Source organism: Lycorma delicatula, chromosome 2 (genome assembly GCF_047948215.1).
Source record: "Lycorma delicatula isolate Av1 chromosome 2, ASM4794821v1, whole genome shotgun sequence".
NCBI lineage: Eukaryota > Metazoa > Arthropoda > Insecta > Hemiptera > Fulgoridae > Lycorma > Lycorma delicatula.
Genome location: NC_134456.1, coordinates 123,421,016 through 123,493,104, shown reverse-complemented (window position 1 = coordinate 123,493,104; position 72,089 = coordinate 123,421,016).

The following is a 72,089-nucleotide window of genomic DNA, read 5'->3' as shown; positions in this document are numbered from 1 at the left end:
TGTTAAACAGTTTTGTGTATCTTCTTTTGGTTTTAAAAGGGATGCCGAGATTCTCTCTTCTACAAATAGTTGCAATTCTTCGTGACCGTTGCTTTATGTTATCCTGCTTTATTTATATTACATTATGTCTTTCACAGTCAGCGGGTATGTTTATGACTGTCCTGTATTTTAAGTAATCTGTTCTGTATAGATGATAATAGATATTTATCGAATGAATCAGATATTTTATTCTGTTGAATTTTCTATTACAAGTCGGCTAAAAGCGATGTGAACGTATATGTGATGTTTAGGTGAAGTAGTAACATGCCTAGGGCAGGTGGACGCACCACCTTAAAGTGGATATAAAGCCGTAGCCCAGTCGGAATTTTGGTGAGCTAAACTACTGGCTCACGCAATTCCTGACCGACCATGAGGGTCTTCCGCGCCTACCAGTGTGGTAGGAGGAGGGCGGATGACTCTTATTGCCCATGTGGATGACCTGGATACCCCAGAAGATGTTGTGTTTTGGTGCCTGCAGTGGGATGATTACCGCCTAGCTTGCTCGGCGATTACCCCTCAGAAAAACATCATCGCCACCATGTTGCGAAGCCCCAAGAATTTTGATACTATTGCAGGGTTCGTGGCGAGAGTTCTTCAGGAGAAGAAACGGGGGGGAGTGGCTCGGGGATGAGAGACAGCCCTCTGTGGAGCTGCCTGCCGTTTGAATTTGGTTGTGCGCGCGAGTGGGCGGTAGCGATAAGGCACGGGGACTCTCGTACTCCCAAGCAAAAAAGACTGAGTCCCGGTGGGGATGCCCCACTCGAAATGTCCCCGTTAAAGGCATTGAAGTAAAGACCGAGTCCCGGCTCCCCGAGTGGAGACCCAGGGACGGTATAGCCGGGCCAGGTGGATCCTACTCTACGGATTTGAGACGGGCGCAAAGTGAGATCCGACCGGCGCGGCGGGCCGAGACGTGGAGGCCCGTTAGAGTAAAAGACACTAAGGATACATAAACACTAAAGGATACATAACTGCAGGGTCCAGCCCGGGGGAGAAGGATAAAAAAATCATACCTAATGTAAACCCACCGGGTTGTCTATTGGTGAACGCGTCTTTGCAAATCACCTGAGTTTTAAGTTTAAATCCTAGTAAAGGCAATTACTTTTATACGGATTTGAATATTAGATCGTAGATACTGGTGTTCTTTGGTGGTTGGGTTTCAATTAACTACACACCTCAGAAATGGTCGACCTGAGACTGTACAAGACTACACTTCCCTGAGACTCGTACATATCATCCCCATTCATCATCTGACGTAATACTTGACGGTAATTCCTGGAGGCTAAACAAGAAAAAACTCAAAAAAATGCCGAATTTAGCAGCAAATTTAGGTTGTGTTGGGTGGTTGGATGTGGCATGGGTAAAATTGTTGAGTTATGAGAGTTTTCGAGTATTTATAAGAGAAATGTACTTTATATTTTATGTATATGCATTTTCTAAATTTTGTAAATATTTTAAAATAAATATTTGTATTTGTAACTTGCTTATGAATTTAATCCCGCTAAAAAAATAATCAAGGCATTGTAACTGCATTTCCTTAATTAGACATTTTTACGGAATTTCTGTGAGAATTTTAATTTCAAGTTTTCGAAAATCTATTTCCACATACGGATATCTGAAAAAGAAATGCGTAAGAATGTGCTTGTTTTTAAATTTTTACTACTGGATCTCGAAATAGCCTGTAATGAATTTTTAACGTTATAAACGGTTTCTTCGGTTCATTTCGGAAATGATAGGTAGACAGCTTATTAAATTTTTTTACAAAAAACAAATTTGGTTAAGAAATAAAATGATAGTCTTGTTTATCCTTCTTTTTTATGAATAATTTTGAGCTGTAACATTAACATGTTTACTCGCTTCATTCAGATCCAGGTAATAAAATCTTTAAAAGGTTTTGAGTTACAAATAGGCTATAAAATAATTCATATTCAATCGCAATGAAAGTAAGTTGTACAATAATATATAAATTTTCATATTTGGAAATTATTATTCTTAGCGGCTGACAGTGAATGTAGTGTAACAAAGAAAGAAAAATTAGAATGTTAGAAAATACTCAACATAGCTGGTAAATTGTCATCTATATTTAATAAATTAAGTAACAAAAAAAAAAAAAAAAAAAAAAAAAAATTATTAGATATGAAAAGGCTGAATACAGCCTTCTTAAATACAAAATAATATTATTATTTTTATACCTTTCTTTATGTATTTCGTCTTGCACCTAGTATTACTCGTATGTTGAAATTGTTAAATATTTTTTAGAGAATCTGTGCTACCGTTTTGAAAATAATGAAAAATAAACATACAAACCAATTGGTAAAAAACATATCCTATTTTTGCAGTCTATTTATTCACAGAAAAATATACTCAAAATATTCTTGTGATTTCATACATTTATTAATTTTGTTATAGTTCATTTATTTGGGAATAGATTTAGTATTTCCAATAAATATAATATGATAAAATCCAAGAAGTATATTCTTTGATAGTTGCCTTAAGATCTCCTTTTACGAGTATCTTTTTTCAATTGTTACTCGTGTTTTTCAGAGGGCAGGTTATTAATAGAACTTTTACAATAAATTCATTTAATTCTTTTGAAAACTGTTTTATTTTTTTGTTTTTATAGCTATATGTAAGAATTTTTATCTTATAAAGAATGATAAAGTACCAAGAGTATATATAGCAAATGGATGCAATGGAAGAAAATCTGGTCATAGAAAAGTTCCGAATATAATTGGCATTATGCCAGTATGCATCTAGTAAATATAAGACTGTATGAAGAGTTATTGAGATTTACGTATCTGTGTCTTAGATAAAGCAAAATGAAAAATGCTGGCAAAGTATTGTATGACCTTCCCGGCTACGCCAGTCATGTCATACAATTCTTTGCATGGCTTTTTCATTGCAGTTGAAACATTAAGGGTCTGATTTATCTTTAAAATAAAATAATTTTATCTTTTATAAAACAGTTAGAAAAAGTATTGTATAATCGTAAAAAATTCTAAAAATTTGTAAAAAAAAATACTAAAATAAAATCTCTTAAGAAGACCTCTTAAAAAGAGGTCCCTCTTAAGAAGACGATTTAAAAACCCTAACATTCACAGAAACTATTTTTATAAAAGTTGAGATAAAAAATATTAAAATAGATCTAAATTGGTTTTTTCGCGATGTTCCGCTCCACCCATTGCCCCGTAATGATTTTGAAAAAATTAATACGATCATGACCCATATATAAATATTTAAATAAAATTTGAAGAAAATCGGTTTGGTTAATCCTGAGGTATGAGGCCTAAAGCGTGCGACACACATAGGTTTTTTTTTAATCTAGATGAACTAGCCGGACCCTATATCGAAAAGATTTGGTAAAGACCTGATACCCCATATTTGATACCATCACCATACTTTCCTCTTTAACTTAGTTATTCCAGCTATATTCGCCGAAAAAGTAAAATTGATTTTATCAATCTAAGGATATTTTTAACAAACATGTATACCACTTTATTTATTTCTTTTACTCGTGTTTGTTTACTGATTCGTAATTTAGGCTCCTAAAAATAATTTAAAATAGATTTTAATTCTTAGTTACGGTTTACATTTGTCTATTTTAAAACATATTTTAACTTAATAGAATGCGAGCGAATTAAATAGACAAGGAACAGATTATGAGCTTTTTATTTGTGATGCATATAGGTTGTCTTATTTATTTTTACGTTTATTTAAATAACTATCCTTTAACAACAGATCTATCCCTTATCAACAAAATTGTATACCAGCCAGTAACCTATTTTTTCTTATCTGATAAATATCTGGGAGCATAGATCCTTTCCTCTCCATAAATCATAATACAATGTTGCATAAAACAACTTTAATATTTGTTCTGTTCATGATAATGTCACTTTAATGTGTATCTTTTGACACTAAATTCAGTACTTTAATTCTACAAATGGCAATTGCGGTTTTATCACATTTTCATAAAAATAATAAAACCCGAACTGTAAAAGTTTGTAATTTTATGGTGAGTATAAAATTACGATTAATATTTTTAAATTATTTTAAATTATGATTAATATTTTTTATCATCATTGAGATGACTGGTTTTAGTGATATTCTCCAATCCTTTCTATTCTAATGTTTTAATGTGACGTGGTTATAATATCATGCATCGTAATTAAGTGCTTTATGTATTACTATTAATGTTTTTCTGTTCAGCTTATATCGCTTTCTAGACGTTTCTTCATCATAAAATTACCAAAATTGAATGTTTACATTACCCTCATTACATTAACCTACAAGATATAGCCACAAAATCCTCTCCTCTACTATTGATCTTAAGACCTCTTCATTTCAAATTTAAAAGATCCACCTAATTTTCAACATCCTCTTGTAAACCGTAATTCAAAGGCCTCGCTGTCTTTTTTCATTTCTGTTTTCTAATTATCCATATTTCTCTAATATCAAGCGGTACACTCAACATACATCTTTTCTTTTCCTTACACCTATATTCGATGCTAGCAAATATATTTTTTGCATGAAATTGGCTTGCTTGTGTCGGTTATTAACTTTTGATTTCTACTATACTGCTTAGATAATAAAGTTCTATAACTTATAATGTTCTGTATCTTATCCCTTATCATGTATACTATACCTTATCATAATATCTAGTTTTTTATTATTTTCCTTTCTGTCAAATTGACAGCAAGAAGCTTTACTATATTTCAGGATTATTTTTTTTCAGACTACAGTTCTCTTTATGCAATAAACAAATACCATTCGATATACTTTTTTTACTCTTTTTGGTTTCTGCCAAGAAAAAATGTCATCAGCGAATCTTAACATCTTGGATAGTTACTCGATTGTCAAATTTGCCTTTTAACCCCTTGTATTTATGGTTATAATATATATATATATATATATATAAGATGAAGAGCAATAAGATCAGATTATATATCCTTGTCTGAAATTGCCTTTATTCCTTTTTTCTTACTTTTATAATTGATACCCGATTCTTGTACGGGTTTAAATAATTATTCTCTCCCTGTTCTTATATCACAGTTTATTTTTTAAATTTAAACTTCTTTTCAGTTTTACATTATCAAATCTTTCTCCAAATTTACAAATGCTGTATTGTTGTTGATTTTATTATTTTAAAACTTGTCTTCTTAAATTAATTTGAGACCAGAACGATCTCTATACTCATCCACAGTAAGATGTTTGGAATCAATAATTCTAAAAAAAAGGCTGTATTTTGGGATTTCATAAAAAATTTATGAACAAAAGTGTTGGTAAAATTTTAAAGATAATCAACAAACCTAACAATATTCTAGATAAACCTTTATATTCATTATTTATTTTTATTACGAAACTACAGAAATATTTTTTAAATTTATTTAACATAAAACTCAATGACCCATAATATTTAATCGGATGGTATTTTATTAATTGGCAAAAAGAAAGCTGTTTATTTCCATTATGCAAACTGTTGATAAAATTGAATTTTTATCAAAATATTATACACATTTGTAGAACTAATGCCGGGCAGTAGATTTATTACTTACTTTAAAAAATCTATTTTTAAAAATAAATTTTTATAGAAGGTAACAATTATATAAATAAAAACAATTACTTCTATATTAGGATCTCTCGTACAATGTAGTTTTTATGAGAGTTTCTAATATGCTGAATTTTGGTCATTATGAAATAGTATTTCTATGTAACGGTTTTATGAATTTAAAAAAAAATAGATATTTGCAAATTTGCAATTATTTGTGTACACTAACTGAAATCACATTAATTCTCTAGTGAGATGTAAAACGTGTGTGTTTTAAAATACACGTAAGCTTCTCAAAAGAAAGAAAAAATGCTGCTAAAATTTATTTCCTAATTTCAAAATTATTGCCACTCAAATTTTTCATTTTAAAAAGTGCATTAGAATAAAAAGAAATAGATAATCGAATGTATTTTACGTGTACTTTAAGAAATGACTAATGGATATAATTATTTACTAACTAAAAACATTTCTTGTGTTAACCTAATTTGTGGAAACCTTACTGAACTACTATGTTCCATTATGTTATTCGCTTGTAATTTAATGGAATGCGAGGAAGAAGGTAGGCTTGTTACGTATTTAAAAATATTGCAATATAATGTATATATTTTTGAGTCAAACAACTGTAAAGGTTAAATTATGGTTTTAATAATAATAATTCTAGATGTAGATGTTATTACTAATTAAATTATTTATTTTGTTATGTAATATTACTTTTATTTAATTGAAAGAAAGAGAAACAACTCAATAATGATTTTAATAACAATAATACTAACAAATCTTGTTGTATTACCTTGAATACTGAAAATGAAAAATTCTAATTTTTAATATTTTATATTTAGTCTATTATAAATTCATGTGCTACCTCAGAGGCGATTTAAAGAGAAAACATTGATTGAGGCTATAAAGGAAGAGTTTTTTATTAATTTATTTTTTGACTATTTTCAAACCTACCTTTATTTTCTGGAAAAAATGTCTTTATCTTCCTTTTTTACGAATTTCTGTTATAATTAGAGATCTTTCCCAAGAAGTACAAGAAAAAGTTTTCTTTTTTTTCGATAACTGTTTACTCGGTCTCTTCGAATTGCAATTAAAACTGATATTTCATGAGTTTTTTTTCTACTGAATCAAGCCTGCTTACATAATGTACTGTTTACTTTAGAATGGGTTATATTAAATTATTACTTTTGATTATTTGTACTTTTTTCTAACAGTATGCATGATAAGCATTAAGCTCGACTGATACAAGTCAGAGTTGGTTTCTCTGCAAAAAAAATTGCAGATGATAGTCTTACAGATAGCCTCTTCGTTCTACTCATTCTAGTGTCTCGTTATTTAAAAAGGGTTGTTACTGAATAAAGAACGTAAGTAAGTACAAGGTAGTACACTCAATTCGGTAATGAAGGTAACGAGAAACAACTTCATTCCTCTCCTTCTCTAGTTAGCAAATCTTGCTGCATCATTTTCGTTAGTTAAAGATTTTATCGTGTAAAGTCCTCTGCAATCGTTAGGTTATGCCACCCAAAATACAAACTCCACTGTTATCTCAATTTGTCTCATCATTTCTGATTGTCGTATAAGTATTCTTTCTCAGTTTTATCATTAAAAAAATAATTGCTAATTTAAAATTATCAATTTAAAATTTTGAATTCGTATATATTTTGAGGAAAAAAATATGGGCATGTTTTATATTGCAGTGGGATCACCAAAAATTTGAATATTCTTGAGTGATTAATTACAAAGAGAATATTTAATGATGTGTGCGCGCCGACGTTTATCCGTCTTATCTTAGGTAGCATTTATTTTAGGTGTTGGGGATTATCTTTTTAAGTGCATCTTTTATGACAAGAACTAAATATTTTATCAATATGTAGTTATTTTCGTTATTATTTCTATAATGAAAGTTATTACGTGAAGCTCCTTAAACTAAAAATAACTTCGTTAAAGTTTCCTACTGGTGTTAAAAATTCAGAAAAGGTTACAGCTTTGCGATTAATAAATAGGTTACAATTTTACAAAAATCTTCCAAACGGTTATTGAGAGTTACAGATTTAAAACTTTTAAAACCGAGTTAATAATTCAAAACAATGGCCTTGCACTTAATGTGAATAGGTAGCTTTTACATTGTTTTTACTAAAAGCGTATTAAAAATTATTTTATTAATTACGAAAATGTAGTACGATGGGTGTTATGCTACATTGTTAGTTACACTAGTTTAGTCAGTTATCACATAAGCTGGATAACACTGATTATTACCACATTAATAAATTAAATAATTTTTATTAAAACTCACAGTAAATATTCAAAGGATTAAATAATATGAATGCAAGTATACATGTAATTTATGATAGTTATTAATGTTTTTAAGGATTTGTATAATAGCCTAAATGCAAAAGTTATGAAATTTTATGTATTGATATAAGTATCTGGGACATCTCTTGTTACAGCGAATCAGAAGTTCTTTTAGATAGAATTACTTTTTTCCTTAAACCTTAGGCTATATGATCACACACACACACACACACACACACACACACACACACACACACACACACACACACACACACACACACACACACACACACACACACACACACACACACACACACACACACACACACACACACACACACACACACACACACACACACACACACACACACACACACACACACACACAAACAAGAGCGCGCATACATGTTTTTATCATAGTCATTTTCGAACATATGAGCAAATATATCTATGCACTCTTCTATCTTTTCAATCTCTTTTTAGGATAGCTGTAAAATATTCTTGTTTTATAACAGTTTTGAATGTTTTTATCAAACTGTTTATGATTCATAAAAAACGGTTGTTTAAACTTCTTTATATGATTTTTTTTATGGTTCTCTGCAAGAGTAAGATCTGACAGATTAAAAATTGTACCCTGGCATGGATTGGTTTAAAATCTTATTTCCGTTATTTATTTTGTTTGAACTTTATTTAACTGCAGAGGGTAGTAGGTGATTGGAGGTGATGGTAGTGATGGAGGGTAGTAGATGAGGGTGAGTTGGGAAGGGTTGTTTAAACTTTTCTTTAAAGGATTTCAAAATATATTATTTTACATAATTTTCAAGGTTTTTACATATTATTTAATCTTTTTTCCTAAACGACGTTTGTTCATAATTTATCAGTAGTGTACAATTACTTTTTTAATAAGTATATTGTGGTAGTTATATTGAAATATGTCTTAACCATTCGTTTTTATTGATTTCTACTAGCATAATATTTCGTGATGTGTATTATTTTTCATTCAAACATTTCAACTTTCTTTAATCCATCGTCTTAGTTATAATATAGAAAATGAATGAAGTCCGATGAAGAATTAATACTAAAATTCTCTACTTGTAACCAACAGCGGAAGATGCCATCGTACGACAGGGGTGGGGATACGACTGGATCTGTTCGAGGGAGAGCCATTGAACAGCTGTAGTCGTACCCCCTCCGTCCTAAAAATGCTAGATTACTAACTAAGATAACAATAGACATCTCCCTTGAAACATATTTTTTCCTTGCAATATAAATCTATGTTGAATAGGCATCGGTAGATCTGGTCATTCCCTAACAAGTTACATGCAAAACAAATATGTAATTGCCATTCTACAAGGAGGTTTGACTGAACAAGAGAGATTTGACCTATAACAATGGCATCAAATTAAAAACAAAATTTCAAACAGCTACAGTTACTTCCAGCTCTCAGTTAAACTGAACAATTATGAACAAAAAGCAGATTCAACTTTCAAAACAATCCGAAAAATGAATGTTAATATGTGAACAGTAAACGTGAATTTTAATTATAAAATAAAATATTTGTAAGTTTTTTAATAATTGATCTATGAAATCCAATCAAATTTTAAATGCTTTCTTGCTAATTACATGTGTTCTACAATGTATGCATTTGACCTCTGTCTTTTCCATTTAAAGACCAACCGAAATATCGTGACAGGCAGCTTTCTATCTGAATATGATTCACATATTTTCAAAATATGAGGGTATAGCTTTATCTCATTTTTATTAAATGTTTTATGAGAAAAACGATGAAAATTGACTGGTCTACGTGCAATAGTTTTCAATAAATTAGGAATTTATGTTGCAAATTGTAAAAGTAATTAGATATTCAAAATATCCTGATACCATATACCCGTTCTTCCAAGGTTTATTCGGTTTTATATATAATAAAATTTTGCTCAATATGAAACGGAATAAACAGAAATATTTTGGCGGAATATTTTAAAATGAAGAACAAGCTTTTTAGGGGGTGTATATTAAATAAAAATTAGAGTATACTAAGGATAGAATTAAATATTTTGGATGCAAGAATAATCTGAGATCAAAAATATTAGTTCTGAATAAAAAAAAATTAAATCGATCCGTTTTAGAAAAAAGTTTTTAATTCTTTAAAAATTGATTTGCATTAAGCATTTTAAATTAAAGTCCAGTATGGTTGTTCAAAAAGTGTAATAATATAAAAAGATAATTAGTTAAAACATTTAAATCTAAAAGTTGAAAAAAAAAGATTAATTATGAAATTGCTGGTTGTATAGTGTTTTAAATGTCACTTCGAAAATGTTATACTTTTTCTTCTGTCATTTTCACATAATTATTGTTTGAAGATATGAAATATTATTTTGTTCAACAAATTTCCTATTCTACAAAAAATAAAATCACAGAAATAATATTTCCTTCTGAAAGTAGTTGAACGGTTTCTTTGGGGGTTGTTAAGAATACAAAGACAAATCGTTTGTCGCAAACAAGCATCAGATGTTGCAATAACGATTTTCCCGGTCACTGTGGTATGTGGAACATCACTTTAATAATAGTTTCCTACGGTCGACAGCAGAGATTGGAATATAAATCTTGTTTATGAGAGTGTATAACTCTGCTCATACTTAGGGTTATAAATTTATAAGTGCCTCACCAGACAAAAGAAGGGTTTACGAACGTTCCATTACTTAAATCTTTACTTAAGTATTACACTGGATACAATTACATCGGATTTGAGGAATTTGTATGTAATAACAGAAGTTTTAATTTCTTTTTTATTAATTTTCTGTCATTTATTTGGATAAAACAGAAAGTAATTAATGTTTGATTAAAATTAAATAATTTAAAAAAATGTTTTATTCATAAAACATTCGTGAACTGATAGAGCTTTTCGAATCAGATTAATTGGTAAAATTATATATTTATACACGAACGTTTATTGCAGTGGATTATAAATTAAATAAAATAATTTCAGTGAATGATTGGAGTACTGAATAGAGAATATATTCTCTAATTGCTTTATGAATTTTTAGAATAATTTTTTTTTTTTAACAAGGACTGTATATGTTGTTTTACAGTGGGAGTGAATATATTGTTAAAATTTCCTCACCATATAATAAAAACTTACCAATTTTTATTTTTAGAATTTATTTTATTTTTATGTTTTTATATAAAATTCTTTTTGGCAAAATTCTTTTTTTTTACCGTTTTTACTGTACAAGATATTTAACACACGATTCAATTAAAAAATAAAAATGGTATTTATTTGTGAATTTATAAGTTACATAAAATTTATGTAAAAAATTTACTTAATATATTTTTCCTGTTTTATTTTAGGCTGAAAAAAGGGATTTATAATAATATAACCGAAAATATAAAAATAATTTTAAAATTATAATGCTTGTTCCTATGCTTCTGATCACACAAAAAGGATATGACAACTTACTTTTATCATAGAAATTGAGTCATAGCCTGTGGTCCAAACAGGTGCAAAAAGAAACATTTTGTTGGAATTTTTCAATGTTGTACCAAAAATCGGGGTTATCAAAACTCAAATCTATAGCATGATCAAGAAACATCATATTCTGTAGTTTCACCCTTCAATTGAATATAATTTTTTTAAACAATACATCGGTGTATTGCATCCAGTTTTGTGTATTAAACATTTTTGTAATTACTCATTGTTATTTAATAATGTTTTATAAATATGAACAAAGTACGTTTTTTAAATGAAAATTTTAAAAGTGTTTCATGAAAGAGAATAATGTTAAGTTTAATTATTTTACTTATATAAATTGAACACGATTTATACTGGTTTTAGGTGAATTCAATTATAATGAAATAACCGTTTAAAAAAACTCTTTATTAAATTTTTCCTATTGACCAACCAAAGCGAAGATCTATTTCAACTCAGTGTTTTATCACTTAGTCTGTTTGAGTGTTCATGACTCATTACAACCTAATGCGTTCGGCATTTTTTAAAAATTTTGCAGTAAGGTTTCTTGCTATTACGGGAACGACGTACGTGTAAGGATTTTTCGTAAAATGTTTCCCGTCAAAATGTTGGCCAAGATCTCTCTAAGGCAGGATTAAGGAGAGATGTAGAGGAGGTAAAGTTTCTGCTGCCAAACCACTGTTGCCGCAAATTGAAAACGTGGCCTTACCTCAACTCGATGCGATCTACTACTTACGTTATACACTATTTCCAGTTTCTTTCCCTCTCTCAATTTTTACCCGTTAAATTCTACTCAATAAATTATTATCTGTACACGATTATTAAGAGTATACGATATATATATACTATTTCCATTTTATCTCTTTCTCTCTCTTTCTTTCTCTCTGTCAATGGTTACGTGTTAAATTGTACTTTTTACACCATCTTTAAAAATAACGTCTGTTTTTAAAACCATTCTCTAACCAACGTCATTTTCAGTATGCTTAAATACTAAATCTTACGTTGGTTCTCGATGATTTTTTTCATTTACTCTCTGACAGCGTATTTATAAAACAACTAGAAAAATATAACTATTAGAAAAGTACATAAAGAAACATAATGGCTGTATTTTTTTTGTTGATAATACCAGTCTATGAAGTTCAGCGATCCCAGAAAATATATGGCTACCCATCGGGTTGGTCTAGAGGTGAACGCCTCTTCTCAAATCAGCTGATTAGGAAGTCGAGAGTGCCAGCGTTCAATTCCTAGTAAATTCAACAGATTTTACTATTTATACAAGGATTTGACTACTAGATCGTGGATACCGGTGTTCTTTAGTGGTTGGGTTTCAATTACCCACACATTTCAGGAATGGTCGAACTGAGATTATACAAGACTACATTTCATTTACACTCATACATGTCATCCTCATTCATCCTCTGAAGTTTTACGGTAATTACCGGAGGCTAGACAGGAAAAAGAAAGAAAAGATATAGCAAACATCATCTTCTACAATCACTATTTACAATTTATTAGTGACAATTTTAGTCGCTCACGATTAAAAATTCCGTTTATTTTAATTTTTTCTGATTATTAATCAAGCTGAATCTTATTAGATTTCATTGTAAAGCTGGACTTTTTTAATCTAGTAAAAAATGAGAGATCTGCTGTTCACAGTAGTAATTACTAATCTACAGTATTTAAAGAAATATATATCTGTCATTTTATACTATCTCTACATGTGTAATGAGTGCTCCATGTTTTTCATTAAAAATTGGTCTTTTAAAATAATAAAAAAATTATTTTGTTTTTTCTTGTTTTACATCCTGAACAAAATAAACGTCATTGCTCTATTTGAAATGGCTATAGTATTTTATTATCGATTTTGACATATATAGAAAAATTTGGAAACATCTTTGTAAATTTATCTTAAGCTGTACTCTTTATCTTAATCATACGAATAATCTCATTTGAATAATACGCATTCAAGATTTTCGTATACAATTAAAAATTGCTAAACATCTCTAATTGTGTTGGTCCAGTGGAACCTAATGTGCAGTTAGAAGGTTGATTAATTTATCATATATTAATAAAAATGTGATGGGACGGTAAAAATACAGAAAAGAGAATAGTATACATAAAGATATTTTAACAGACTCTTTCTTTTTTTTAAATTCTTTCATTTTGCGATAAAAAATTAATGATTTTTTATGTTTTGGTTATTGCTTATAAGATATTCTTCTTTACTAAAACTAACGGTGGGAATAAATAAATAATCTTTTAAAATATTGTATTTGAGTTAAAAGTTATTTTTTAAATAATTTTGTTCTTATTTATTTCAGCGTTTAACTCCAATACATCTAGCTAGTCATATAAACAATTTTTTCTTTTTACCTAAGAAAATTCATGATGATTATCATAGTTATAATATAGTACTTCTTCAAAAATTATTACAAGTTTATTAGCTTTCCAGTGGTTTATCCTGTGGCTTTTTTGTCAAACAAAAAAATGTATATTATTTGCGACAGTTTTTACCAAATACGGTTCGATGTTTATTCTCAGAAAATAAAAGTGTTTCTAAAGATATTTTTACATTAAAATATTTTCTTTAGTTGGGACTAGAATTTTGCATTTAGTAACAATTAAAAGATCGAATTACGTAGTTATATATATATATATATATATATATATATATATATTAAATCGTATAAAAATGCATTTATTTTCTTATAAGTATTTTCCCCCGCTTAATCGATTAAAAAATCTAGCTTAAAAATAAGTAGTCAAAATTATAATAATAAGGAATTTAAAAAATAAATAGTACAATAATCTTGATTTCATGTGTAATCATTCTTTCTATGAAAAGCATTTCAATCTTCAAATTTAGATGATGACGGCTTGCTAGCGAGTGAGCTTTCATCAATGTTTTTGTTATAACATATGTGTGTTTACTCGGTCCATCATATTTTTAGCAAATGCTCGATCAACAGAAATCATTCTATATCTTCCTTGCGGTCATTTTCTCTTAATCTTTTAGCCTCTTTTTTTTAATAGTAAATTTGTTCCATCTAAATGTGGTACATATTTAGTACGTTGAAAATAATATAATATCGCTCTAATTAAAGAGGGGAATGTCTTCCTTTTCGTTTTGTTTTTTCTTTATGCCTTTCAAAATCAATGACGGGATAATTTTTTCATATGTGTTCGATTGCATCTTTCTTTTTAAAGGTAAATAATTTGTATCTTATAATATGTAATCTTTAATTGTTGTTATAAATTAACCATTTTGGATAAAATGTTTTTGTAACAACCAACCAACTAACATGAAATTGAAAGTAGAGGGTATTTGGGGTGAGAAAATTTACCGTTACAGCTCTTTTTTACTTTTATTTATAAAAAAAGGAAAAATAAGTAAAATATTAAAAAAAAAATCTTTATAGAATAATTGATAATTTAAGATTACACGTCTATTGTATATTACATGTAACTAAAATATATTAATCATTAAAACTAATGTAAAGAACTTATCACACAGTGCAATCCGTTGTTGAACGCAGTGAATTGTAAACATTACTTTGTTGATAGATGATATGAAAAAAAGAGTTTCAATTTTAGATATTACGGCGTAAATAAATGATTATTTAACAAATTTCATGTAATAAAAGAAAGGAAGAGAATGGGAAAGGTATCGATTTCTGTGCGAATAATAGAACAAAAGTTAAGAATGAATAGAATAAGATTGAATTCTAACAAATAGTTTCTATTGTTTTATATTCTATATAATTCTGAAGTTTAAATACAGAACAATTAGAAGAACTATTTATTTGGGCCATCCAAAATGGCCAACGGTCTATTCATTTAATCAGAGTCAGTCATAATGAATCAGGGTTTTGTCCTGTTGGCGTGGTTCACCGATCCACGTAAACCTTTATCAGGAAAGGGTAATTAAAATAAAAGTCAAATGAAAGGGCGTTGTTCAAAAACGATGAAAAAATTAAAATTACCATAAAATTTTGCTATAGAACTCTAATAATGAGAAGTAATTTGCTGTAATATTATTAAAGGTTTCTATGAAGTTTGAGATATTATTAATTATAAAACTGAAAGTAGTTTAATTAATTCGGATTTACTATTTTATAAATTTTGTTTAATTTGAAAGTTTCTAATAAATAAAAATCTGAAGTGGACATCACATGACTTCCTTGATCTCCTAATAAATTACACATACACATTTTTTTACAATGAAAAGTACATAAAATTATTTCATTAATAACTTCTATCTTTTTATCATTTTTTTTTATTAATATTGAATTATTTATTATTTATCGTACATTTTTTTACAATCACAGGTTAATAATTATTAATTAATCAATGTATTTAAATTAAAAGAAAGAAAAAAAGGAGATGAAGTCTGATTCGACTCGATGTGACTACCCCTTGTAAGATCCAAATATTTTATTAGTTAAAATTTTATTTGGCTATAACTCTGGAACCAATGAAAATAAGTACCACTTATAATATGGCGTTGAAAAGCTCTCAATGACAGCTTATTACCACAGTTAAGAAAAATTCCAAAATCCAACAAATTTGGATTTTGGGCCTTTTTTTGTACACTTTTGGTTCAGGCGATTGCAATCAAAAGGGGAGGTTCACAACTAGATGTTACAACAGTCCTAAATCCAAAATGTCAACATCCTACGACTAATCGTTTTTGAGTTATGCGGGATACATACGAACGTATATACAAACATACATAGCCTATGTACGTACATATAGACGTCACGCCGAAACTAGTCGAAATGAATTCAGGATGGCCAAAATGGATATTTCCGTTGAAATCTGAAAACCTAAATTTTTCGCGATAAAAATACTTCCTTTACTTCATACAACTAAGTAAAAGGTATTTATTTTTTAAAATTAAACTGTGTACTGAAACTATTATACATTGTAAAGTCCGAACACGTAATTGTTATTTTTTATAAGAAATTCTCATAGATCTGTCTAAGAAAACTTATACGTTTATTTTTTTATTATTTTTTTTTTTAATGAATACTTAAGTTAAACTAACATTAGGTTGTATTTATTCGATTGCTAGAAAAACTTACCTTTTAATTTCTTTATAAAGGAAACTTGTTACGAATTAATTTGTTATTTTTAATATTACGTTTTCTCAAATAAACAATAATACTGGTCACAGTATTGTATATAGTACATTTTAATCGAGTGTTTATTTTTAATGATAAATGCTTTATGATTTAATTTTGGCAATATTACGAATTTTATGTTAACTTCGATTTTATTCTCTAAAAAAAGTAAAGCGTGGATAATTGAAATATAGTTAAAAAATTTAGCTGTTGAAATATAATGGAGACTAAAATTACGTACAAATATAAAAACTACTTGCAAGATACATCGATCGCATCTAATAAATAATGGCAGTGACGAGATGAATATGTTCACTTGTGTTTAACGGTTATAGGGTATTCGTCAAAATTAATTAATATAATTAAGCATTTCAATGCAAAAACTTAGGATAAACTTAATTTAATTCTTGTTTGTTGTTATGAAATAATAACCTGCTTGCATGTAATTTTCTTACTCTAATAATAAATTGGTTTACTTAAAGATATTTATGTGTGGTTTGTAAGAGATAATTAATTATATTTATGTAGTTTAATATAATACATTTGATTTGTTATAAACTAAGTAAAGTAACTATACAAACTATTTATACTAACTTGTTTTACCAGATAGGCTTCTTTTGATAAATAATTCTCCACTTAAACATTAATGCTACCTAATTACTTTGAACGTCACTGTGTTAAAAACTTTTTCCGAGTGTTTCGGTTGGTTCAAGGTTCTCTTTAAATTCTTCTTTTTATATTTTCCGTTTCTCTCTCATCACTCTCTCTCTTTTTCCGAACAATTTTGTGCTATCTCTGGCTTAATCCTTTCTCCTGTCTTCGGCACTATAAATCCATCCTTTCTTTTCAACCTCTTTTTCAGTTTAAATTAAACTGAAAGTATCTTCCTTAATATTGTTCTAATACTAATTATTCTTCAATCGATTCTTCTCACTTCATCTTCATCTCCTCTTTTTGCGCTTTCTGTCTGTTGTTTTTCCTTTTATTTGTATTTGCTGGTTTTACTTTAAACATTTATTTTATGGATTTAGTCTTTAAGTGACTATAAATTTATATTAGAAGTGTTATTAAAACGTTTTTATACTAAGTGTAGCGTACCAATTTTTATGTCTTAATTAAACAGTTTTTCAAAAGTGTAATTTTCTCGTAAAAACTTGTGAATTTACCCTTTTCCCAGTGTAGTCTTTAAAGAATTTGCGTATATTTAATATCTAAATAAGTGTAATTATTTAATTTTTCGTATGGATACGAGAATAAAAGTGTTACATTGTTTGTATTGAAGTTTTTTTTTTGTCTTCAGTCATTTGACTGGTTTGATGCAGCTCTCCAAGATTCCCTATCTAGTGCTAGTCGTTTCATTTCAGTGTACCCTCTACATCCTACATCCCTAACAATTTGTTTTACATATTCCAAACGTGGCGTGCCTACACAATTTTTCCCTTCTACCTGTCCTTCCAATATTAAAGCGACTATTCCAGGATGCCTTAGTATGTGGCCTATAAGTCTGTCTCTTCTTTTAACTATATTTTTCCAAATGCTTCTTTCTTCATTTATTTGCCGCAATACCTCTTCATTTGTCACTTTATCCACCCATCTGATTTTTAACATTCTCCTATAGCATCATATTTCAAAAGCTTCTAATCTTTTCTTCTCAGATACTCCGATTCACTTCCATATAAAGCGACACTCCAAACATACACTTTCAAAAATCTTTTCCTGACATTTAAATTAATTTTTGATGTAAACAAATTATATTTCTTACTGAAGGCTCGTTTAGCTTGTGCTATTCGGCATTTTATATCGCTCCTGCTTCGTCCATCTTTAGTATTTCTACCTCCCAAATAACAAAATTCTTCTACCTCCATAATCTTTTCTCCTCCTATTTTCACATTCAGTGGTCCATCTTTGTTATTTCTACTACATTTCATTACTTTTGTTTTGTTCTTGTTTATTTTCATGCGATAGTTCTTATGTAGGACTTCATCTATGCCGTTCATTGTTTCTTCTAAATCCTTTTTACTCTTGGCTAGAACTACTATATCATCAGCAAATCGTAGCATCTTTATCTTTTCACCTTGTACTGTTACTCCGAATCTAAATTGTTCTTTAACATCATTAACTGCTAGTTCCATGTAAAGATTAAAAAGTAACGGAGATAGGGAACATCCTTGTCGGACTCCCTTTCTTATTACGGCTTCTTTCTTATGTTCTTCAATTGTTACTGTTGCTGATTGGTTCCTGTACATGTTAGCAATTGTTCTTCTATCTCTGTATTTGAGCCCTAATTTTTTTAATTAAATTGGCATTCGATAACGTAGACTGGAATAAAATGCTGAACATTTTATTCCAGTCTACGTTATCGAATGCCTTTTCTAGGTCTATAAACGCCAAGTATGTTGGTTTGTTTTTCTTTAATCTTCCTTCTACTATTAATCTGAGGCCTAAAATTGCTTCCCTTGTCCCTATACTTTTCCTGAAACAAAATTGGTCTTCTCCTAACACTTCCTCCACTCTCCTCTCAATTCTTCTGTATAGAATTCTAGTTAAGATTTTTGATGCATGACTAGATAAACTAATTGTTCTGTATTCTTCACATTTATCTGCTCCTGCTTTCGTTGGTATCATTACTATAACACTTTTTTTGAAGTCTGACGGAAATTCCCCTTTTTCATAAATATTACACACCAGTTTGTATAATCTATCAATCGCTTCCACACCTGCACTGCGCAGTAATTCTACAGGTATTCCGTCTATTTCAGGAGCCTTTCTGCCATTTAAATCTTTTAATGCTCTCTTAAATTCAGATCTCAGTATTATTTCTCCCATTTCATCCTCCTCAAATTCCTCTTCTTCCTCTATAACACCATTTTCTAATTCATTTCCTCCGTATAACTCTTCAATATATTCCACCCATCTATCGACTTTACCTTTCGTATTATATATTGGTGTACCATCTTTGTTTAATACATTATTAGATTTTAATTTATGTACCCCAAAATTTTCCTTAACTTTCCTGTATGCTCCGTCTATTTTACCAATGTTCATTTCTCTTTCCACTTCTGAACACTTTTCTTTAATCCACTCTTCTTTCGCCAGTTTGCACTTCCTGTTTATAGCATTTCTTAATTGCCGATAGTCGTATTGAAGTATAGTTGTATTGAAGTATACTCTAAAAAAGGGATTTTGTACCTTGATGTGCCTCAAAGTAAATTTTCAAAATGTTTTCTTCATTAACCTCATAAAAATACAGGCCCGTTTTAGTTTTATTACAATATAAATAAAATTGTAATAAAATACAAAACATGTAAATAAATTTATTTTAATTTGAAATAAAAGAAAGAGGTTAGAATAATTAAAATTCATAATTAAGATTACGGAAAATATATTATTGTTGATACAGGAGATGTAGGGTAACAGTAAGGGAGAAATGGATAAAACCAGTTGAGCGATTAATAAGAACAAAATTTTTTATTTTATTATTAAATTATCAACAGATGATAAAATTAAAAAAAATTTCTTTTAATCGCCCTGTTTTTTGGAACAGTCTTTTTTTCCAAATGAAAACATAAAACGCTGTCAGCCATCCACCAAAATCATATTTATGCCATAAAGTGAAATGAAATATAAATAAATTTTACAGTAAAAGCTTATTGATTTTGTTTTTAGGATGGACTCGGATTGTTTAAATTTTGTTAATTAAAAATCTTGCTGTTACTTCACTTTTACGGATATTGCTGTAGACATAAATTGGGAGGTGGGTAATCAGCTTTAGTTATACAACATAGTTGACGATATTTGTTGTCTTTCTTATTAAAACGAACTAGTATATTTATAATAGTATTACTTCAGCATTACTAAGGCTACACGCCTTTGATGTCAAATACAATTTCATTTATTGATAACAGCGGAAATAGTTAATAAAAGAAAATAAATAAATTTTATTGATTTTAAACAATTGTTTTTTTGTTTTTTTTTAATATAAAAATACTACGTTTTTAATCGACTTTATTAGTAAACTTTTATCGTCATTGTTTATTTTACACACACCCACGCACGCATATATATATATATATATATATATATATATATATATATATATATGATATATATGTTATGATAGATAGTTGATAATATATATATATATATATATCAACTATATATATATATATATATATATATATATATATATATATATATATATATATCAACTATATATTATCAACTATCTATCATAACATATATATCATATATATATATATATATATATATATATATATATATATATTTATTAGACAATAAGGGGTCGGTTCGCTCGTCAGACCGTTTACCCCAACGCGTTCGTTATCCTCATAGTTGTGAAAATATTAAAACATTTTTCTGGCTGCACCATCTTTGAGAGCGCTTATGTATATGGTACGGTCTAAAACCATTTCATTATGTCAGTTAAAAAGGAATTATAGATCTGAAAATGGATTAGATATATTAAATTATACGTCTTAAAAGACACATAAAATTAAGCTGGGTTACTAATTAATATAAGAAATAAATTTGTCGAAAATAATTTATGGTAATTAAAGTAAAAAATTACACAAATAAATTTACTGAAATTAAAATGGATTAGGACTAATGAAAAACAGTCAAATTAATTGCGGTTCACCCTGGGGTTATATTACTGACATTATGTATCTTGGTAAGCTATAATTAATTCTGAAATTCATGAAACAGAAACAAAATTATTCCTTAATATTGGCATTATAGTTATTATTTTTTTAATAATTTTTTTATATCTGTTATGAAAAATTAGTTTGTTAATTATGAATATGCAAAATAATTTAAAATGTTCTTCTACAGTACTATAAAAATCTTAATTATTTAAAAATTATAATAAAAATTATTTAAAAAATGAGTTAATTTAAATGATAATTCGTTTTGCACAGTCATATCAAAACCGACATAATTTTCTTTTGGATCGTTTGATGAAATATTCCTAAGTTATAATTACGTATCGTTTAAGATTTCTGTTTATTTGAATTATTGACATCTAAATAAATGTATCAATTAATTATTTTTGAAATAAAATAAACGTAAATTAAAAAAAACCGTTAATGCTATATTTTGTGTTTAAATAACTAGAAATTTATTTAAATAAATTTAAATTTATTTAGTAGTGTTTCCCTAAATTTTCATTAAATAGTTACAATTAATATGCAAATTTGTTGTTTTCTTTATATCTACAGTGTTATTCACAAACATTATAAATACAGAAAACTCAGTGAATTCATATTACTAAGTACATGTATTCGTAAGATAGCTTATACTCAATAATTATGACACTTAGGTAGCTATTTTAAAAACCTTTACTTGGAGAATAACAGGTATCCAGAAACTTAAATTTGAGAGCTATTTCTGAATAATATATAGAGAAATTATTGAAAAAAAAGTACTCCATAATTTAACTACTATTTTGGTTAGTGGTTAAAATCATCACTTTTTAATCACGAATTCAATTTCCTATTATGTTGCTGTACTCTGGTCACTGGGGTTCAATAAACGAAAATTTTCAGGATTGATTGGTCTGTTTACGAGTCAAATCGACTACCAAATTGTACTTAAACAGCTTGTAGTATAATTAACTAAAACTATCTAGTATTGTTCGAGTGTATATTGTTGGAAATAATAAACAGTTTAATAACGCTGTAAAACTTTATGAATATTTTGTGTACCTTTTGGATACTGTGAATCTGTTGGATACTGTAGATTGCTGTTAATAATAATTTTGTTAAGCATGGCCCGTTGGTATAAGTTTATAATTATAGCTAATACATAAAAAAAGCCGCTTATCAATAAATAAATTTTACGCTTTCAAGCGTTTTCGGAATTAATTTCCATCCTCAGGAACTCAACTCATTCGTCATATTTCTAACAATAACTAAAACTTCACATGTTAATTGTATGGCAGTTGTGATATTTGAAAAATTACAACAGTTAGTGGTCATATATTTTAAAAATATATCAAAATAAACGTCCTGTCAATTTGTGGTCCAAATTGACGCTCGAATGCGTCAAATTCATTTGTTGATAAGCGGGTTTTTATACATTAACTGTAATTTGAATGCTCTTTTTTAAAACCGATTGAATGTTAAAAAATATTGATTTAAAAATTATTTATAACTATTAAAATTATTATTTTATAATTTTATTTACTTATATATAATATATAGATCAATCTTATTTTTACATGCTCTTACGTTGTAAAACATTTTAGTTATAGTTAAAAAGAGTTTTCTTTCTTACCCAAGTAAAATTAATTATTTTATACCGATTTATTACAATGAGTATAAATCTGTTAATTTAAAATTTTTTCACGTATATGTTGATAAAACTGAAATTGTATAACCTACGTAACTACTTGCATCATTATTCATAATCTTTTCTTGAGTAATTTTTAAAAATATTTTAGAAGGAATTGAATTAGGTAACATATATACTTCAACTAATGTAGTCCTTTGAGTTAGATTGAAGTACTACTTATAAATATCCCTTTAAATATTGTAGTATTGTATTAGTAATAATTGATGTGATGTGTATTCAAGACTAGATGTTTTATCTAGCATCGCTTGATCATTTTAATCAAACCAGCCGTGCATTCATAGGTTCGGTAATATTTCACTCACAAATAATTTTAGTGAAAAATTGTTATTTTTATATTAAGAATTGAGTCGGGTATCGATCAGCCGATTATCCGATTTCTTATTATCAATTTCAAAAATTTCTAAATTAGAACTGTAAATAATTTTATGAAATTTTTGTCGTTTACTTGTCCTCATCAGCACAAAAATAAACGGTTGACTCTCTTCAGTACTTGTCACATAAGCGACAAGTGTTTTTTTTTATTTATTTAATGAAACTTATAAATCCTCAACCGTCTAACGCGACTGAGGATTGGAAATACATTTGTTTTAATACAATCTGGAATACATCTGTTTTAATGGAACAGAAAAGACCGAGTCTAACCCTAGGTCTCTTCTGTTGTTTGGGTTAAAAGGTTTTTCGTAGACGTTCTCCTGAATGTCATTTAAGGCCGTGGGAGAACTTAGCAGCCAGAACGTATTCCATTAAGTATGAAGTTTGATACGGACTGCCTTCGTGAAGTCGCTTTCACACGTTAATGGTAATCGGAGACCATTTGTTGCCGATTTCTTGGCAGCCTCATCAGCAAGTTCGTTCCCGAGGGAGTCGCAGTAGCCCGGGGCCTATACGAATACCGCTGTCTTATTTCTTCTTGAGATGGTGTCATAGGTAATTTGAATTATGGGTTCAGATCGTCTGCACATTCTAGTAGTTAACGTGATCTTTCATTCTCTTTTTTTTTGAAAACGCTGACTATTTTAATACGTGGAAGATGGTCTTCACATTATAAAAACTTCATTAATTATGTATATTTATATCCATCATCCAGGTTCCATATCAAAGAAATTATATTCTTTGATGTATTTTCAAAACAGTGAATCCTATAAATGTTTAAACATGAGAACTACTTCATTCTTCTGAAGGAAATAGATCTACTGCGTGATCTTTCATGTTTTGAAATTTAGTTTTAAAGAGTAAAACTAAATGATTATATATACTCGTGTATATATATATATATATATATATATATATATATATATATATGTTGTAATTATTTTAAATAATGAAGATTTTCTTTTGAAAATCCTGCATTACTAGAAATAATGACGCGTATATTTATTTTATGATAATTTCATCTATCATTCTTATGCAGTCAACGACTGTAATAATTTATTTTTCCGATCAAATGACTAATGTAGAAATTATCTGTAACATTATAACCGTTATTATTTTTATTTTGCAAAAACCCATTCTCTGAATTATTGTAATTGTCTGGCAATAACGTTAAAATGTTACAATGTTTACAGAAACCCGTGTAATTGCTAACTCCGTGAACAGTACTTCCGTTAATAGTAATTTTACTATTTTTCCTCATAGTATACAAATTTTAAACGTTTTGTTAGATAATAGTTTATTTTAAGATGATCAAATTGATTTCATTTGAGTTAAGATCGAACAATATGTTTCTCTTTGAAGCATCTTATCAATTACTTAGATTGTCAATACTAAATATTTACTGTTTTATCATATATAACTGCCTAAAATAATATTATACATTAAAGCTAATTAAAACCACGTAACGAGTTTTCCGGGTACAAAAATGGAGAGATCTTTGTTTAGTATCATCAAATGTAATTTATTCTGCAGATAACAAAAGAATTTTTCTGTTAGACTGCACAATACTTAGAGAAAGGACCTATATTTCCATTAGTCCTTTTAATAAATTATCTATTTGTCTAAAAGATCTTCTCATCAATTTACTTAAAAACATATCAAAAGGCTTCGTTTCACAGAACCCAGAGTGAATTTGTTGATGAGTTTTTAAACATTAGTTAGATAAATCTGAATTGCCTGCGTATTTTTGAAACGTGGAAGTATTGAAATATAGCTATTATCAGCTCATTCAAAATATTTATTTTATTTTCAATCGATTTTATTTATTTATTCAGATACATGCATCATAAATGTATTAAATTACACCATTTTCTATTACAATTTATATTATTTTTATGTATTAAAATTTTTATTGCCATAATCAAAGTTTTATTAATTATTAACTTATGAAAATTAGCCTAATAATGTAATAATATCAGAGTAGTAATTAAATACTACACTAGTTTATATTCATTACTCGAAAGTTTGTCTGATTAAAATTTTGCGGATCAGTATGCGTTTTCCACAGATAATGTTGTTTCCACAATCGCTATAATTTTAATACCCAGTGATATTACATAGTAATGCTTGCTGATGTGAAGTAAAATATACCCCGTCTAAACCTATTTGCTCTTTGACCTATTGCATCTGCTCCCTTCATGATAGCCTGCTAGGAATTTACAAATAACTGGAGACAGAACTTGGTGGCCGTTCAAACCACTAAAATCATTAAGTTTCAGATGTATAATTTCGATTTAAAAATAATTAAAATATTAAAAACTGGTAATGGTAATTTTAATAAAAATAGAATCCTTTATTTAGGGGTTTTATTTCGGATTATGAGAGGTTCATTTTAATTTTTTTTATCTAAATATTGAACTGTAATACTTTTTATAATAATACTAGTATTTTTTCGTTAATATAAATTTCCTGATTACATCTTCATTAGTTTTAAAAAGGGAAAAAATAAAGGAAGGGAAACGATGAAAGCTTTACAATACATTTGAAAGGTTGATTATTTTAAATTTGGCATGCTTTCTTACATTTTTATTTCCCTATATTTTTTCCTCATTTTTGTTTTTCCTATATTTATATATATATATATATATATATATTCTTTAGAGAAGGAGTTTAAAACGGGAGTTATAGTTTATATATAAATATATGTCTACATGAAGACCCCTCAAATATTAATTATTTACAGTCTTAGTATACGACGTATACGCAGATAACACTTTTCAACAAAAGCCTCTACAAATGAATTTTTATATATTGCAATCATTTTCAATCATGCGCGCGCGCGCCCACACACACACACACACACACACACATACACACACACACACACACACACACTATTGTGAGATTTATCGAATGAGAAACTAATTTGATTTTAGAACCTAAAAATATTATCGAAAGTAGAATTTCATCCCCTCTTGATAAGAAAGAAATATAATTATAAAATATTTTGAAATTAATAAAAAAAAAAATCTTAATATTTTGTCCATTCTCGTTCGTGTCAATTATAGTCCTTCTGGCAAATTTTAGTCTCTTTTCAGAAAAAGAGAACATGGTAGTACCGTTTTTACATAGAGAGAAATAAGAAGTACTGAACTGTTTATTATGTATAAGATCCTTTAAAGTGAATATTGGTATAAATTTTTATGTAAATCGTAAACTCACGTCACCTTGCTGGTTCACACTAATATTTCGGTTAAACAGCTTCAGTTTTCTGTGCGTTGTTCACATTAAGCTAATAACAAGACTGCAATATGGGCAGTATAAAACGATTTAGGATGTACGAGTATACAATTTTGAAATAATTTTGCCGTTACTGACTGTGCGAATCTTGGCTCTCAATTAGTTGAGCAGCTAATTCATCGCATCATAGAGGTGTCAGATTCATAAAATAAACCTAAAAATGTTCATATAATTAGTAATGTTTTTATTTTAATATTTATTTCATTGTTTTAATATTATTTAATTGTAGACACATTACACAAATAATTTAATTTGAACTTTTTTCGTATTAAGTTTATGTTAAATGTATTAAGAATACATTTGGTTAATTAACTAGACATTACGTTCGTAATAAAAAATGTTCTATTTGAGAAGAGAAATTTTAGTATAACAAACCCATTAAATAAGAAAAAAATAACATGTGCTTCCATGATCGAACACCGTCTTCGTTTTTCTTAACCAGTTTTCTTGCATACAGAATCACTCATTTAACAAATATTAACAATATCAAAACTGAAATAATAATAATAACAAAATTTATATAATAACAGAAGTAATAATAACAGAAACACATTAATCCGTACTATTAATAAACAACAGTTTAGAAATTATAATAAATTATTTATAATAGAATTTATCAATTTTGAAAGTTTAAGTTTAAAAATATATATTAGACTATGATAAAAGAAAGGATATCAGGGAATAATGAAAATATTTATTATAAAAAAAATCAATAGTGAATGAAATCAATCTAAAAAAAAATAAATTTTTCTATTATCCATCGATTACTTATACAAAGCAAATTACATTTTATTAAAATATATATAGAATCTTTTTTACCAGCGCATTGATATGAACTCAAGATCTTTTGTCTTGCTTAAATGCCATCATTAGGCGATAAAATTATTGCATTAAAGTCAAAATTTTAAAAATCACAATTAAAATGTAAAACAGTTACAACTATCCATATTACCATGGACATAACACATTATATGGTATATCCTTCAGGAATATACCATGATACGATATTATGACGTATTATACTATGACGTATATTTATTCAGTATACTGGTAGGACCGGACGGTCATGACTGTTTTACATTTTAACTGTGATTTTTTAAATTTTTGACTTAATGCAATAATTTTATCTCCTAATGATGGCTTTCAAGTAAGCCGAGAGATCTAGGGTTCGTATCAATGTGCTGGTAAGGTAGATTTCATTATAATTGTTAATATTATTTATTTGACATATTATGTTCCAGAAATTAAGAACTTATTTTATAGACAAATTTTTTTTTTATTATAAAAAATATTTCAGCAGTTTAAAATAAATTATAATAAGTTAATTGTTTCTATTTAATTACATTAGATTCTTTCATTAGTTTTCTTTCCCTTAGTTCAAGTGAACGAATTCAAGAAAACTTTCTTCTAAAATGAAGAATGCTTAACTTAAACGTAAATATACTTTATTCTTTTATATTATTAATTTTAACACATACACAAATGATTTGAATGATACCAGTTTTTAAAATTTTTACCAGATTTTTATAATAAAATTACAGTTGTATATAAATATCATTGAACGAAAAAAGTAAAATAAAATTTATTGAAATAATAGGTTTTAAAGTTATTAATATTATCTTTTTGAACAAACGAAATTTTGTTACATATTTGATGAGATTAATTAATGTCGTACGTAAATTCCTCCCTCTCTCGAAAAATTATAATAAAAATTATAATGCTTATTGCATTGCGGTGTCTTTGAAGTATTCTTTCGAGTAGAGTTAACTCTTTGTGGTCTCTTTGAAATGAGTTGTTCCTTTTCACTTTTTCTTTTTCCAAAGTATTTTTGTCGAATACTATTAGACGTCCATACCAAGGATCTAGGTGACAGTTTGTCGTCCTATCTCAGCTTTTGTATCATATCACTGTATCATAAAATGCTCGCCCTAGGACTACATAAACATACACATATTATATAATTATTCTGATGTATGCTGTACGATGTGCTCTATGATTATCTTACGCAACTGTTAGCTAAATAAGATAAAAATCATTTAAATACTGCTAACTACGGATGCAATTTTTAGGACTATGTAATTACAGTATTATTTTATATTTTATGATAATACCCCGATTTATTGTATCTAACTTCGGTTAAATTATTCGTTACATACTTGCAATCTTTTTGATTATGTTTTTATCAAAGTTGTACAGTGCTGTTGTACATAGGTCTATTTAATTTAATTACGAAAACTTATTAGAATGAAATTGATTTTTCTAAAATTAAACTATTAAATCTTAACTAATGAAATTTTCTTTTGCTTACGAACGATTACCGAATAAAATGGCTTAAAAACAAAGAAAAAAGTTACTATTTTTTGAATAAAGAGCAAACGCGTTTAAATTATGTTTTCATATTTATATCTATGTTTTATCGAGATGAATTCGCACTGCTAAATTGGAAAGCAGTTGTAAATCTTTATGTACGAAACAAATTATTTTAACTAAATGAACGGTTTTCTTTTTTTCACCGAGTATCTTGATGAGGTCATTAAATGTACTTATAATATTCATACCAGCAATTTTTCATTAAAAGTTTGAAGAAGTTGAGAAGAACTCATTATTGTATCTTGAACGGAGCGAATATACTCAAAAAATATAACTTAGGGTAGGTCTACTCGTGAGAGCATGAAATTGGTCTAAATATTTTTTTTTTTTATGTTCAAGATACATTTTATCGAGAAGAGCAGAAAAAAGTATTTTCAATTTACTGTTCCTTTACTATAGATCGTTATAATATTGGTCAAATTTATAAGTAGAATTTTCCTAAGCGTACGTATTTATTGCTTAGTAAGTAGCATTATGAGAACTTACTACGTACTATGATTTACGTTTTAAAGCGCGTTGTTCACTTGAAATTAAAAGAAAAAAAGAAATTGTAAATTGATTTTTATTACCAAGGCTAGCTGATCTTTAGGAAAACGTTTACCTTAACAATTTCAAATATTTGGAGAAGATTTACTTCGCTAGTGTAGTATTATTTTTATATGAATGTTAAACACATTTTTATTTAAATGCTCGAATAACGTTTAGACTATTTAATAAAGAATTAATACAGTTGTAGGCCTTTAAAAAAGTAAAATTAACAAAGTATTAATACTTTTAAAATTGTGTCATATAATCGCGAGTGTCACTAAAACACACTGAAAAGAATTTTTTAAACAAATACGTCATTGACAGATTTTCACTAATTTTTTTGCCATTCGGGTGTATTAGTATTAGTTTCCTTATTGAATAGGGGCAAAATAAGTAATACATCATAGTTTTCACACATCGAATACATTAATTTTCTGCTTGATACCAACTGTCAGTCTTTCTTAGAGTTACTCGTACTTTCTCTGATAATAATAATGTTTACTATACAGCCAGTCCCTTTGGTGAAGAATGAAACTTTCATTTGTAGAGCTAAAGATCAGAATTTATGTAGGCTTGACATGCCAGTGTACTACAGAACGTATGGAATAGCAAAGAAGGCACGGGAAACCCTTCATACTTCAATTTTCTTGATAAGGTCGGAGTTTAATGCGTGTTACCTTGAGGGGAATCGCTAAGTTTTAGAGTGATTTACATTTCATGTCAGATCATCCACCGTTTTAGTTATGCCATCTAACATAATGCATACATTAAAATAAAGGTTTGTTGCGTTTTACTCAACGAGCACTGGGAGTAATAAAGAGCAAGTTAGAGATAGGAATATCAAAAATTACGTAACATTTCTATAGCCAAATTAAATTTAAATGACGAAATAAAGATTTGTACCACTCATATTTCCAAAACGCCAGTGATAGCAAACTTTTATCGATATTTAATTAATAATAAAGTCTTCAGTCATTAGCGATTTTTATTTCGATACACACACAGTTAGCTTTTGCGACACATATCGTACTCTTGCTAAGGCTCTTTCTATTAATAAATTATCTAGCGATAAACAACTATTTAATCTTATTTATAATTGCATTTAATAATAATTGTGTTATGTTAATATATAGGGGTAGTCGTTAGCTATTTGATTTTGGAAGGGTTTGTGGTAAATGAAATGGACTTTTAATTTACAGTATGTAATTATTATACATATATAAACCTGTTTTTAAAATTCTCACATCAAAAATTATATGAAACTAAATTCTATGATAAAATAATTGTAATCATATATATGTTTCTTTCATTTCCCGAAGAAGGCGGTTTTCAATCTGGTATATTTTATCGAGTAAACATGATTTTCTACGTGATGTCGTTTTTGGAATAATGAGGTTCCATTAAATTGAATATTTAAGACTGACTACTTGACTAGCGTACAAAATATAATTACCAATATTTAAATTATTTTGTTGAAATTTTATTAACTTTATACAATATATGTAATATATATATATATATATAAAGAATAAAACTGTCATTCAAGAATATATTATTTGTATTAAGTTACTTATTATTTTTCCTAACTTAATACTTGCAGATGTTTATATTATTCTGAATTCCCATTTTACACATGCACACAATAAAGATTTGCACTGTGATCTTCTGATAGAATCTACTTGACGCTCAAGAATACATGGTAATTTTCTTGAGCATCGCTAAGTTCATGATAAAAGCTAACACCAAACTAGAACTACAAACTAGAACAGCAAAGTAATTTGAAAAAGGTTCTTGTGTCCTTACACAAAAAATATCTTAGTTTCATTAAAACACCATAAACTAATTAGTGTGTGATAATTGTTATTCTTCAACAATAAATTTTAATTTTATTTTTAAGTAACTCTGCTTGCATGCGAGTTTGTTGATGTCCTAACCGTTTATCCTCTTTCCTTCGTACAAGAACAAACATTTTTGTAATTATAGTAACTTATTAACACTAGTTATTGTCTATCTGCTGCTTAATTATGTAAACATCCTCCAAGAATTTATCCTAACTTTAAATATATTTTATAAGAAAACACTTTACTTGTTTTGAATGAATAATATTTTATAATGCATTCAAAATTTTAAAAATATTAATCCATTTACTAGTTCCGTTACTATGTTTTTCAGCGTACCGATCTTTTCTTTTCAGACAAATATAATTATGAATGATTTATATCAGGGAGGTTTAAAATAAAGTTTTTGTTGTTTAAATTACAAATGATAGGTAATTTTATACGCCGATTTCTGTACATCTTTTAGGAGCTTTAAAATATAAACTTTTAATAAATTATTTTATGTCTAATGTTGGTGCTTTACAATTGGGAACCGATTATGAATTTCCACATGGAAAATAATAAAAAAACTACTCTTAATCAGTTTTTATACGTTTGAAATTAACTGAAAATACTTAAAGTTTTTACCTTTTTCTATTTGTCAGTTTCTGAAAGTAATTTTCTCTGCTACACATGAGTAAGATAAAGAGGTATTTGAGGGGGGAACGGTGGATGGCTTATACCATTGATTAGATCAGAAGGCTCGTTACACTTGGAACGTGTAGTAATTATATATGTGGTTATTGATATTAGGTTTTCAACGAGTAGATTGTTTAATAATATAAAATCGATCATTTCAATTAAATTAGAGCTCCGTTTTGATTGTTAAAAATTACGTTAACCACGTTATTAATGTTGAAAAATTATTTTTTTTTTTGGAAACAAGTTTATCTAGCAGTTTTTGATTATTACAGCGAAATGTATAACAGAATCATTTTTAAGTATATGAGAAAAACTTTTAAATGTTAAAACTGAATTAAAGGTAAAAAAAATTGACTTTTAAGTTATAAGTGTTGCTTTTAAAAATTAATTTTAAACGGATCAGTATAAGAAACGTTTCTAATATATTTTTGTATGTAATAAATAATGTCATTTACAATCATCATATTTTAAAACATTAATTACACTTTCAGTGATAAAAGTAGTAAAATTGTAAAAATAAAATTTATAATGTTAATATTAAAAAATTAATGTCACAATAAAGAAAAGAATGGCAAATGTACAAAGCAGTTGAACTTTAATAATAGCAAGTAGGTTACATGTTTTGAACATAAATTTAAACCATTAAAATAGGCTTCGTCTAAAAGAGTATACGGAATTTTTTCATTTATCATGGGGGCTTGTAATTCTGTTTTTCATTACGAAAAATTATATTAGAACGTATTCATCGTTGCATTTCAGCTAAATTATCAAGTAGGAATTAATTCGAGCTTTTTAAATCCAACACAAGATTAAGTTACACAAGAGTTTAAAAAGTAAATGTTACAGTTATATTGACATATACCTATTTTTTATGTATAAAAAATATTTTTATGTTTTTTAATGTGAAAACAATATTAAATTTTATTTTTCATTGTAAAATGATACTTAACTTTGGGGTTATACTTAATGGGTTATGTGTTGTCAAGTTTCTGAGGTCCTCATAAATTTGTAAAGCCAACAAACTTTAACGGTACAAGTAATAATTGATTAAAGAAAGGTTTTAACAAGAGAAGCTTGCAGCTAAGCATAATACTTTTGATTTGATTGGGGGATAAAACCTTTTGGTAATTTCTATTATTAATTTACTGTTTAATGATTCTAAAAGTGAAGCTTCAGTCCACTATCTAAAATCGTTTCTTAAAGAGGTACTGTGTTTACGTTTAGGTTATTTAATAACATTTACGTGTATAAAACTAGATCTCCTGAGAGAAAAATCAATTAGTTTATCATAGCAGATTATCTTTAATGGTACGTACAATATGTTTTCGAAATGGTTTACTGAATCAAGCGATTTAATATGCATAGAGCGTATAAAAGAAATTAACGTTAAATTGGGAGCATGATTCAAGTATTTTATGAGTATCTTTAGGCAGTTAACATTAATTATTTTAATACTCGTACATTTCTAAAATACTGTTTAGCATTATTTATCATTTTGCTGTGAAGATCAGTCAAATATTCTAATCGGCTTATAATATAACTTTTAATTTAACATCTTTCAATACAACTACGAGAGTAATGTGACTTAATTTATTTGTTTGTGCCATTTGTAACGTCGGAAAAGTTGAATTTCAAGAAATGTGTATCGAAAATTCGTCTCAATCGTACAATTAACAATAGGCGTATGATAATTTGAAAAATCTTCAAATGACGAATTGAAAGTGGTAGTGGTAAACGAAATTTTCTTTGTGGTTAAAAAAAAAAACAATTTCCCGTTTAATGACTTAAACAAAACTGGATTTATGACAGGTTGCAAAAACAATATTACGCAAGAAAGATAATGCTAAAATTTAAGTTTAGCATCGTTAAATTTTGTATCGTTTATACAAATTGTTGAGATAATAAAACAAAAATAATAAAAATAATTTTTAACGTATAATAAAACAGTTAATATGAAAGAATGTCGATTTTAATTTTTTATTAAATTGCTTGAAGCGCTTCATGTTAACAGCCGAAATTTTAGTATTGATTTTAAAACAATTAAAAAATTGGAGATTTTATGAGTAAGGTCTCGAATTCGTTGCCTGATATCCATCCTACTTCCTATTAGAGATTCTGTTGCAAGCCGGGAAAAAAATTAAGATACTGCAAATATTACTTTTTTAATATCTGTGAAGTCTGATATCAACTTTAGAGCTAAAGATTCCTAATTAGCGATTGTCTTCTTAATTAGCATTGTCCTCTTCATTTGCTTTATAAATAAAATAAATAATCTACTATTTTTATAATTCTGTTGATATAATGTGCAAGCGACCTGGTTGCAGATTCTCCAAGGTATAGGAGAAATTTTAACACAACGGCAATAAAAATATTTTAAGCATATGTAGAATTTGTTTCCTAGAAAAGGTCTATTATTGTAATAACAATTGAACTATTATTTATTTTGAATTTATTGGAAAAGAAAATTGCTACTTTAATATTAAATTAATTTTTTTTTTCCAAAAAAGATCATTCGAAAACATTCATGTCTAGTAGGCTAAGTAGGTGTATAATAAAGGTCTTTTTTGGTGGGGATGAGTAGGTGAAATAATAAATAGTTTTATACAGATTATAAGTTATGTGAGTAAAATTATTACTGTAACATTCGCTTTTAATTTGTTTTTTTTTTTTAGTGTTGTAGTTCACTAATGAATGCCATTTTGAACCGCAGATAAACATTCCATTACTCAATATAAATTCTGTTACTCTTTACATTAATAATATCATTTTAAATTAATATGGCATGAAGTTTTAAAATAGACAAAAAGGATATATATTGCCAATGTGAAAGAGTTATTACAATAGAGAGTAAAAATATTTTACTTTTCTTTAATACAAAAATTGCTTTCAAAAATTAAAAAAAAAGATATTTTATGTTAATCTGTGTAATAATACTGAGTGTAATATAATAAATAATCAATTATAATTCTGTTATACACCTAGTGACAAGTAACGGAGAAATTTAATAATAATTCACTGTCACTTCTCTTTTGTATACTACAACAATTTTTTATACGTATATCACCATATCATGCCGTAGGGAGACTAGAAAAAAAATTATGTACAACGAGACCGGAATCATCTACCAAGGATGACTCCTGGGTAGATTTTTTTTTCCCGAAGGGTGACAACTGCTCTGAGGAAAAGAGATATATGGTTGTAGATTTTTTCTTACCAGTAAATAATGATCTTTGCCAGATATCATACAGCTTTAGGTTTACTTTCATATCTGAATTTGTGTAGGTATGATTTAGACCTCGAAGCAGTATTTGTAATAAATAACTAGATGCTTATTAAAAAAAGAAGAACTCATTTAGGTTTGTATATACTCGTAGATATACTAAAATTTTATTTATATTCAAAACTACAATAAAACGGTAATTAATTCACTTACTTGTAATAATTAAGATTTATTTATTCTCTATTTATTATTATTTCGTCATAATTTTTATTGAAAAAATATTAAACGTTCATAAATTAAGCGAAATTAGCTTCATATATTACTTATTAATTACTTTGAAAGTAATTAATAACGCCTTCACTAATTTTTAATGTCATTGTTCCGTCTTTTTCAAAGTTAAATTAAATTTTACGTTAAAATTACATTTTATGTGAAAAGCTGTTTCCAACCTATAGACACAATTAGTTATTTCTTGCTGTAAAATTTTTTTCAGAATTCAGTCTGTTTTGTTTTTTAATAAAGTTAAATTTTAATATCCTGTATTCAATGTTATCTTAAGAAAATTACATTAATCTTTTCAGAATTAAATTTTCAACATTTGTAATTAAAAAAAAAAAAAATATATATATATATATGTAAGTTTACATATATGTAAGCATACATAATCATTTAACAAAGTTTTCTTACGTTAAACAAAAATGATGTTATTTTTTTCCCCAATTTTTGTATTTTACGTCAGATATCTTTTAAATGTAAGCGAGATACAGTTATGGGACCCATTCTTTTAATAAACCTTACTTTCCCAGAATTTCAGGAAGTCATCATTTCCCTGAGGAAACCGAAATCCGGGCGAAATCTTTTACAATCGTAACTCACTAACGAAGCTATTTCGAGCCTATGTTTATTATGAACGTTTTTCCTATTTTTAGCTGTAGAATCAGCTCCCGGGAGATTTCATTGAATCGCTCTGATACAGCGTAAGCGGAAAAGTGGATAGATCTGGTTTTTAAATCGTTTGTACATTTTTAACAAACTCTTAATCCATTTCAAGCTAATTAAAAAAAATATTTTCGTATTTATTTATTGATAGCTAAAATGAGATGTAAACAATCAAAGGTTGCTAATGTTATGCTAATACGTCTTAACAAAGAGTAGCCAACTCGTTTAATGGATTTAAGATAATTATTTTATAAAAATTTAATTTACAAAAGCTTTTAGTGTAAATAGAAAAGTTTAGGTACCGTAAAAAAGTTCGTAATTAGAAGTGAAGTGTACATCTTTTATCAGAGCTATAAGATTTTTACACGCGTGTATTAATTTTTGAAAAATACGTATTTTTCCCAAGTATTTGCTGGTATCATGTATTGATCTAGAATATATATTATAAAATCTTAATATACAATATATCCAGTGATATATATATATATATCATGAATATCCGATATAGATCCATGTATAACTACAGAAATCGGTTATGTTTTAAATTTTAATGAGAGGCATCATAATACGTATTTTGTATTTATTATGAAAAACTATACATTTAAAGTAAGACTGATGTTATTTAACTCAAACTGCTTTTAATCAAAACGATACAATTTTTATTTATACTCTTTGTTTTTGAAATTACTTCTAAGATTCAGTATAAATGTTAAATTAACTGAATGTAAATTTATTATTGATATTATTTTATTCCTGTTACTATTGAACTCTATGCCAAACGTTTTTTCCCGATATTTTTAGTAAATATATATATATATATTTTTTTTTTTTTGTTTGTTTCCAAATCTGTATTAAAATCACCTTGTATGTATATTAAAAGTTTGTTGGGCAGCGACAAGTGTGAATTCCTCCCTAACAAACAATAACAATTATTATACTTTGTGTTTAACTGTCTCTTTTTTCTCTCAGCTGGTGCTTTCACGTCAAACGACGATCAAGTTAGAGTCCAAGGTACCGTACGTGTTCAGAGTATGGGATTAATTGATTTGACTTGATTTATGACTTGATTTATTCTAATTCTCCTTTATTCTCAATTTTGTTAACCGTACGCCTATCAAGTCTAATAACGGTTCGAGCTACGCTGAAGCTAATTGTGAGTCTTCGACAATAGCCAGGATTGCTGTATCATCAGCATACGAGGCGACGGTGACATGGTCCGTAGCCGGAAGGTCTACAGTAAAAATTGAGTGCAGAACTCGTTTTAAGATGGAACCTTGTGGAACCCCGGATCTAATATCAAAGAATTCAGATAACTCATCGTTTCATTTGACCTAGGAATAACGCTCGTTGAGGTAGTTCCGAAAAACCAGGTACAAGGTATGGTAATAAAATTACCATTTATTTTAAAACTATTTGTTTTACTTTACAAATGTTTAATTTAAATTAAAGATATGTTAAACTTATTAATATACTATTTTTTTTCATTAATTAAAAAATTTAAATTAATGAAATAATTAAGTAAAGTTGGGAAAAAAATATTTTCTTTAGACATTCGATTTAAGCTGAGATAAATAAAAATATAATATTTTTTGTGGATTATTTAGAAAAGACTTCAGTTTTTTGAAAAACCCAGTTAGTCCACATTTTATTTTCATCTGTTTAGGGTGTACCGAGATATTCCATATATTCTCCTACTGCTTTTCAGTGAAGGAAATCTTCCATCAATCTTTCTTAATTTTCTTTTTTTTAAATTCAGATTGATTTTTTTTTAACGGACCTTAAATTTTACTTTATATCAAAATAATATTTTACTTCAATAATTTTTGTTATATATATACTTTTTATTTATGTTATTTTTACTGTTCATATCTTACTGGTTTGCACACTTATGACAGAATATACATACACTGTGCACTGCATCTGAGCGTCTTTGAAACTAATAATTTACAAAAAAGTCCGGAGAATTCCCGTAAGTTTGTGTAGAAAATGATATAAGAGTATCTACGATTGTCTTTATCCCTCCGTTAATACTCATTGTCAGAACTTGTCTCAAACTGAGAAAGTTTTAAGCTTAGTTTTAACAATTTCAGTTATAATTTAAAAAGATTAAAAAACAATAATCGGGTAACCAAAATTGATATAACTGTTGATATAAAATACAAGCATAAATAAAGTATGTCTTATAACATTACACTACTTAACAAGCTTTAGCTTCATTTAATATTAGCTATTCTTTACCAAGGAGCAATGAGCTTTGTGAATTCTGTTAATTAAACTCTGAAAACTAGAAAAACGGATATTTATGATCTATGCTTTTTGACTTCCTTGTAAAAGCATTGTAATCACGAAAACTTTCGGTTTTCAGATTTCAACGGAAATATCAATTTTGACCATCCCTGAATCCATTTTTACTAGTTTCGGCGCGACGTCTGTACGTACGTAAGTATGTATCTCGCACAACTTAAAAACGATTAGCCGTAGAATGTTGAAATTTTGGATTTAGGACTGTTGTAACATCTAGTTGTGTACCTCCCCTTTTTATTGCAATAAAATTGACTAAAAAAGCCCAAAATCAAAAAAAAAAAATTGGATTTTGGACTTTTTTTAACTGCACTAATAAGCCCTCATTGAGAGCTTTTCAACAATATATCATAATTGGTGCTTAATATCTATAGTTCCGCAGTTATAGCCGAATAAAATTTTAATTAATAAAATATTTGGATCTTGCAAGGGAAAGGAACATCGGTTCGAATTTCCTTTTTTCCTTCATCTCCTTTTTTTAAATTTTTTTTAAATTTAAATATGTTGTATTATTAACCTCTGATAGCAAAAAAAAAAAGATTTTACGATAAATAACAGTTCAATAATAACAAAAAAAAATTATATATATAAAAAAAAATCAGAAGTTATTACTGAAATAAAATTTTATGTACTTCTCATTTAAAAAAAATGTGTATATATAATTTAATAGGCGTAGAAGGAAGTCATATGGTGTCCATATCAGATTTTTTCTTGTAATTATGTAATCAGAAGATTTTGTTCCTGATATATGGAAAATAATGTTAATTAGTTTTATTTTATTGATAATATAATGCCAAGTTTAAGAGTTATTACGGAAACTTTGCTATATCAAATAATTGCTCTGTTAACTGAGCCGCTGAACTCGTTTGAAAAATAATGTCTAAAATATTCTCCACTTTATTAAAAAGCCATATTTAGAAACTTTTGTTGACATTATCAACTAATTATTCTTCTATTTTTTAAATAACCTTATAACTTTGTTATTTTTTGAAAGTTATATAAACATTAAACAAGATTCAATTTTATTATTTTACCAATGATTTGGTTACTACTACTTCTTGTTATCTGAAATACTAAACGTGCACAATATTTTATCACCACGCTGATCCGACCTTTATATAAACTAACAATAAAAATACGCGTAACAAAAAATTATTTATAAACAAAATTTAAGTTTTCCGTTAAAGGTTTCTGAATATGTATATCGAAAAGTTATTAAAAAAGTTTAGTTTTTCTTAACTAGTTAGTCTTAACTCAGGGTTAAGTTTTCTGCTACTATTCAATATATACTATACGCTGTATTCTGTTTTTAGACTTAATAAACAGTAACAGTAGAGTATATCTTTTTATTTGAAAAAAATGTACAAGATGGTATTCACATCTGTTGGCTTCAATTTTTTTATGGATTTTAATTAATTATTATTAACGAGTTGGTTATGTAACAATAGGAATAAAGAGCTTATCCATGGCATTTGCGAAATTATTTTAGCATTAGATTGGTATTCAGCTGCGCTGCACAATTCGTAAATCCCAAGCCTCTCAAAATTGCTGTTACTGTTTTCAGCATGTAACCTATCAATCGAAATAAAATTTCCCTCGAGTATAAAGTGTTCAAATAACACGCTTGTTATATTAATAAGTTTTCAGCAATTTTTGGATTAATCTCTGATTAGTTCTATGTTTTTGTATTTTGATTTGAAAAATTAATGAAATATTCAAATCTCAGAATATGTTTTAAAATTTATAAACAATATGTACTAAATTATGTTTAAAAGAAAAAAAAATCATTAGGAGTTGCAGTGTAATTTAATAGGTGCACACAAACTTAAGTTTTTGGGTTGTAAAGCATATTTAATTGTGAATATAAATACATATGATCAAAATTTGAATTCACAGTTAGGAATTTAAAAAGTTTTTTAACGTTATTTTCGTACATATATGATGCTTTTTGTGCAGTTTTTTGAGTTGCTGCGAGGTGGAGCGCTCTTTCGGTGACAGTATATAACTACTTATAGGTACAGAATTGTTCTACAGAGAGTGAAAGCAGTAAAATATTTTTGTCTTCTTATTTACAGTTGTTGAAAAACATTAAAATAATACCGTCGTCAAATAAACAATAAAATAAAGTTTTTCTATTTTATGTGTAATTTTACACAGTAATAATTTCAAATGACATCTTTAATAGACGTAATATAATGTTACGATTTTATCTAAAATACGTTTATAAATGTAGGTCTGCACAAAAATAACTTTTATTTTTTATTTTTCACGAGAAAACATAAATTTTCTTATAAAAAAAATATCGGTGCGAAATTCGGCAGAAATTTATTAAATTATTTTTGATAATTTGATTTCATTACTTACAGAAAATAGTTTTTTTAATAAATTTGAACGAGTGCCGGCTGTTTCCCGGTGGCGACCAATTAATGACAGCTTCATGGGAATTACAACTTTAACTGACAGTTCAAAACAAAGCTTCTTACCTCAGGGTTGTGAGTCAGCAGGGAATTAAGGATACAATCATATCAATTATCATCATTCTGGATGATCTTGTTACATGTCTTTAAAGCACGTCACCCTAAGGCTTACTAAAGGATGGAAAATCTTCTAACAGAATTAGGCTCAGAATTTTCCTTCCGACTCTCATATTCATTAAAAATTTCGTAAAAAAATTAAATTCCAAAATGTCAGATTTATAACGTGCATTATATTTTTTCTATTACATTGTGCAGCCTTTTACTTTATGTGTTTCTAATATGAAACTGATAGCAACATACGTTATATAAAGTATAATTAATAAAATTAAAAACCCGTAAAATGTCTAAAATGAGTATAATTACTCTTTTGAGTGATTTTTAATAAAAAAACTTTTTTGAGCTAGGTTAGGTTTTAGGAAATAAAACATAATTCTATATTTGTATAAAAAAATAAGTAAATTAAGAATAAAGGAATAATTAAAGTTAAAATACGGGTAAAAATATTCCTTGGTTAGATCCTAAAAAAAAAAAAAAAAATACTTTTTGCAAATACAATATTTTCTAAGGTTAATAATAAAGTGATTTTATTATACGGAATAACTGAGTTGGGACTTAACCACCGATATGGGAATTGCTTTATGATGTGGAATTGAAATTCAAATCCCTTCATACACTATAGAATGCGTGCTATTGAATCTGAGAGTATTGATTCTTGTAGAAATGTTCCTTTGACTTGAGTATAGGGGCAAGAAATTAGGATTGGGAGTACCCAGAGGATACGGATCTCTCTGAAATCAAAATCTGAATAACTCAGGAATCTATTATATGGGTCTTTGATAAAATTAACTGGATTATTGCGGTTTGTCTTTGTCTTCACTTTTGTCACGATTGATATTGTTACTTATTCAGTAAACTCTTTCAGTTTGCACATCAAACAGTTGCAATTTTTTCATAGTAGAATTTTGTATATTTGGAAACCAAAGTTAGAGTGAAAATTTGTTTACAATATGTAAAAGTAATATAATTTTCATTGTTATTACGTTTTTTGATAACCTTAGACAATAATTCACATAAAATTTTGCTTTAATTTAAGAGAATTTTTGTAGGTTTCGTAGCCTAGTTAATTTTGATAGGTTTCGTAGCCTAGTTAATTTTTATATTAACATTTTACTTACAAACTGGTAAGAGAAAATACAAAAAAAGTAAATAATTTTATTATTATTTTTTAAAATTTTCTTTTTTATCTGAATATATAATCCACCGATTACTTAAATTGTTTGTACTACATACTTTGGATAATTGAAATATTATAGTAATGAATTTTTTTTATTATAAAATATTTGACTATTACATACTTTTAAAAACTGTGCTAAAAATCAGGCGTGAAAATATAATCTCTTAATGTTTACTATAAGGAGGGTTCAAATCACGGTCAGGCATGGCATTTTTACACGCTACAAAAATTGTCCTCGGAAGCATCTTATCCTCGGAAGCAATACTTAACGGTGGTCCCGGAGATTAAAGAAAAAAAATTGTAAGTTTACAAGGGCTTTCATAACCGACATATTTTAATGACTAACAGAGGGTAAACAACTTAGAATGAGGTTAATATTCAAAATTTGCGAAGGATAATAAAGCTGACAACAGTAATCCATAGAATTTAGGTTCAAAGGCTTTGGTTTTTTACCCCAGTCTGCCACTTTTGAAACATTGTTAACATGCTATTAATGTAACTATAGACTAGTAGTTGTTCAATTTTCAGTCGACGATTATATTCCATTGTCTAGAATTTATGTATCCTTGTACAAAAATAATAACGTGTTTTATATGATTGTTTGTTGTTAAGACATCGTGAATTGTTTATAAATTTCAAACAGTTAAGTTTCAATTAATAGTAAGGAAGATATTGTTAGACATTTAATGTACTACTAAAAATATAAACAGCTAAAGTAAGAAGAGTCTGTAATTGCAATATAATCTTATGACAACAACATTAATACACACACTATCTTGAACGTCGGTATTGTTGTTACTAACTGTTTTAAGTGTTGGATACTTTCTGGATGTGGAGATCTTAAAAATAATGTTTGGTTGTGATTATTTTGCATTTATGCTTTTGTTTTTTGATGAAATTTTAGTAATAAATATCCTTCGGTTTATATATCAAGTATATTTATTTTTCATACCGGTCCAGGGGATAGTTCCAAAAAAATTGTTCCTAAATTATCGTACACAGTCTACTCACAAATTAACACAAAAAACTTTCTACCTACATGGTATTATGCTATTAGTAATTAAGAACAACAGATATTATTCTCATAAAATGATTGTAAAATTATTTTTCTTTTTTTTTGTGCAGAAAATTTACATGTACAAGTTTGAAATAAGAATTTAAAAGAATATTTTCTTTTCTAATGTTTCGATACAATTTAAACATATTTTTATTCTTCCTGAGGATTTTTTTTTACTTTGCAACAGAGAAAAACTGTTTTCAAAGCGGTGAAAATATGATTAATTCAGGATTTCGTAGTAATTGACATTTCTGGTACAACATTTTCAATTGATTTTATATATTAACACCTATTTTACTTTACACTTTGATAAAACATCTAAACTCATAAAATTTGAAGTTTCAGTTTAAAAAAAAATTAAAAATTTCAATTATAATTAAATATTCAATTATAATTAAATTTTTCATTTAATTATAACTGAAAAAAAACCTGAATAATTGTTGAAAAAATTTGATTTCAAATCACTTTTACCTATGAAAATTTCAGTTTTGTTAAATATCCTAAATCAGTGTGTAAACAGATTTCGATCTGTATCATACATCCTCTATAAATTGAAGGTCTCAATATTTTTGTAATTACTGACTACTTAAATATTTATTATAAACAAAACTATTTTTGAGAATAATTTTCCTCTAAAATAAGGTGTTTTAAATCTAACCTTTATTAAAAAAATTACAGGTAATGTAACCCCACTTTGTAAAAGAAGTATGTTTTTATTTTAAAAAAAGTACATTTTTGTTTGAAAGAAAGAACAATTTCAAATTTTTTAACTATAATTTAGTGATTTCAGTATTTCTTTTATTTTTTAAATTAGGGTGTAAAAAATGTCCATTCTTTACCACTATAATAATAATAATGGGTAAGTTACTTAAATATTTTAAAAAAAGTTTTTTTTTGTTATAATAAAAAATTTTCGTTTAGAGTTATTTTTTTTCACCAACTTCAACGGTTAGCTCAAAGTTGAATAGTTGTGAGAAATTTTGTTGCTTTTTGATAATTTACCAAATGAGATTCGAATTACTTTTTCAAATTGTCGTTAGGTAATAAATAAAATAAAAGAAACGATTAGAAAATAAGAAAAGTACTATTAATTATTTCAATTTTTATCAATGAAATAACATTTTAATATCATACAATTTCATCACTATCACTGACATCTTTTATAAAAACATTCTTTACATTTATGTTTTTTTTTTTCTGTTTATTAGCTTATCAATTATATATTTATCAGCTTTTACTTCTAAGGATATTTTGACTTACACTAATATCTTCATCAGTAATATAAAGCCTAAATAACACTGACACGGTGTCGCTATATCTAGATTTATGGTATAAACGACTGTTTCCATTCTTCGTTAAAACTATGTGCTACTGGATAATCATTGATATATTAGCCCTTTTACTGTTCGTATGACAAAATAATAAATACATTTATTCAACCAGGTCAGATTGGTTTCCGACATCAAGAAGTAAACAACCGATATGTATTATATATATAGACTGTGTGTGTGTGTGTGTGTGTGTGTGTGTGTGTGTGTGTGTGTGTGTGTGTGTGTGTGTGTGTGTGTGTGTGTGTGTGTGTGTGTGTGTGTGTGTGTGTGTGTGTGTGTGTGTGTGTGTGTGTGTGTGTGTGTGTGTGTGTGTGTGTGTGTGTGTGTGTGTGTGTGTGTGTGTGTGTGTGTGTGTGTGTGTGTGTGGGGTGGGGTGGTGGGTGTGTGGTGTGTGGGTGTGTGGGTGTGTGTGTGTGTGTGTGTGTGTGTGTGTGTGTGTGTGGTGTGTGGTTGTGGTGTGTGTGTGAGAAACTTAATGGAGATACAAATTAAAACATAACAAGTAAATGTTTGTTAATAAAATCTATATTTTTTTATGAAAAATATTTGTTTATTTTTTTTGCATCAGTTTTTTTTAATTAAATTTCTTATTTTCTTTTTTCTTTCTTTAGCATATTGTTATGAACGATCTCGCCTGAAGACCGTTAACACGTTGTGGTAGATTTTAGAGCGAGGTTAGATTGTATATTCATAGGTGATGATTGAAACAACGCCTTGCTATTTTGAATAGTTGCTTGTTGCTTGTTGAATAGTTATTTAATTTGTTGTCGTCATGACATTTCGATCGTATAATTGAACTTAATAAAGCATTTAATGTAACACATATGATTAAACTGAATAACATATGACTTAATAACATATAAGAATAAGACTAATATAAGCGTTCATTCGAACATTCCGGACTGAATCGGAAAAGACCGCTCTGGGTCAGAATGTCGAGCCGCTACACCTTAATGACCACTCCCTGCGGTATTATGACTTAGGACATCGCGTAATCAGACCGCCTGACCAAGCTTGTCGGACGGAGAGTCCTAGCCCTCGCTAGGTAGAAGCATCCGACGGCACACGATGAACGAAACACTTATCTTTTAACAGTTTCTTTGCATTATATTACATCGCATTATTGTTTTTTTTTTTTTTTTTTTTTTAATTAAGTGTAATCAACAAAAACAGTTTTGTAGTTTAATTGTTTATAGATAGAATTTAGTCCAACAATGGCTGCTATTTTTAGAAGTGACAAGTTAGGTAGTAACTCTTTTGTTAGGTTGCTTACAACTATTCGATTATGTTTATCTATCATAAAACCTTATTTTTATGCAAATTTTATTTGTTTTATTACAACGTATTAAGTCTGTATAGGTTTGCAAATATTTTTATGTTTTTATTTACCGTGTTTTTGCCATACCATATTTTCATATAAATTTACAGAATATGTATTGCTAATCTAATTTTATGGTGGATCAGTAATCGTTGAAATGATGTTTATTTAACAACAGCAGTTGCAGATTTTTTTTTATATAATTTTTACAAAAAAAAAAATTATTATCTGACATTTCTTTATTAAATATATGCACTTTATTATACCACAGATATAGCTGTAAATATTTGTATATTATTTATTATTTACTAAATAAAAAAAAAATGTTGAAATCGATTATATATAATTCACGGAAATAAACCTGCGGATTGATAAGTCAAGAAGGTAATCTATAAAATTAATATCATTAAATTTTTGAAAATTATACTAATCCAGCTAGCATTTAGGATACTGGTTTCAGTCAATATTATTTATTTATATTCTATTATGTATCTACATCTTATAAAATATTAAAACTATATTATTATATTAATCAATTATAAATACATGCGAGATTTATAGATACGTGTACGATATATTCAAGCCTGACTTACGCCTCTTCTGCCTCGTCTGCAGTCGGTAGGTCTCCAGTAAAGATGAAGTACAAAACAAATACAAGAGAGAGCTCTGAGGAACTTTCGACTTGATTTCGAAGAGCTTGGACAACTCCTGGTTATATTTCACTTGAGAGAAACGTCCTTCTAGGTAATCACGTAGAATAAGGTAACAAGGTTGAAGAAGGCTTATTTGTACTATTTTGTACAAAAGGCCAGGGAAAGACCTTGTTAAAGACCTGTTGGATGTGTAAGAAGGCTGCGGAATAGCATTTTTTCTCTTTAAGGCTTTTGTTGATTATGTTTACGAGTCCGTATGTTTGCTCGATAGTGGACTGCCTACAACGGAAATCGAACTGATGGTTGGGAACTACACGGCCATGCTCCAAAAATGCCACAGCCTCCGTAGAAGCGATCATTCGAACACAATAGGTGACAGGCTTATTGGTCTGTATGAAGCCACATCGTGTACTGTTTCGTCTGGAACCATGACTATTTCCAAAGCTTTACACTCCGATGGGGAGTATGCTTTTCGAAAAATGCCATTAAATAAGTGTGTTACATACACGATGGCTTTAGAAGGTAGAATAAAGAGCATTTTGGTTGTGATTAAATCAAAGCTAGGACTCTTCTGTGGGCTCTTTCCTTTCTTGATCACATGAATAACTTCAGCTATAGAGAAAGGCTTTATAGGAAAACTCATAGGGATCGGGCTCTTCCTCACGAGAACTTGGTATTTGAAGCGTTTGAAAGACATCGCCCAAATTAAAGGTAAATGTTTATGCCTTCTCTTTATCACTCTTATCCCAACACCCATCAGACGTTTTCAACGGAGGATGTGAGGATGGAGGTCGCGGAAGCTGCTCATGGTCCTCCTGTAGGAGTAATTATTTCTATGAAAAGGCGATAGTCTTTTAAGGTAATACTTAAACGTCTCATTCTTGTAATTGTTTCAACTTTCGAGCGGTCTTGTTTAGTGATTTTCTATCCTCGACGCTGATGTACCGTTGCTACCTTCTTGTGAGCCTCCTTTTCTTAGCAATAAGGTTTAACACCTTCTTCAGGTGGCCATTTTTTCCTCGGGTGGCCTGTATTCGTTCGACCCTCACGTTTAACCTACGGTGTTGATTACCAAGCAGCCTAGAATTGAGGTCACTTATTGCGTCGCGTTATCGTATCATTAGAGGATCTCTACCGAACAGGCACTACCAACTCATTTTCAATCCAGCTACAGTACGAAATCCAGGAGGTCCTGCAGTTGGGGAATACTGATAACACCGCCTTCATAATTACTAACGTGCTGACAGTGAACAGAATCTCTGAATGGTTAGGTGTCAAATTGAAGTTGTTATCAACTTTCGTTCATATCCGCGAAATTCCGGAGGAAATGAAAAAGTACAAAAAGTACGAAAAAGTGATCTTATTAGGATCTGACGGCAGTAGGTAGGATGTATTCCGGAGATCACACTCAGATGCATGCTAATAACGCAGTTCTTCAGAGCCCTGTCCACAGGTGAAATTAGTCAAGATCCCCATTGAGGATGTATTCCAATCGCTGCCCACAGTAAAACATAAACCAAGAGTTAAGAAGAAATCAGAGAAAGAGGCAACCGTCGTCAAATCTCAAGAAGGCAGTATATTGCAGACTCTCTAAGCGGTCCAAGTCCAGGATCTCTATTGAGGTCACCTGAATGTGATCTGTTATTTATTTCGGTAGTTGATGTTTTATGACGTCTTTAAGTAAAACCGTGGTACTTCCGTGTGCTCTACCATCGGGATGATTAGTACAGTAAATAGAGTAACCTCCAACACGAAGGAAATTCCGATTACTCAAATGTTTGCGAAAGCAAGACAGTGTCTAAGGATTCACTAAAGTTTCTACTTCTTCTCTCCTACCTGCTTCTTTCTTTTTCCTGTTTAGCCTCAGGTAACTACCGTTTAGATAATTCTTCAGAGGATGAGTGAGGATGATATGTATGAATGTAAATGAAGTGTAGTCTTGTACATTCTCAGTTCGACCATTTCTGAGATGTGTGGTTAATTGAAACCCAACCACCAAAGAACACCGGTATCCACGATCTAGTATTCAAATCCATGTAAAAATAACTGGCTTTGAACGCTGTAACTCTCGACTTCCAAATCAGCTGATTTGGGAAGACGCGTTAACCACTAGACCAACCCGGTGGGTTTCTCTCCTACCTGCTAGTCCATTAATATTTTACGTTGCATCTCTCAGGAACACATTCATTAACAGAGTTTGGTAATTAATTTCGTAAAAAGTACTATTAGGTTTCCTATTTTTGCACGATAAACTCTATATTACCCAGCTTACCTAGCTACTTAGCTTATCTAGCTTGTTCTGAGAAATATTCTGGTCATCATGACCAACATCCGCAGCGTAAGATCTTGGACAAGTAGAAGAATTTGTGTCTGGATCACCACTAGTTTAATGATGGGGAAGTTGCATTATAAAAACTGAAGGAGGTAGCCTGCCTATCTTGATTTCCAGTTGGAGTAGTTAGTCTTCTATTCGATGTAACCCTTTGCCATTGCTCTCTATGATCTCTTTGTAAACTTTACATTTCCGTTAGTTTGTTCGCTGTTTACACTGGCATAGCACGCAAACAGCTGGAGTGTTCCTATCTTTAGTGTAATCAGCAATCCTATCTCCTTCACCGCATTTCACACATTGTAAGGCAGTAGACAATTGTTTTTCCTATGGCTGTACTGTTCACAGCGCATAAACTGTACCAATCCTGGAGACCGTCCAGGACTTGTACAGTTTGTGGAATACCAGTCATACAGTTTTTTGGGGTTGTCATTGAGGTTTTCAATTACAACCCCACAATTGGCTATGTATTTTAACCCATACACCTCCTTTTGTTATCTCTTTGCTCAAAATTTATAAAGTTGATAATATGTCTAGTAGTGTGCCTCGCGTTGACAATGCTACGGCCTGCATAACCGTAACTCTTAAGTTCTTCTCTATAAGCTCAATTGGAACAGAGAAATTTAGATTCATAACTACTATACGAAAGGCTCTTTCAACCTTCCTGTCGGTGTGGCCCATCAGTTGGTATTCCCTTACCATGTCAATTATATTTTTGTAGGCTGCTATATTCTTTGAAACAATGTGTAGCTTTTTAGGGCTAAAAATTCTAATATTTCAATAGCATTTATCTACTACTGTTTCGATTAATTTGTATAGCCTAATGATATCATTGATGCCATTCTGGACCATAGGTAGTGGCTTCATTGGGTCCTTCCGATCGATTTCCACGTTGGTTTCGTCTATCGGGAAATCTTGAAAATGATTCGATAGGAGTAAATTACCAGTTGATACGCTTACCAGGCACAGTTTGCTATTTTACTGTTGTTTCATGCACGTCTGTGTTTTAAGTTTCGGTTTCGCTTTCATCAGAAACATCCAATATAATATCATCCCTGATAAGTCTGCGACGAGACTGTTTTCTTGCATCTCTACTAGAAGCTGCCAAGGATTCACATTTTCTAGACGGCATTGCATCGGAACTACTGGTTTTCGATGGGCACAGCCGAAGCCTGATTCATACTTGAAGCCCTTAACGAGGTTGAGGGACAGCCTTCTGCGGAGCTGCCATTCGCACGTGCTTGCACGAGTGGGCGGTAGCGATGAGGCACGGGAACTCTCGCACTCCCGAGTGAAAAAGACCTAGTCCCGGCGGGGATGCCCCACTCGGGGTGTCCTGGTTAGGATAAAGACCGAGTCCCGGCTTCCGGATTGGGGACCCAGGGATGGCATAGCCCGGGCTTTGAGGCGGGCGCAAAGTGAGATCCGACCGGTGGGCCGAGACGTGGAGACGTGGAGAGTAAAGGACACTCCTCTGGTCTGTGTAATATTTAACTGCAGGATCCGGCCCGGAGGAGAAGAAAAAAAATAGGTTTACCCAAAGATCGATTTTACATGAGAAAAATAGAATTTCTGCCAAATAATAAAGAGTAGATAAATAAAATAATACTGAAAGAAATGAAATGAAATGATACTGAAAGAGATATTGTATACACTGATGGAAAAACACTAAAAAAATTCAATAACAAAATGTCAATAATTAAAACAGCTGATTCATGCCTGATTAAAATAATTATTATTAAAATAACATAATAAATTTTTGTATGATTCATGATGTTACTATTATAAATACGTAGACTACTTCGTAATAAATATTAATTATTGCAACTATTTATTTATTATTACAAAATATTTGTTGGCAATGATGTTTGCAGTGTTTTCCAACAAATTAATTGAAGTCTTTTATTCGCAGAATAATTAATTTTGGGTATGTAAAATATTTTAACGTATATAATTTTCTTTCTATTTTTAATTAATTTTTTCATAAATTCATATTTTCCTTGTACATTTTTTTGGATATGTTTAGTGTCGAACTATTATTTATTAACGTTAATTTAACTTCCAAATCATTATGCTGATGGAATCATTCAGATTTGATTTTAATAGAATTCGAACACATAAAAAGTACTTGAATGATTACTATTTTGACAAATTTGAATAGACTTTAAACGAATGAGTGCAGCGTCTATAATTTAAACTAGTATTTGAAACATTCAAAATTAAAACTTTGCTACACGGTTTGGTTCATTGAGGTGCATTGTTCTGATGATTTGTTCTTCGTTCTTACATTTAGAATAGCAGACTCAGCGAATAAAGTTAATAATGAAAGGAAACTACGGCCCTAAAATGTTGCCTGTTCTATTCAATCTAAGTGATTTGCTTTTAACCAATTTCATATATCTAGGTTGAATTTCTAAAGCTATAGGGTAACTTAATGAGATTAATAATTCAGGTAACTGTTTTGTTTGGATATTTTAATTAAATGCTAACAAAATCAGCTGTTTTGCTTTATGAATTTTAAAAAAATATTAAAACAGGATAATACACTGGACAGAATTTATGTTTATTTGATTTATTTAGAGTAATGAACATGTAATTCATGAGTTAATTTATGAGCAACCATTGATTTCAGTAGAGATTAAAAAAAGAGACTGATTTTCTTTTAACCTATGGTTTCTGTTATCTGTTATGCTGGTCTGTACCAGAAGAAATGAAAGATTGTTCTAGACTATATACCTTGAGAACTGCAAACTTGATTTTATGAAACTCATTGGTTGATTTGATCCTAGGCCTCTCGCATAATTTAATTATACGGTATTTCAATAAAAAGAACGTAATTTTTATATAATTTTTTTTAATCAATATTTCAACGTTTTTACCTGTGTTTTTCTCTTCTTACGTCAGAGGGATATTCATCTGACTCGTCATGTTCCATTCACCAATCGACTAACACGTATTACACAGTTGATTTTGAACTTTTAAACAATTTTTACATTATTCCTTTTCGTCTATTCAGTAAGTTCACATTAACCCACTGTGTAATTTATTTCAGATTTTGGATTTATTGGTTATGATTCATTGAATCGATTTGTATTACTTAATTTTAAATCAAGTTCATTCAATTACAAGAGTAGTTTTCATCAACGTGTATTATTAAGTGTTTTATGTAATTCAGAGTTTTTACTAGTTGTTAGCATTACAAGCTAAGTAAATAATCAGTCTAAAAATTTGTTCATTGAATTATGGAATGAGATCTTTCATATATGTTTAAAAAAGGATGTTTCAATTGAGCTGAGCGGGTTGCTTTCAGTTTAGGACTAAGTTAAAAAAAAAAGTTGTTTTTCCATATATTTGATTGTCGAATTGATATTAAATTACTCATTATATCTTTACATTCATTTCTCTTAATAAAGAAATTTTAGAACAAAGTAAAATTAATTACATGCATTGGTAAATTAATTACATCGACTACATCAGAAGAAAAGTTTTGAGAAGGTACATCTTTTCTTTGGATATTGAGGAACGCCTCCTAGGGTGTATCTGTGATACAGGTAGTTACGATATAACAATTTATAATAATAATAATATTAATAATAATAATAATAATAATAATAATAATAATAATAATAATAATAATAATAAAGCAAAACTTAATAATTTCATTAATTTTATGCTGAAATTATTACAGTAATCTTAAACAATTAAAATTTAGAATAAATACACTGAAATAAGAAATATCTTACTTTTAATATTATCTATATTACTTGTAATGCATTTTTCTTGTAAATATAATTAAATGAAAGTAGAGGTAATAAAAAGACGAATAACGTAGTTTTATACTATGTAGTGATTTCTAAATTGAGAAACATCGATAGGAAAAAAATTATCAGCTCTCATAAATAGTAAGAATATTGAAACTGATTTTTCAATTTTCTTACATTTCAAACCAAGAAATCATTCTTGGTTTTCTTTAACAGTTTGTTTGGAATTTTAATTTTTTTACTATCTAAATCAATTTTATAACATTTTATTTTCTTTTTCACTTGGTACTGAAGAGCAGTTCTATCGTTCTACAACTCGTTATAAAGATGAGAACTTCACTTCATCTGATACATTCGAATTTATTGTTTTATTTTTGTGAATCTATAATTCACTACATACTGGCTAACAGTAAATTTCATTATTTTGTAAAAATTAAACTTTATTTCTTGTATTTTTCTTTGATCAGTGCTGCATTTATTTACAGATCAGTGTCATCGTTGTAGAAATTAAATGAACAAATGTAAATTATGTTTTTCTTTGATCGCTGTATTTATTTACAGGTAAAGTTTACTGTAAAAAAATATTAAATCAACCAAAGTAGATTATATTTCACACAGGTCTGGTCAATAATTTAATGTGCCTATTTTGTCTGCTCCACGATTAAATTGTGATAAATTAATTGTTATCCTGAAGTGATATAGTTGTATAAACGTTTCAACAGCTTTACTTGAGGTTGTTTTTTCTAAGTGTCCTTTTGTTAAATCGCAGGTTTAAAGCGTATAACATTATTATGATTTAAACGAGGTTTATGTACGTATATTTATATATATGAAATATCCATTTCTGTTTTTATTTCTAAGATGAAGTAAACGTTTGATTAGTGTTAGTTCTCACTTCAAAAATTATTTTATCCCTATTGTCTTTATTATAACTTATACTACTACAAAGTATAACTTTTTATTATAACACTTTTTTTTATCTTAAGGAATATTAATTTCATGGTGATAAAACTTACATTACAATGATAAAACTTACTTAAAACGTTACATTTAGATCGTATTGTCGTTTTATTCTACCATGTAGTCCTTGAAAGTTTTCAGCACCATGAATAAATTAGCTGTTGTCAGCAGAAACATAGCCAAATTATAAATTAGAATTAGTGTTTTGAATGTATAGTAAATAGATATTTTTACATTCGCCATGTTCTCGAACAACACTGTATAAATTACGTGATTTGATTTTTTATTAGCTAGTACCTTACTTTATCTATTCAGAATAAAGTTTATTGAACTTATCTTAGCGTAGGTAATGGATGCACAAAGTCCTGTTTCTGATGTCGTTAGGTGTGTTGATAACTAGCGGGTAGAAGATGTGTTGATAACTAACGGGTAGAAGTACAACATAGAAGATGATAATTATATACTACAGTAAGAGAAAGGTGGGTACTATCGGTAGTGTAAGGTCACAGAGAAGTTCTGTATTCTGACTACCCATTTCTCTAAGAGTAAACACCATCAAACATCGTCATTTCACACCGATCAAACTTCCTCTTTATCTATGTGATACGAGATACACGTAGATGGGTAGCTCCCTTCACTCTGTAAGTAAGCATTAAAGTAGATTGTATTCTTTATATAAAGTAGGTCATAGTATGATCTTATTACTTCGAAGACCAAAACAAACTCTGAATTATTTATGTTTTATCGGTTTTCGAGTCAATTTGACATTAAAACTAAGGATAGCTGGTGGTTAAGGGAAACTTTATTCTGTTAATTATTTTGAAAAAATATAGTTACAAGAAATAAGAAAGTCTAAACCACTGGTGATTTACACTAACTCTAGTGTTTAATTAAGAAACTGTATTTACAAACTACACTGGTATAACTGATTATGTCATATAAGAAATTAAAATATTTTTTATGAAATACTTCAAAGGTATACAGAACATATCGTAACAGAGAGTTTATGGAAATATTCCAAAATTAGATTTCATTTATCAGTCATGAGAATCCCTGGAATTACAAGCCGAGAATAAAGACGTTATAAATATGTTAAGAACTGATCATTCTTGAAAACTAAACTTTGTAACTTTTAGTCAAGTAATCAAGAAAGAATGTATGAACATGTACTACTTTAATTTATACTTATATATCCCAAAAGAAACCTACATTAAATATCACTATCAAAACAAAATTTTCATTTGTATTATCACTTCGGAACAAAAAATAAATTAAGTACCTTTGGTAGGTTCTTAAGAGAATACATTTTTTTATTTGAAATTATCTTTGAAGTGCGAAATAACATAGAACTTCTGTAAAACTGTTAAAATCGGTTACGATACGTAGTAATCTATCTAGTTTAAATATATAAATATTTTTTTTATAGCGTACATGGTTTGTCCAATAAAAAAAATTGTTTAGTTCAATCTACTGAAGTTGTATTTTTACAATTCATACAGAGATGTTTTAAAAATCTATGAAAACTTGTTAAACAGGTTAAATACTAATCAGGAGCTGTTTAGAGCTTCCGAATGGACTAATCACTTGATTTCTCATAAGGTAGTTATGATTATTATACATCCAGTCCCTTTTGTAAAGAATATTCCCTTTTGTTCAGTAGTATATTCGACATGATAATGAGAAGAAATCGATCTCACTTCTCAGTTTCTGTGATCATCCTGCTTTTGAAGATCTCTGGTTTTTCTTAAGGCTGAATTTTTTGTTTGCGTAAATAATCTGTGATTTGTGTCAGGTTGCCGCCTACAACCGTTACGATTAATCACATCCACCATAAAACAACCTATATCCGTAATGAACTTATGAGGTAATATCAGAATAATCCTAAGTGGAAGAAAAAATGAAGATTTACAGAGAAAGATGAAAATAACTTCTTGAAATCTTCTTATACGCGTAAAACTACCGACCATTTCATAGAGCATGTTAAGAAATAGAAATAGTATGTAAATGTTCCTTGTTTTAAATCGTTCTTAAGTTCAGTAAAACAGTGATAATCAAACAAACCATTTTCTATTGGTTTTCTCAGCAGAAACCCCCTAATTTGATTAGGTAAGTTCTATATAAATCTTTTTAACCTGCATTTTGTGTTTAAGAAATTAACTGAAATCTGCTCTGGATTTTAAGATCTTTACGTAAATGTATTACTTATATATTTACAGTAAAAAAGAATAAAAGTACACTCATAGAAAAATATTTCATTTAGCTAATTCTTTTAATCGTCTGCAGTTCAAATTGCTTATTAGTTTTCTATCTTATTTTCGTGGTAATACCTAATACATCCTGTTTCAATTAGAAATTCTTCTCGACTAGGATTTATTAGTGTTTAGTTGTTAGTATTAGTATTTATTAGTGTAGAAATGACCATTTTTTTAATAAGTCTTTTAAGGCAGGTCTTCTGCTTCATCTTCGTTCTTGAGATTTAGCACTAGATAATTCCTATTATAAGTCTTCAGCTATTAGAAAGTTAAATATATAAAACGTAATTTTTGAGCAATACTTAAGACCTCCAATATCTCTCATACTCTCACGGTAGTATATGTGACTTAAATTGGGAAACATATCTACTTTAAATATTTCCCGGTCTCAATTTATGTAAAACGAGAATTGAAATGTGAAACTGGTGAATGAAATAAGCATAATAACTTCCATGCATTTGGAAGAAAGGAAGAATATGTTGTGTTTTGGGTTATTTGTTTTGGAATTCAAACAAGGTATTAAAAGAATTATTTTTTTTATTTTCTATATTACTGAAAAATATGAGATATGTAAGGTTTTATATAAAGTCAGTAATTGATACGAGTTTTTATTTCTAGAAAACTGTAAAGTACAGATAAAATTAAAATTATTTGTTTGATTTTCTATAGTTCGTTCGTTTGTACATTATTATCTTGCTGACAAGTACAAGAGTATTCTGTTTTATATTCGTGATAACGTTTATTATTGTTTATCTTTAATAATAGCGCTATTAACTAAGAATTTGTTTATCACATAGTTCGGTGGTATTTGTTTTACGGGCGGCAAAACGTATCTTACAATACGCATGTTCAGTTCGTGACGTAATCACAGTAGAGAACGCCGCACTCCACGTGGCAGTGAGCGAAAATCCTCTATCCTAGCACCTCGTTGTACGGTCCCCGGGCCACCGTAGCATCCAATAACGCGACTTCCATTCAGCACTTGTGTACTTATAACTTTAATATATTTTTCAATTTATTTTTTCCTTAACAATTATAATTTGTAAATGTTTTACCGAATTTATGATTAATATTGAACGTGTGCAGGAGTGAAAGTGAATCGATTAGTTTTTTGTTTACAAAATTTTCCTTTTTATTTTTGATAAGAGATTTTAGATAAGCAGTGAAATTTAAAATTTAATTAAAAAAAATTATGTGTATTTTTTTGTTTTTGTCAACGTTTATATATTTTAATTTTTTAAAATTATGATTATGTTTTTAACATAATAATATTATATTATTTTATTTCTAATATTTAAATACTTATTTCAAAATACATTATAATAACACAAAGAATTCATTTTAATACCATTCGATGATGACTGTTGTTCGTGTGTTAGTTTTTTTCTGTTCTCTCTCATCCTAAAAGTTTAGTTCGATTATTTTATTGGAACACGTTAGAAAATTGAGATCAGAAATTTTTAAAGTTGTTCTCCCTTAAGCACTGAATTTAATATTCATTATTTCAGTGAAATTTTTATTAATACTGTCAAGAAATGTATATAAAATAAAAATTGTGTTATTAATAAAAAAAAGAAAAAAAAGACATTTATTATTAATGATCAATTTCATTTTTTAAAGCCATTTAAAGTTCATAATAGCTTTTTATTTTAAACATTTATAAAATGAACTCCTCATATCTTTCCATAGTATTTTTCAGTGGTAGAAAAAAATATTTTGTTTTCTAGAGCGTATATATAAAAGTTATTTTTCATTGGCGCAATATAATAATAAAAAGAATAGTAACTTATTCAATTAGTTTAGCAGGGGATGTATACATTTTCTCTTAAATTAAAAGAAATTAGAAAAACAGCAAACAATAAATTTGTAGTTAACTTGTGTTATACCTAAAATTTAATTTGAATTAAATAATAGTTTAGTTGTGGTTAATTAACTTCTTTTTTTTTCAGTAACTTCACCTTTTCTTTTTTATTTTTAATTTTACCTGTTTATTAATATTTTACGTAATTATTATATTTTTAAAATTACTAACATAATTCCATTTAAACAAAAATCAAAGAAAATACCAATAAGAACTGTAACTGAACTGAAATAATTTTAATATTAAATTTAGTCACAAATTTATGTTCTATGTGGGTTACTGCACCCTCAAGTGGGTGCTGTTAACTACGGAGTTGCCTTGTGGACAAACTAAATCAATATTAGGCTTATTAGTATATTATATTAATACGCTCTGATTAATACTATTTTTAGTTCATATTTTTCAGAATTTCTTTAGACCGATTTAAATCAATAGACGCAATTTGAATATAATGCAGGAAATTTAAGTTTTTTTTAGCATAGTAGAAAAGAAAACATAAATAACTGTATAATATTTACACGTGTGTTAGTTTTCGTATTTTCAGTTTATTTCAGTTAAATATTAAGATTTAATAATTATTTTTCATCTGTGTTTAATCGTGAAGAGGCATTTGGGTTTAAATTATGAAGTGTTTGTTTTTGACAGAATACCATATCCTTTTTTTCACTACCATAAATAATAGGAATTGAAAAAAGAATAACACTCAAGAATGTCTATTAAGAAAATTATATTTTCTCTTTTCTTAAATCTATTTCCAATGCCGTAATTTTTTACGCAATTTTACTTTTTAAATAATCTTTCAAATAACACATTTATATACACATAATTTAAATAGCTGTTCAGCTTTATTTAAAATTAACGTAATACTGTAGGATAATTTTATTGAATACAAATTCTAGGTCCCTGGCCAGTCCTAGTTTCTGCAAGCTGTTTATTTTTCCCAGACCTTTTAGTAAACCTCTTGTATTATTCCTGTTTTCCACTACTTTTTTTTTCACTTGAATGCGTTTCTTAAAGAATTTACTCATTTCTTTATTTTTTAATACTTTTTTTTAAATAAATCACTGTAATAACTTTTTTAATAAACTTAAGAAAAAAAAAATAGTTTTATTTCTGTTAAATCACAAATTTTTAATCGGATTTAATTTTATTAAGAAATTAATTAGATTGATAAAATATAGTCTTAGAATTATTTATCTTATAAAAAAGGGTAACCCAAAAAAACAACAGATTTAATGAATTTTTAATTTATCACTTCTATTACCCACAAAAATTGAATATAAAATAAATATAAATAATTTATGATTTCACTATTATTGAAACTTTTTACTAATGTAAGGAGAAATGTCAAGCTTGTCACATATAAGGAAAAGTTTTTTACTCTTGGGTGATGAGTACGTTGGTCAAACAAACTTTAGGAATAACTGAAATATGTCAGAGTAAATATACTTTAAACTACACGAGCTGTGATAAAAGAAAAAAGTTACTTTTATTTTTTACTTTTTTGTACGATATATATATATATATATATATATATATATATATATATGTGTGTGTGTGTGTGTGTTTTATATATTAAAAATTGTATTTGCTTTTTATTTTAAATAATTTTACAAATAATTTATTAATATTTGATTTTGTATGGAAGAACAATATTATTTCTAAAATGTTTGAAATGGGTCGAATTTTATTTGATAAAATTTACAATTAATTTATTAACGAGATCAATAATATGTTATTTAACGTTTTGAAATGATACAATTTTTTTTTTCTTACAAATCAATTTAATGTAATTATATCTTGAACGCATTTATTTCTAATTTAAAAAAAAATTAATTTAAAGGTAATAGTACATGAGTGCTGATATCTTATTTCACGGAGAATTGTAAAACACGGACTAATCACGGACAAAATTAGGGAATGGACTATTAAAATGACGGAGAACACCCCCTTGTCTCCGCGGCGTCAGCGGAGCCCTCAACCGGGAGGGCCCGTCTCACCCGCGGGACCAGGGGCTGGTCCCGGTCCGAGTGAGAGACGAAAACCAAAAGTCTTCAAGAAATGCGAGAGCGCTACATTTCATCTCGATGGTGCTACTTACACAATAGGTAAGTGCTCTGATTCATTTACTAGATCGAGGAAGTGTAAAGAAAATTTTTTTATAATTCTTATTTCAATAAAATAATTTTTAAAGTTATTATTTTTTTTTAAAGATAAAATGTAAAAATTGATGTAATAATTTACATTATCGATAATTATTTTGATGTTATTTTATTGAGCATAATTTTTTCAGGTTTCTCATATGTCCCAGGGTTATTGTGTTAGTTCTGTAATTTTTCTGAGGAACGGAATAATTCCTGTCTCTGCATATTTTACTTATGCGTCATGCTTCTATTAAAAATTTTTATTTTAAATCAGCGGATTGTTTTTATTAGACTGATTTTGGTATTCATACAACGTAATATCAAAATGTTAGTTCTGATATTTTATTCTGTTATTGATAAGTATTTTTTTTTAATTCTAAGTCGTAAAAAATAAAAATGTATAAAAAATGAAGGGCACTGGAAAATCTGAGCAAATAATTTTAGTTGCAAAGGCATTGTTCTGCAAATTGATATATCAAACTGAAGAAACATATTTACATGTACCTTCCGGTAGCTTAATTGAAGTAATACTACACGGATAAATTACTATCAAACGGTTTGAATTTGATGTAATTATATCTCAATTCCAATTTTTCAGCTCAATGCTGGTGAATTTTTATAATTGAAATTATTTTTTTAACTGAAACTGTTTGGAATTCAAATATTTGTCTAAATTAAGTATTATTTATTATTTTAATAAAACTTAATTTCTTTATAACGTTTTTATAATCTTATCTTAAGGCACACAAGTCTTTAATACAAACTACAAGACTCCTAGAGAGAAATATATGCGAAAAGTAATAACCGCGCTGTAGTATTAATATCTTTAGAGAATTTCGGTAGATGGAATTATTTTGTAATCATATCAAGGTAATCGGGAAAGCGCCAGCCTCATAATTGTAATTTAAATTATGTTAAACTCTGAAATCGGTTTTGCGTCTTCGTAAGTAAACAAGATTTTAATTAGATCCAAACAAGTTTGTTGTTTTCCTTAATTATGCTTTCTTATTAAAAAAAAAAAATAAAAAAAATAAAAAATAAAAATACAACTGTTGATGAAATAAAATTGGTTGTGATTTTTTTCAGTTTTAAGACTTGACAGTTGTAATTTTTTTAAATAATTGACCTCATTTATTTTAAATTATTGATTTACTTTTAAGTAGGAAGAATGTTGCCGTTTATTCCCATTTTCTTTTACAGTTGTAGAAAAGTTTAAAATTTATTTAAACTTTCTAAAATATTACAAGCAGATTATAATCTGAATTCGTAATTTTCGTTTGTTAGTTCGTTGTTAGTTTTATACCGGTAACATTTTAAATCAATAATTTAATTTTAAAATCTCTTCTAAAATATCTAAAAGAGGATTTAAATATTATTTACTATTCAAATTATAGAAATATTGATCCAAAGAACACTTGATGTATACTGTAATAAATAATATTTTGCTTTTAACAAGTTAAGAAAACCTCCACTGGTGAAAAAAAAAAAAATTAAAATGTGTGGAACTCTATTGCATTTTTTTAGCTTTTTGTTTATGATATGGTAGGTGAAAAATTATTTTTTGTTACTAATACTTCTAAGCAATGACCTGGATTTAATAAACAATCAAAACCGTTTAACCTTCGTAATGTACATCCAATTACTTTTTGTTTTGCTTGAATTATTAAATAAAATTAATGTATTTACTACATTTTCTTATGTTTATACGTAATTGACGTAATTTGTTTAATTTGATTAATTATTAGGTTAATTAACTTAGATTAATAACCGATTTAATTATTAGGTTTTAAACGCCTAAAGTGTTTAACCTAATAAAAAATAAAAATGGTTTTTATAACAGAAAATGTTATAAGGATATTATATATATATATATATATATATATATGTACATGTATAGTTTTTTTCATTTTTTAATTATCAGTTTTTAATTGCTTATCTATTAATTGTTCTACTTTACAGCGAAAAAGAGCTATACTTTTTCAATTGATTTCTTTGTTGTAAATCTAGGGCTTAATTTTTTGTCATTATTTTATTATCTTATTTCTCTAATTTTAATTTTCTGTTATCATTAAAAGTCTATTAAATGAGTGACAATTAAAAATGATTGTTTTAGTAGTTATTGTACATTAGACTAATACTTATTATTATTGAATTTTGTATTCTCCGTCAAATAAAAAACAAAAAATTATTTTGTTTGAAATTAATTCATTTGTATTTTCCCTAAACGAAATAGTTATTAAACGTGTAACAGTTGTCAGAAAATGATTAAAAAACTTATTTTAGTTTGTGGTTAATTGCGTAGGAAACTCAATTTTGAATAAATTCGACCATATAACGTACTATGTACAATTTTTCTTCTTAAGTAGTTCATATAAACGAACGTCAGCTTCTGTAAGAAACAATATCTAACATTTGACTGATTTAATTCAACTATACAATAATGTTTTACAGTACATAAGCTATAAAAAAATACCAAACTTTCATTTAGTTAAAATATGTGTTTTTAATAATTTCTTTGATTTTATTGCCGGAAAGTATATTTTAATTTTTTATTAACTTTTTTTTTTAATGGAAATAAATTTGGTGATCCACAAATTATACTTATTTCCAAGTATGCCGTTACTCTACTGTAAGTAAAATTGTTCAGTATATTTTAACTTCTAGAATTTAGGGATAGAAAGGTAGTTAATGAAACTAGATTTGGTTACTGGCTGATTTTTCATGTACTATATTTTCAAAATATGACCCTCTGAGATGTTTTAGTGAATAAAATCAGAAGTTAGTATTTCCAATATTCTTAGATTGTGTTTTTTTGATATTGGTTACAATTATGCTACTTTTTGTTTCAACATAATCTGGAGATACCTATATATATAAAATAGTGATAATTACCTACATTATCTATAGTTTAATTTACTGCTTTTAAATGTTTGGATGGTTTAAAATTGATTTCATTTTTTGTGCAGTTCTATAGAATACATTGCTATGACGTTAGTTAAATGATTTATATGGTCATGAGGTATTAACTATCGAATTTTATAAAGTTGTAAAGCTAAATTTTAGCGCATATTCCTTCGTACGCTAGCTGTGAAAATATTTAGTGGCGTAGAATGTCATTTATTTTTGGTATTAAATGTTGAATTATAAATTGAAGAAAGATAAATGTTCTGTAATGTAAGAACGGTTTCTTGAGTTTTTTTTTTTTTAGCATATCCCGCTGTCATCGCAGTTATTGACTTTTGTTAGCAGTTTGCAATCTATAGGTATGCAGTCACGGCGTCTGAAATTGAAGTGTGTACTTCTCGTCTATAACATATTCATTTGTCACTGCTCGTATAAAATTATTTAAATACCAAGGGATATTTCATTTAAATACTAATATTTCATTTAAAGGGTAGAGAATGGAGACCTAGATATTAAATATTGGAAGATGTCTTACAAATGCGATAGTGGGTTGTGTAAATACAATGATGGAAATGTTTTTCGAGGCAAACATTTCCGCCCTGACAGAGGCCAAACTGATGACTGTTGTGTTTATCAACTTTAGAGGGTCTAAAAGACGACCTTTGGTAAAGCCTATCAGGGCTATGATCGGAGGGGTTGGTGAGATGGCCGGGATCGTCACATGGCGAATGCATCTTCTATGGAAATCAGCATGACCAATATCATAGTTTGAGAAATAAAAAGCTTTATCTTATGTATGTGTAGTGTCTGTTCTGAAATCAATTTTTTCTCTCTGGCTAATCTAATATATATTTACTTAAATCTTGTGTCTACAGATATTCCTTCTAAAACGATATTATAATATTTGTCTATCAAAGTCTTACCGAAAATACTTGCTCAGTGTACTTATTTGAATGAACTGATTACAGAAGCAAACGAATAAACTTAATAATTCTATTTTTCTCACGGAATGTGTAATTTACGTAACTATCTTCTTTTATTTGTTTATAGTTAAAAATTGTTATTTAAAACTTATTATTATAAGTAGTTAAAAATGGTTAATTATTATTTAAAACTGTAAAGCTGTAGACGTAAACAGGAAAACTACTCGTGAAAAACATTTTTACGAGTATAATAGAAGGAAAATAATACTGGTTATTTTTTTAAAAGTTCCAGCAAGAAACCATAGTACGGCTATTATTGAATTTGTTAAACATTGAATAAGTTGGTCATTATGTCAAATTATGTCGGAAAAGTGAGGTTTTTAATTTATTAAATCTTTATTAATATACATTTATGTACTAACAGGTATGATTTAATCTGTTTTTTGCAACTTTATCAAACCGTTCGAAGAATTATAGATAATTCAGAAATGGTATACATATATAAGTATCATAGCAATTATTTTGCCTATTTCAACGCTTAGTTTCTCAGAAATATTTAGTTTGTATAATAAAATTTTATAAGTTTGTAGGTTAAATTCCTAGGACAGAAAATATCGATTTTTAAAAATTGGAATTTAGTAAACCATATTTTTGGTAATAGAAATAATTTTTATCTTGTACCCGTTTGCGTCAAGGATTGAATTCGTGAAGTTCCATTTTTCTGTGATTTTTAAAAGTACACTTTATTACTAAGAATAAAGGATCCGGCAATTATATATGAGATTAATTACTATTATTATTATTATTGAATATTTAAATTTCAAATTGAACTAAATTGCTGAATAGTTGCATCTAAAAATTACAGTCTAATTAATTATATTTCATATTATTAATTTGCATTAATAATGGCATTCATTTTCTTGTAAAGAAAACAATGATGAAATATTTTCTTTTGAAAATATTCTTCTCTTTTGTAATAAATGATCTGATTACGAAGTGTTAATCTTTTGCTTCGTAGTATATGAGGATAAAATAGGGGTAATCTTTCCTTCCGATTAAATAATGAAAAGAAAAACACTAAACCAGTTTAAATGTAAACCTTCTATCATCTTTTGTTGAGAAACACACACGTATACACAGTCATATACGCAAAAAATATAATCTCATTTGATAGAAAGCTTAATAAAGAAAAAAATGGGCTAAAAATTATACTTTTTTATTCCAGTTTATTCGTTGTTCATTTAACTTGTTTGCTGCTTTTTTCTGTTATTATCTGTTTCGTGCCAAGATTTTATTATTAAAAATATTTACTTTAATCTTACGTCTACAGATATTCCTTCTATAATGGTATTATAATGTTTGTCTATCATAAAGTTTTACCATAAATACTTGCTCATTGTACTTATTTGAAGGAATTGATCAAAGAAGCAAGCGAATGAACATAATAATTATATTTTCTCACGTAATGTATAATTTAAGTAACTATTTTTTTTCTTTTATTATAGTTACAAATTGTTAATTATTATTTAAAACTGTAAAGCTGTAGATGTAAAACAAGAAAACTATTCGTGTAAAACATTTTTACTTGTAAAACAGAAGGAATATAATACTGATTATTTTTTTAATGTTCCAGCAAGAAACCATATGGCTTCTGTTGAATTTGTTAAAAATTGAATAAGTTGATCATAATGTCAACTTACGACGGAAAAATAAGGTTTCTAATTTATTAAATCTCTATTAATATACATTTATGGACTAACAGGCACGATTTAATTTGTTTTTTTGCAATTTTATCAAACTGTTCAAAGAATTATAAGTAATTCCGAACTATTATTAATTCCGAAATATATGAATTAATATCATAGCAATTATTTTGCCTATTTCAAAGCTTAGTTTTTAAGAAATATTTAGTTTATTTAATAGGATTTTATCATAAAAGCCATCTTCCAGAATCTATAAGATAGTTTCAGTGTGTAAAATTACCTACAATAAATAAAGCAATTCCTATATTCATTAAACTATCTATACTCTGCAGTTGATGGTTCGTATAGTTCAAACTGTGTGGATACATTCATTTGCTGTACAAGTTTTGGAGTTGTAGATGATACTATTTAAAGAAGGGGATCATTAAAGCCTTTGGCTAACAAGTTTTTAAAGCTTAGAAATTCCAGCTTAGAAAAAACTCGTTAATCTTTCCTTAAATGGTTTTATGAAGGAAAATTAATTTTTTGCAACATATATTGAGAGATTTTCATTGCACAATCGCTTAGAAACGTGTTGATCATACAATGGGTAAAAATCTCGATTAGCTCTTCAAGGTAATCCCTTGAGATATCACCTAAGGACTTGAGTTGCCCCTATGCGAGGAAATGTTTATTTAATTTCGCGATCCCTCTGTGAGTTCAATATCCTTTCTCATAACCCACCTCATTCCCTTATTCTTGAACATTTTTATTTCCTTTAGTTTTATATTAGCTTTGGCGAAAGAAGTAAGTTAAGCAATGAAAGATTTAAACGAGACAAATACCTTTAGATAATGTACCAAGGACTGCGTTCTCGATAGTTATTTGAAGAGATGGGAATGGCTCCGCCTACTTAACTAATCGCAGATTCTGTTTCTTATCCGGTGGTTGTATAAAAAATCCCATCTTGCTCTTGTTGAGTAAATTCAGTTTTCATGATTCTTTCTAGTTGATTGATTCGTATGATATTTTCGAAGACTTCAGATATCTAGAACTTTGTTTATTCGGCACCCGTAGTTTTACTTATCTTTTCGTTCAAGATTATACGTGTAACATCTTGTAACATCGATGGATCTCCAGACCAGGATGTGTTATCTCAGTAGTTGAATGATTGTTGAGGCCAATATTGGTAAACTGTTAGCTTTAAAATATCAGTAGTTAAGCTGGAACTTGAACCTTTAACAGTTCTACATAGGATGGCTTCTTCTAACCATCTGGTCTAGTCCAACAAATTTCCTAACAAAATACAATTACAGAATGTTAAAAAAAAAAAAAAAAAAAAAAAAAATATTTTGGAAGAATGAAAATTTTGTGATATTATGAAGTTTAAAACAGAAATAGTGGGTTACATAGTATACAGTAATATGAGCTTATGTGTTTTATTTTAAAGGGATTATTTTTGTTCAAATGCGATATGTAAAAGAATTAGATAATCCCAAACAGGAAGGAACTTCTTGCCATTTTATATACTATTTCCATTTCAATCACAGGCATTTGCATCATAAAAAACTCTTAAACTGTTTTAGTGTGTGCAAGAAAGTGGAAAAAAGACATAACAGTTTATTATGTAATTCTGTTGCTTACTATTAAAAATGAGTTTGTTGATGTAAGCTGAATTGAAATAAATACATAATAATATCAAACCTGTTAGTATGTAAGGTTTTTGAACACTGATAACATTAGATTAGTGTATTTCAAAGTATTTGATATTTGGATATTGTCTTATTGATCACGGTTATTTGATAATTATTTAGACAAGAATATAGAGTGGTAGAAGCAAGATATAAAAATTTAGATTTTTATATCTTATTTTTGGTCCATTTAGATGCTATTTTACTTTTTTACTTATTTTGGACGAAAAATCACGGGTGGAATCTGAAATATACAATTTACGATGAATTATACCAATCTAAGGCTTATCAAAAATCTATTACTTTTGTATGTTGATAGAGATCTGTATTTCGAAGTCCTCAAAACTCAATTTATTTAAATCATATTGCTAGAAACCAGATGTAAATGTAACATTGTTTTTGAGTATAATAGTATAGTTTTTGTATACATTTAGCACCTGAAAACTACTGATTGAATTTCTTCATGACCGTTCTTGTATCTTTGATAAAATTTGAATTGCTTTGAATGTATATTTTATATATTTTGAATATGTTTTGAATTTATATTTTAATTAATTTATTTTTTAATCAAAATATAGCTATCTAAAAGAGCAGGTTTCTTGCATGTCCTTTTTCATACTTTTTTATTTGTTGCTAAATTTTTGATTTCCGGGTAGCTTCCATTCCTTATAGATCGTTTGTGATATATATTCTTTTCGTCTTCTCTTCTTTGCGACTTCTACTGATCCCAGTTTATCCTGCTCTGAATTGATTTGATATGCTTCTATTCTCCATTTCTTCTTCATTTTGACATTTCTAAACGCATTCAATTTTCTCTAACCACGTCCACCTCAGGTGCGTAGAAAGACACCAGAAGTGTTTTTATGTATTTTTATCCTTTTTTGTAGCGTCCATGTTTCATATCTGTTTGAGTACACAATCTATCACTTCTTTAGACATTTTTTTAAGTACAATTTCATTTACCACATACAAGCCATTGCTAATTTTGAATTATTTCCTTTTCATCTTTTAATCTACTAATTAATATAATTTCTAAGCACCAGTACGATTTAATTGATTAATTCATTTTTTTTTTGTCTTTTCATTTGTTTATTGTTTTCTGTCCTCAGCATTTCACTTTCTTAATATTTATTTTTATTTCATATTTTGTTACAGTATCTTATAATTTTGAGAATATCCAAGGTTTCATGTCCTGAAAACACTATGTTACCTACGACCATATGAAATTCATTTTCATTATCCTTACTCAGTTTTGACACCGAGAGGATGAAGATGAAAATTTATAAACATATGCGTTTATACAATAATGTAGATAATTACAGTTTTTCTAAAATTATTTAAAAAAATAATCATTTTTTTTTCATAAAAATAATAAAAATTCAGTCTTTACTATATAAATATATTCCAAAGATTTTTCGAAAAAATCTAGACCAATTAGGTCTAGAAGAATCTCTAAACGAGTGGATAAATGTATTTCTTTATCAATGCAGTATGGGAAGTACCGTTTAAGAGTACTTAATTACCCGAACTTACATTTGATTTTAAATTAAACACTTTTTAAATAATTACATTTTGATTGAGTCAGAAATTGTGCTGTCTTTTTTTTGTCTTCCATTAAACGACCTAACTAAATGGTTTATCAAATACTCACCTTTTACAAAATTTTGAGGATGGACGCGGGATTTCTTTAGTAGACCTTGACCTTTTGAGTTATAATTCCTAAACTGATTATCTGGTTTGAGGAGGAGCGACTCAGCAAAATGAGTCTATCAAGGGAATGGTGGTTCTTAACCGGTTGTTTTTAGTAAATCTGACTTGCAGCTATGGAACCTTTAATCTCTCATTTTTACGTCCTCCTTGGATTTTTTTTTAGTTTAATACGTACAAAAATCCCTAAAACCTAAAATTAACAAAAAAAAAAAAAAACAATGTAAATACAAAATTGTTTTGAGTAGGTAACTAATTGTAATACATGGAAATATAATCAAATAGATTATTAAACTCTATAGATATAACATTCTTAACCCCCGTAGGTAAAGACACGGTCTTGTGACGATCCCTCCCCTCACATCCCCCTCCGTTCATAGCCTTCATGAGTTTTACCGGAGATCTTCTTTTAGACCCTCTAAACTTGATTACACAATACAGTCATCAGTTTGGCCTCTGTCAAGATGCCACCGATGCAAATACCTCTGTAGACATTTCCTCAGTGTATTTACACAACCTACTATCGTTTTCGTATGGCTTCTTCCAACCACGACCATTTACGGTAACTTACAACCTAACCGATTTCTATCCTATCCAACTAACCGATTTGCGGAAGCGCGATCCCCGCGCCTTCCTCTAACACCGAAGGTTTCACAAAAAATTCTTCCCACATCTAACTTCAGTCAGACTATACACACAGATCATTAATTGATTGGGTCTTTAAATTCAAAAAATATAGATACAACTCTATAAATTAGATATTTTAATGTTATAAACTAGATAATTAAATTTAAAGAATTTAATAAGAAATTTTGTTGTTAATTATTTGGCGTAATAAAAAAATTAGCATTAATAATCATTGTTTATTTATTTTTAATGATTGCTGTTTCCATCATACATTATTAATAGTTAGATGTTTGATTTTATGGCTTAATTATGCTAGCTGTTCGTGCTACTGTATTGTAAATTTTCCTTCGAAAACTTTCATAGCTGATTTCAAGATTTACTAGACAAATTATAGTTCTGCAGCATATTTTTATACATAAATATAACATTATTACTGAAAAAATAATAGGTATCCTGTTTATAGCTCTTGATACTGGTAATTAAAATCCTGTTATATGGTGATTCCCATCAACCGAATTTTTTATAAATAATAAGGAACTGTACTTATTATATAAATTACTCGTAACTGCGTGTAATACAAATTGTCTTCCTTCCGTTTTATGATTTGTTTGAACTGATGAATTCAAACAAAACTCAGGCCGTACCGACTTCTTTTTAAACTGGATTCCTAAAAAAAAACTTTGTTACGCATCATTACATAAAATCGATAAGAAAAAAATCTTGCTTCAACAAAGCAGCATATTACGTTACAATTTATTTAGTTTTAAAATTTATGATTTCTTAAAATTTATTTTCAAATTCTTTAATAGATGAATCTAATTAAAATTTAACTGAAACTGCTATCTTACTTTTAGATGTAGAGCGCTGATTTTTTTTTTTTAATGGATTAAATTAATAAGATACTCTTTTTTTACTTTACATTGTTTTTTGGTTTGTAAATTCATGATAGGTTATTTTTCATGACCTTTGGCTTAATATTATAATAATGTGTTTACATTACTTGAGTTACTCTAGTATTTTAGTTGAGAATACCTGCATAACTTTTCATATTGCATATTTCATCGTTTTATATAATGCGGTGTGGTTCACGTAAAACTTTCTTATTCATAACTTTCAGTGTACCTCAAGCTTTCCTTTTGTTTGTCTTTCTTGAGGTAGAATAATTGTTTGTTTTCATTAAATTTCTTAGTATTTGTATTATTCACTTAATTAAACGAACGAGTTCCGTTTTAGCTAAAGTATTTTAATTTTTGCATTCAAATAATTGTTTTAATTTAAATTTGTGGCTACTTGAAACAATAATCTAATCTATTAGTTAAACTGTTGGAAACAGTTTAATAAAATTTAATATTTAGGTTGTTAAATACAGAAACTTTATTCATTTTACGAGTAAAATTGGGGAATAGAAATGAAATTATTATCGACTAGGTTTTTTTTTTTTTTGGCCGACATGCAAACAATTCCTTTACTTATAATTGCTTTTAACACATAAAATAATATTTAAAAAAATATTTGTGTTATATATAATTTAAACTTCGTTACGTAATTCTCAACTACTACGTGAAGGCAGATAAAAATAAATCATTGTTTTTGAAGGGAAAAGGATTCATTAATTTATTGCGTTACATTGTTTGTACTAGTAAGTTATAGACGTGTTTCATGTAAATAACAAGAGATTCGAGCAACACTAGTCACAGTTCATTTTTTTTCCTTAGTATTAAGTTTGTTCATGTACCATCTGGTTGGTTTAATGATGAATGCGTCTCCCCAAATCAGCTGATTTGGAAGTTGAGAGTTCCAGCGTTCAAGTCCTAATAGAGGCAGTTACTTTTATACGGATTTGAATACTAGATCGTGGATACCGGTGTTCTTTGGTGGTTGGGTTTCAATTAACCAAACACCTCAGGAATTGGTTGAACTGAGACTGAACAAGACTACACTTCATTTACACTCGTACATATCATCCTCTGAAGTAATACCTGAACGGTACTTCCCGGAGGCTAAACAGGAAAAAGAAAGAAAGTTTGCTCATGTATAGCTAGTAAATATGGTCAAGAGATTAAAGATATCACTTATAGCACTAAATATTTTTGAATTTCAGTTTGATTGACGTGCTAATAAGCAACAGCATATTCAATTTTCTGAAAAATTAAAATGAAAACATAACTAAACATTAAACCAATTTTAAATGAAAACACTCCACTTTCCCCTTTGTAAGATTGAATATTTATGGTATTTGAGATTTTGGCTATTGGACTGGTTCATTCTCATGACAAACTTTATGACCTTGGCAATAATGTTACATAATACATATAATCGAAAGAAACCTAACAAAAAAGATTTTTCCGATATATTTGTTAGTTAATTTCGAATAATTAATTATTTTACACAATATATGATTTAATCATAGGAGGGTTCGTTCAATTTCGAGAAAAACTTATTTGAAGTTTGATGTGATGATTAGTAGTCATTAAAATTCTCTGTTGTAACTGTATCAATCGGAGTATCTGAGAAGAAAAGATTAGAAGCTTTTGAAATGCGTTGCTATAGGAGAATGTTAAAAATCAGATGGGTGGATAAAGTGACAAATGAAGAGGTATTGCGGCAAATAGATGAAGAAAGAAGCATTTGGAAAAATATAGTTAAAAGAAGAGACAGATTTGTAGGCCACATACTAAGGCATCCTGGAATAGTCGCTTTAATATTGGAAGGACAGGTAGAAGGAAAAAATTGTGTAGGCAGGCCACGTTTGGAATATGTAAAACAAATTGTTAGGGATGTAGGATGTAGGGGTA